The 72,089-nt window shown below is 43.0% G+C and overlaps 1 long non-coding RNA gene across 1 annotated transcript; it reads right to left on the bottom strand.

Moving 5' to 3' along the window:
• Window positions 1–29,757: 29,757 nt before the first annotated feature.
• Window positions 29,758–46,766, bottom strand: LOC125882623 (uncharacterized). Its single transcript, XR_007448350.1, has 4 exons — window positions 46,688–46,766; window positions 46,012–46,068; window positions 38,405–38,445; window positions 29,758–29,770 (listed from the first exon to the last, which is right to left on the bottom strand). It is a non-coding gene; the product is annotated as an uncharacterized LOC125882623 (long non-coding RNA).
• Between the last annotated feature and the right edge of the window lie 25,323 nt (window positions 46,767–72,089).

The following is a 72,089-nucleotide window of genomic DNA, read 5'->3' as shown; positions in this document are numbered from 1 at the left end:
AAAGTGAAATGGCTGTGCTACATGATAGTGTTAGAGGAAACAGGGGTGTCAATGGGTGAGGGAGGTGGTGGTGAGGGGATGATGGGCAGACAGCAGAGTGGTAGAGCAGTGTTGAGAGGTGGGGTGGTGGTGGTGATGGTGGCGGCGGTGGCGGTGGTGGTGGGGTGGACCTGGGGTGTGTGCACGAGAATGCGTGTGTGTGTTGGAGGTGACAGACAGGAGTGGAAGTCCCCAAGGTGCTCTCCGAGGAGCAATAGATAAAGATTCTCTGGGGAAATTTTTCTCATTAGTCCTCAGACACAGTTCAGTAATTCAGCCGTGTCAGGTTACCGTTTGTCATGAGACAAAAAAGAAAAAAAAAAGTAAATAAATCAGCATGAGGAATAATTTGAAAAGCACCTCTCTGCTTCCTTTATTTGGATATGTCACCTCAAAGCTCCATCTGATTTTAAACTCCTGTCGTCAATTGCACTCGGCTTCCATTGAAGGCCATTATGAGCTGTAACAAACTGTGCGAGATACTTATCATCCCCTGATAAGTCAACCTTTAATGATGAAATGAGGTTACTCTCTCGCTGTGGAGTATTTCAAATCTGATGGCGGCAGTATCATTTGGCACCTAAGTAGGCTAAAGCAAGATAAATATGCTATCTGTCGCCACACTGTGCTGTTTACCGGCTCAGTACAACGACTGGGCCAAATTCAAAGTGAGACGATACAAAGGAAGAGCTATGATGTTGACACCAAAGATACAGCCGGAGTAAGAAAACACCCTGGTCTAACTGGGTAACATATTAATCTTGCCTACCAACACAGCTTGCAGTTATCTCCTCTGTGCAAGAGGCTTCTCCAGGAACAAAAGAAGCTCTTCCTCAAACAGCGTCGCAAGTTTTGGACATTTTTATTACACTGTTAGCGGCATCAATTTTAAGCAACAAAAGGAGCCCCCGTTTGTGTGTCACCTCAGAGACAAAGCCAAACCAAGACAAATGAATTCCTCGGGCATGTGATTGTTTAAAATGTGTGTGTGTCTGGGGGTGAGGGGGAGAAGGGATCTATTCTTTCACACGTCTTCTTGACACAACAGCACGGATACAACGAATGTGCCCTTTCGGAGACAGAGACACCAGGGCGAGACAGACACACAGTTGTGACAGTCAGAGGGGGTGTGGGGAGGTGCGGGGGGCACCAAATGTATGAGGGATCCTCATATCTAGTTCATTATATTTTCAGCATTGTAATCAATAATCACAGATGCCTGCCTGCCTCTTCCTCCTCCTCTTTCTCTACTTCTGTGGGAATTAATGAATAATAGAAACATCATGAAATTCATTTTCACGATCATCATTCTAAAACCTGTGAGGACCATTAGTCTGAGAATAGATGCTGCTTGCTGTTGGCCTTTGTCACCCTCTCCTGCTTCCTGTAACTGTCTGGCCGTCTGCATGCCTAAGCAAGGAGGCCGAGGCCTTTCTTACTCCATTGTCAAATGGAAATGGAAGTCTGTTTCTCTCTGTAATTGCTCCTCTGTGTCTGCATCATCTTTACCAACGAGGAAAAAGCAAAGACGAGAGACAGAGCATGAGAGGCCTGCGTGCCCTCTGCTATACGATCAACCTCGACGGTCTATTATACCTGACGCTCCTCATCTCACTCATTATCCTCGTGGGTTAAAAGGTCAGACTGTACCCATCCCAAGTGGTCATTTAACTCTTCTTAACACAACAAAGAATGCAGATGACATCGCTGTTGCATAAAAAGGTTAGGCGCAGCGCAACCTGGAGAAGTCTCTGACGGCTCACTCACTGCATATTTTTTTTAAAAGGAGAGAAATACAGTACGCGCTTCAGTCTTGGCTCTCACCTCCGTGTGTTGGAATGACCGGTGCTTTGGCTCTCACCATGCGCGGGGAGAATAACAGTTCAGCCTTGTGGCGACCTTGGATATACCCTGGGCCAGTGCTGTTTTAATACAAGCACAGCTCCCACTTTATGGATGCCTTTGTATTATTAATACTATGAGAAATGAGAGGCGAGAGGTGAGAGACTGCGGGCTGGGTTTATGGATACTGCAGCGCCCAGCAGCGCGGGCCGGCCATGGGAGGATAGAGGAAGGCTGAGTAGTGAAATTATTCTGAAAACCACATAAACTTTAGCGTTCGTGAAGAACAGAGGGACTGTTCTGTGCCCGGGGCCACACACCAACAACATTACAATTAACAAGGGTTCATTTTTAATACATTTTATCGTTCTTTTGGGATTAACATACTGCTAATATATCACATCCTTCCTTTCCAAATTCCCGTGCCAACGTCGAGTGTAATGAAACCAGAGGTGCCTGTAAATGTAATTCCTGGAGCAGGCGAAAACAGTGATGTTCTTCAAGCATTGTGCCTAACCTCTGGACTCAGAAACCCCCACAAAATAGAATTATTACACCCCAAGTAGTCGACTTGGAGTCAGTCATGCGCTGCTGTTAGTCCTGCCTCTGTCTGTGATGGCACATTGATCAACTGTATGTCCTCGGGCACAGCCGCGCAAGCCAAGCAGAAGCAGCAAGAGCTTATAAAACACTTTTAACCAAACTTCAGGGCAAGGATAAGTGCATTTCAGACGATGGGGCTTGTATGTGATTCTTTTTTTTTTTTTGGTCTGTGTTTGCTCGACAGTGTGTGGATGTGTGACTCTGTGTGTTTGAGCTGGAGGGAAGCTTTGTCGCAGCACCTCGAGGGCCAATCTCAGAAGTGAAGCGCCTGAAAGTGGGACAACCCCCTGCCAAATGTACGACACAACAACTTCATTTAGAGCAGCACAAAGTCGGCAGAAAGTCATCTGCCAAGCCAACAACAAATTAATCTTCCCATTGGCTAGCATGCACGCGGCATTCATCAAAAAACGGGCGATTTTGACGCGCATAACAAAACCCGATACAAAATATACAAAGCGTGGATACAGTGAGGTTTTAGTGTGTGCTGAAATACACACAAGAGAGCTATGAGGGAGAGACAAAGATACAACGTTGTAAGAGATTATGACTTCTCCCTTCATTTGAATCTGCGCTCAAGTTGAATAACGCTATTTATAGAAGTGGCTTTGAAACTGCTCTGAGAATTATGTAAATTCAAATAACATATTCTTTATATCAGAGTGAAAATAATGAAGGCCCTATAATGTGTTCCTTGTAACAATGAGCGAGTTTGAGGAAATTTTCTGCAGACCCTGATCTTGCAGAACAATGCCTTGTTCATGGACAATTAAAACAAAGAGCAATGGGGTTCTGCTGGGACACAGCAATGAGCATAAATGTCCTTTATGGCGCGTGCAAATTGTCCCTTTTTTACAGCGCTTGAGCAGGCTCGACCTTAAGGAAGAAAAATCATACAAACGCCCCTCTTCATCTCTCTTATTTTCCATGTCTTTTCATGTACAGTGTCTGTCTCTCTTAGGGTCTCCTCTCACTCACTCGTTCTGTCTTCCCCTCCAACTTTTTACTCACATATTTTCCGCTCCTACCTTTCTCAACTGTACATGATAGCTGGTGGAATAAAACACCATCTTGGTCTTTCATCTTCTGCCTGCTTCCCCCCCGTCTCACTTTGCGCTTCTCTCTCAGACTTTACTGGCTTGTAACGAGCTGCGATTCATAGCACATTTATTTTAGATGCTATCTAGTGAATCAACGGGAAAATCGATAAGGCCTGTAAAATCTTAGTTGCTTTTTCAGGATTTGTAAAAGTAAGAGACAATATTAACCCAGCATTTTCCTACGAATATGCACAGAGTATGAGATTACACCACCTCATAAATAAGTGTATTTATTCAATCACAAAGCCATAAAATCACCTAAAACTCAGGAGAAGAAATGTAAGATTTTATGCACAATAACTTTTCAGAATTGCACAATATTGCAGCTTGGAAAAAAGTAAGCTACAGCAGCAAGACTGATATACCTAATGTGTCTAGTAATGGGTCCTTTTAGCATCAGTGTCAGCCTTAGATGGGATGCCCATTATGCCCAAAATGACTCCAGGAAAATCACAGTGACGCTGCATATCACAAGCCTTTCAAGGGTCCTGTAGTCTGTCAGAACTGTAAATGGAAGATTTCTAAATCTCTGTTTCACAACTAAGCCCAAACAGGCAACAGCAACAGGTGAAAAAAACAAGTCAAGTCAGTTTCATTTGACCTGTATAACCCCTAATCACAACTTTGTCCTGGATGGTTTTCTACTTTCTCAAACATACTACACCAACTCTCCTTAGACCTTAGGTTTGGAGAGGGACAAATCATTTCATTGGATGACCCTGATGAAGGCCACAAGCCGAAACGCGTCGGTCAATAAAGTTGTTTTCCATGCCACAAGTGTTGCAGGAGCTCTTTTGACATTTTCCAGTGTTTTCTCACTCTCCATGCACCTTGCGAATTGGTGAAGTTGTGCCAGAAACCACTTGTTTACTGTTTGTAAACAGGCTTGTCAATGAAATTAAAGGTAAAAGCCAACCGCAGATTCAGTCTTGTTTGGCGTTTTGCTTTGCTATATTTGCGTTTTTTTTTTTTTTCTGCACTGTGATTTTTGGATGTGTGCTGCTTACACTCTGACACTTGGCTACTAATTTTTATGAAGCCCAGACCTTACCTGTGCACTGTATGGACATTACTTCTGTATGAGTCTGTAGTTTATCTTTCAGGTAAAATGTGTTTTAAGTGAAGACTGTGAAATGCAAATTGCCGGTAGACTGCACTGTAGGTAATAAACAGTACTCCACATATTTACCATTACAGTCCTATCACAATGTCGGACCAATACAGCAGAACCAGAGATATCATCTTTATTTATCCATGTGTTCCTCTTCCTTGTCAAAAACTGGCGCCTACATAACCCACAATGCAACCCAATCACCTGCAGTCTGGTCAGCAATGCGGTTGGGTTATGTAAGTAGCGGTTAATGTAGCCTGGAGTCTTATGCAGAAATAAGTAGCACTTCTTTCGAACGCCACACCCCTAGATTTTTTTCCATTGTTAAACTCTTCAGCTCAACTGATGCCGACTCGAGTGACATCACTTGAGTCGTCAATTTTTTACAACTTTACACAGCTCCCTCTGAAGTCACAAAAGGCTTTATACAACCTTCTTCACATACGGAGTTTCTCTTGAAGACACAGAGCTGGTGCACAAATGTAAATACAATGTCATTTATTCAAACTGTGTGGAAAGAAGTGACCAGTGTCATCCATGTTTACATCCGAAGACTCTTTCTACAGCAGTCGTATGTTTTAGACTTTACACAAGTATCTAAGGGTTTTGGTGAAAGCTCATTATAATCACTGTCTCTTTGACTGATCAGTGCTTAGATCTCACAGGTGCACTGTAACTGTTATACTGATATATAACTCCAGTTTGCAGCAGCTTTCTGTGGCCACCACTGCATAAATGAAGCTGTGTAAATTGCTAAAATGTAACTCTTTCTTTGACATATTGCTGTGCCCACAAATAGAAAAACATATGACAGCTGTGGCATTTTTCCTCACCTCTCCAGAACTGAACATTTATAGAACAATTTATGTGTTGAACTAATTTAAAACCTCTGCTGAAAACACAGTAAAGCTTTGCCCTTCTTTATGCTTATGCACTGTATGTCCACAGACATACATTTACAGTAAGTGATCGTGATATGCATTCATTATACAAAAACACATTCATTATACATATACAATAGACACTAATTACAAAAGGTCTAATGAGAACACCTTTTGACATTTACGATAAGGCAAATAGAACGAAGGTCCCAAGTATTTACTCTGTGCATGCCTGATGAATGTATGTTTGTGCATCTATGCATGCATGTGTGTATTTAGAGAAGAGATGAAAAGGTTAATACAGATATGCAAGCAGGGATGACAATGCCAGGGGCTGAAAACAAGAAGCCCCGAGACTCCTTCCCTCTCCTGTCGTACACATCTCGCTCTTTTTCCCCCTGCGTTTAAAACCTCACATCCTCTTCCCCCAGCTTCCCGAGGAAACCATGTGACCTCCGAAGGCCCTCGCAGTCATCCATCCCCCTCAAATGCTGGTTAATTAACGACAGCGCAGTTTAGGCTTTTTTTTTTTTTTTTGCTGCTAAATAGCTAGATACTGTAATCAAACTGCAGGATCTGACAGGCCGCGATACAAGCTGCTAAGCAAAGAAAACCACTTGCTCACTCAGAACTGAAGTAGAAGGGCGAAAAATAATTACGTTCAGCCTGGCCAATCCCAGTGTGTGTATGTGCAAGTGTTGTGTGTGATAAAGAGGAGGGCCGCAGAAGAGAAACACCATTAGGGTCAAATCAATTGTTCACAGTTTGGTAGAGAGAGGGATATATGGAGAGAGACATAAAAAGAGAGACTGACCAAGAGACAAAAAGCAAGGACAGTGTGCAACCTTTCCCTCCGACCCCTCCCTCGTCATCTCTAAATTGTTCCTATTGACAATCAACACCCTGGAAAGGTTATGAGAGGCATTCACAATCATCCTTTCAGAAGCTTCACAGCTCAACACCTTTCCTTTTCTTTTTTTTTTAAACCCCGCTTTTATATCATTCACGAGGAAGAATGAAAAAGGAAAAGGAGTGGCGAAAAATATAATATGGCAATTTAGCTAAGTAATTACAGCATTTTACTCTCAACTACCAACCACCTACCCGCGGCTCTGTTGGCAGAGAAAGCTAATAATTCAATTTCTCGGTGACAGTAATTGTCAGTCGGTGTACCTAAAGGTCATATCAGTCACCCAAGAGAAAGGGAAGGGAGAGCCCGATGACACAATCACACAAGAGCAATTTAACATCAGAGCTAATGGGAGGAGTACAGCTGTGACAGACAGAGAGAACAGTAGAGAGGTGGAGAGCAGAGGAGCTTGATCTAATGACAGAGTGCTTCATGTGTTGCTTTGATGGTCAGAAGACAAAACGTCCAAGTCGGGAAAAACTTGTTATTCTGTTAAGAGAAATGTTTCTTTTTTTGATTTTGTAGTTTAATCTTTTTGGGTAAACAAAAAGTTCGTCATTTGCTAAGTCTGAAACATGGAATAATGTGTCATCATTATTTGTCATGCATACGTTTAGAGATATGACTTAAAAATAGGTAAAAAATAAATCATCATATGAATTGAATCCTTGCTTGTCAAACAAATAACATATTTACAGGCTGAAATAAAGCGTGGTTTGTTTCTTAGTCATACTGGATACACAGTATTACCTAAACTTAACTCCTAAAAACACATTTTTTTTTCCATTTCAGAGATATATCCTGTATAAATAAAGACAAATCAATAATAGATACAATGAAAAGTCGATGCTTCAGATGGTATGGAGTCAGGACTGTGGGAGGGGTAACGAGAGGGCAGCCTAGCCTTTGAAGTAATTGACTAATACAGTAGCGGGTATTAAAGTCATTGAGTGCCAAAAGGGAGCAGGCAGCCGCTTGACCCTGAGCCACTTTGGACTAATCTAGCATTCAATCCAGCGTGTAATGACTGCTAGAGCTGTCAATCCTCTGGGCTCTCTTTCTGTCTCACATATGCCGACACACACACACTCGCATGAGAACTCCCACTCCTAAACACACACACACCAACGTGCGCACGCCCTCACATGCATATATATAAGCAAACCTCTCAGTCTCGCTGTGCCTTGGACAATGTAGGGAGAGTCTGCTGGACAGCTTGGTTTCAGTGGGTAAAGCCAGGGATCAGAGGCTATCCAGGCCATCTAGAGACATCATACTATGGGGAAATAGTAGGATTTTTTCTGGAAGGCGAGAGGAGTTTCTTTCTCTCTTTCTATGACTGAGTGTTTAATACAAATGTCTGCAGGAAGCACGAGGTTTGGGAGGGAAGTTTCTTGGAAGAATAAGACTTGTTATAGAGTGGCACGGGGTAAGCAATTTGCTTAACCTCTCCACTCAGCTAGGTGTAGGTGATCAATAGGTTTAATCCACATTGTGAAATGTCCATGAGGACCAGAAAGCAGGCATGATGGGAGAAAGAAAGGAGGGGAAAAGGGAGGACTTCAAAATTAAAGTAATCAGTTATGTCTCGTCTTAATTTCTTTACTTATTGTGCTTCATTGATTGCTGGTTAGGGCTGGGTATCAGTGGCAACATGGATAGTTTTGCTTTTTACTTTTAATGAAGACACTTCATTATGCAGTGGAGTATTTTCTGTTTAATCTTTATCACATTCCAGCTGGTTTTCCTATATTCCAATGAATTTCGGCTCAACAGATTTCCCAGACACAAGTTCCTGTTTTTTTTGTTTTTTTTTAAAGATATTTTTTGGGCATTTTTAAGCCTTTAATTGATAGGACAGATGAGCGTGAAAGGGGGAGAGAGAGGGAGTGACATGCAGCAAAGGGCCACAGGCTGGAGTCGAACCCGTGCCGCTGCAGCAACAGCCTTGTACATGGGGCGCCTGCTCTACCACTAATCCACCGATGCCCCACAAGTTTCTGCTTTAAAAGGTTTTGTATACAACCTTTAGAAGATTAATATAGCAGCAAACAACTACTTGCTATGTAAAGATATAGTGGTGTAATGATGTCCCAAGCAGAGAATAAAGTCAGGTTCCCTCTGTGTGTGTTGTAATCCGAACTCCTCTGTTCTGGTGCCTGCTATACGCGCATGAAAGTGCATGTGAGTCCCTGTGTGTGTGTGTGTGTGTGTGTGTGTGCGTGTGTGTGTCCCCCACTAGCTAGCTAATCGCTGCCGCTCTACAATGCGCTCAACTGACAGTTAGCCCACTTATAGTGCTTTACCGACCCATGGTGGTGGTACATTGTTGTCGCCAAAGTGTAATGGTGGCCATTGGGTCTGTCATCATTGTTGCTGCTGTTAGAGCTGTTAGCACTATTTGCATGCCTAGCACTGCTAGCCGCCACCATTTCAGCTCAGCCTCCTCCATGTTTGCTTGTGACTACATAGGTGATAGCCATGTGCAGGCAATCCTGTCCCAGACTCTGAATGGTGCATATTGCGCCTTTAAAGAAATACTCTGCCAGTTTTTTTTTTTGTTTTGTTTTTAATCCAGCTCTGTGTCACTGCAGTGTGTCCAGATGAATGGTGCTCATTCTTCAGTGCCTGGAGCTCCTAGAGCTTCCTGCCTGTTTCTAGCCAAAATCTGGATACAGATGATGCAAGATGACAAGTTTCATGGAGCTTATCGAGCTGGCGGAACAGGAGGTTCATGTGCACACACTGCAGCGACATAGAGCTGGTTGAAAATCAGCAAAGTATTGTTTTTAGCGTGCAGAATATTTCTCGTTTTCATTACATATAGGTAGAATTTTATAGTAGTTATGGTTTACTTGAGCATTTCCTTTTTTACGCTACTGCACTTTAAACTGCTACTCCACTATATTTCAGAAGAAAATATTGTACCCTTTATTCCGCTACATTTGTCTGGTAGCACATCTACAAGTTTTGTTTTGATTTCAAATTTAGATTTTACATAAGACGAAGACACGATTGACCTATAAAATATGCTGATTATTATAGAATAAACTACCCGAAAGTTAGTACAGTAAAAATTAGCTACACTTCTACCTGATGTGTTAATGTATCAATAGCAAAAATCCAGTAATACATTGCATATTATAACACTGACAGGTCCATTATGCATTGCATGTACCTTTACTTTTGATTCTTTAAGTACATTTTGTTGCCCATAGTTTTGCAATTTTACTCAAGTAGGATTTGGATTGCAGGGATTTTACTTGTAATGGAATAGTTTCACATTGTGATATACTCTAGTAAGATTCTGTGTACTTCTTTCACCACCGTCTGATGTTAAAATTGATATCTAAAAATCAATACAGTTCTGGCAGGTGCTTCTTGACTGAGTGTAAGCACTGATGGTGGACAGCTGCTCGCACTGTTTAATGCTTGACTCTATAACTGTGTGATGAAATGGTTTAAACTTTGGTCTGGTTCTGAAGACTTGGTTTACATAATACTTAAAAATAGCTAAAAACAATGTAAACAATTTAGTTTCAGGTTTTTGGTCACTTTCAGCCATCATATCAGATATTTTAGACAGAATGGATGAACACACAATATAAACAAGTCATTCAGCATGTGGTCTGGTGCACATCAGTGAAGCAGCATGCGATAAGACATTTAATGAACACTCGTGCTACACTATGGGCGCCTATAAGGAATCTGTCAACCATCCACTGACTCACTGCAGTGTCTGCAGCCCTATCACCGCACAAAACGACACCTGTCACACTGCCTGAGCAGCAGCTTAAAAAAAAGAGAAAAGAAAGCCAGAGAAACAGAGGCACTTCACAACACTGTCATTGCCATTCATAATACGCATTGGCGTATAAAGAGGGCCATTAGGGGCCCCAACCTGGGAGCCATTAAATCATTTTAAATCGTTGTAACATCCCATTAGTGTCAGTGGTGGGACCACATAATAGTCTGTATTAGAGGGATAAGCACAAGACGCTCCATTTGGACTGAGTCACACGGGTCCTCTCCCCTCCTCTTCCCTCACTCTCCTGTCCTCGTCCCCAGATCCTCACCTCCATCCTGAGGAAGTGAAGGGTCACTAGTGGCTGGAAGTGCCAGCCCAGACATAGGGGACCTTAGTGGGGGCTTTTCCCCTGTTGGCTGCTGCTGCTTTGAATCACAAGGATGGGGAGGCTGCTGAATAAGGCACACTGCGAAACCACCCCAATGAATTAGGCATGATGCAGGTAGCCTGTAATAGGCCCATTATGCTGCCTTTAGCTGTGTCAATAGGAAACAGGAGAATTAAACCTCGGGTTGTTTTGTCTGGAGGAATGAAGTCTGTGCCTGTTTTTGCTTTGTGTGTACTGTTGTGTATGTGTTACGAAAATCTATGCTCAAAAATAACTGTTCAGTAAATAAACTAGCTGGAGGAAGCAATTATTTCACAATACTTTAAGCAAAACACAGCAAGATGACATGAAACTAGCTTTAGAGACATCACATGAATACATACTGAGACAGGTTAAATCCATACACCAAAAGTGCTAACCTACCTTTAAAGGTTCTGTATATGACATTCAGAGAGATTATAGTGGGAAACTATTTGCTATGTAAAGATATAGTGGAGTAATGGTGTCCTGAGTAGAATGAAGAATGAAGTCAAGCTCCCTCTGCATGTGTTGTAATCTGAGTTTTTCCTGTTTATTGTTATGGCAGATGGTCAGGCTGCTTTTGCATGTTAGTGCATGCGAATCCTTGTGTGTCCCACTGGCTAGCTAATCACCGTTGCTTTGCACTGTGGTCATACAGTAGTTACCACTGATAATAGCAACGTCGGGAAAGCGTTAAACCCACCCTCTGGTCACCCCCTCCAAGATTAGCACCATTAGCACTGTCAGTACTGTTGCTGTTGTTAGCACTGTTCGTGCTGTCAGCACCATTATTTGCTATCTGCTAGCGAAGATGTGCTCTTCATAAAAAGATCACTACCACTTTTATGTCTGTATTTTAAATATAAAACAAGAGCCCGGTGGTGGTTAACTTGACATAAGAAACAGTCCAGCAAATAAGCCCTAATACAACCACAACTTGTCGCATTTACTTTTTTTTTTCAGGGATTAAGCAAACAATATATAAAGTGTTGATTTGAGAGCTTTAGAGGTGCTTGTAGGTGCCTATAGGTATATTTTGTAACTTTTGGACAGAGCAAGGCTAGCTGTTTCCCCCTGCTTCCAGTCTTTATGGTAGGCTAAGCTACATAGCTTTTGGTTATGGCTACATAGTTAGCATACAGGCTTGAGATCGATCTTCAAATCTGAATCTCAACAAGAAGGCAAATAATGAACTTTTCCGTTAACCAATGTAATAAGTGGATATACACCCACACACAGCAGTCCTACGCATCACATAACCCTGTATGAGCATAAAACATGTTTTAGAGGGAACTCCCGTTTACAATGCAGGTTTATCCATTAGAATCAATAATCCAACAGGTAAAGTTTCATTGCAGTTCAACGTAATTGCTGTCCATATAAATCACACAGGTGACAGGGACCCCTGTAACAATACAACACAAACCTGAAAATATGTCAGGCTATTGTAAGCTTTGAGAAAAACTCTGTGTAAAATATGCATCTCTTCACTTCTTTCTCTATTTTTCTCTGCTGGATGATAAATAGCTCATTCGTCAGACCCTCTGTGTGCCCTCAGAGTTCTTAAAGGAACAAAGCCATGATGAATGGATCAATGCCAGCGGTCCAGGAAAACAGCTCTTCCGGCCGATGAAAAAGATTTGCCAATGACAATTGGGGGACAGCGGTGACCCGGAGAGTGGGTCTTTGGGGTACAACCCCCCCAGAGGGGCCCCAGTGATGGAGCTAGGATCACCATTAGGGGGAAGATTAAGTGGCCCCGGCTTCCTCTCTCACTTAATTATACATGCAAGCCCCCTCTGTACCGCCCGCTGCAGCACCTCAGAAAAAGGCAGAGTGCTCCTTTGTCTCAGCCACTGGCCGCCACTTTGATTGCTTATTGGCTGTCTCTCCTGACAACCGCCGGGCACAGAAACAACTCCCATTGGCCAAGGTGTCAGGAAAGCAGAGAGGGAAGGATAAAAAAGGAGAGAGTGAGAGCAAAGAGAAGAGAAAGAGAGAGTTGGATAAGAGACAGACAGCAAGGGAAGATGTGCGTATTTAGTTTTCATTACACTGGGAGCTTGAAGAGGATGGGGGAGGAAAAAAATGTCCTTGTCAGAATGGGAGTCTCTGGAGGTGCTGGGAGGCGTGCTGGTGCCATCCACCGACACTCAGCTGACAAATATGGAACCCCTCAAAATATAGCAGTTCATGCTTGAAAACAATGGCTTATGAATAAACAACAGAACCCAAGACTCCTGCTAATAAACAAAATGATACCACTAGGGGCTGAGAGGGACAGGAGGGGAATGAGACAGTCTGAGAAAAGCCTATTATATGCTAACAGCATGCAGCAGTACATGATGATCATTGCCCCAATGGTCCAGCTGGACTGGACTCATATTCAAACTGTGATTTCACCAGTCAAATCTTTCTTCCACTCATTCTCCCTACAAAAAAAAACCAGCCTATTGCTACAAACCGAGGCCTAATCTCTTTGCCAGATTGTTGCACACACTTTAAAGGCGCTGATCAGAGGCAAGGCGAGGCTACAATGTGAATGTTAAAGCGCCTAAGTGAATCTCAATGATGATGACTTCCATCCATAGCTTTCTGTGGTTTCAATTCCCAATCCACACCACATGCATCCAAGCCAAAGTGTTCCAACATGTTGACAAGAAAAAAAACTGCCTCCAAAGTAACACAGGAAACATATTTTTACATATGAGAACCTTTTTTTTTTAAAAGTGGAACAGTGAACGCGCTCTTAAGATCGGGTTGCGCAAAGGACAGTGTCAATAATTAATCTCGCAGGCAACTCAGCTTCAGTGTACTCATCATGTTTTAAGAACATAACTGGAGATGCTGTTAATATGTAATGGGACTGCAGAGATGCTTCCCACCCCTTGAGTTTTCATGGTAAAAACAGAGAAATCAAAGTTTATGTCCTGAGGCAACCTCGGATCAAACGCAGGCTGGCGCAGCCAAATCTTGGAACATTTAAAATGGATTATTTGGTGTTAGTGGGTTAATAGCTAATCAATACATGTTCCAATGAAGTCCCAGTGGTCTAATCCACCTAATCACATACAGTTCACGACTGCTGGAGGAAAAAACATGGGGATTTCAAAAAACAGACTCCCCAGTACGGGTAGTAAGGTGTAAAAGAGTTTACATATTGGAAATTTCCAGCTTTTTATGGGGTTTATATGTATCTTTAATCAAGAAATGTCATGATCAGGAATGTCAGTTTCAGTTCATTTTACTTTTGAAAGCCCTACACCCATTAGCTGGTAACTAACCGGTTAAAGTTAATTTTTAAGACAAAAGATGGAAAATGACGTGAAATACAAGAGGGCTTTCCTGTACGCCATAAACTCAATGAGCTTTAGCGCCACATTTCAAAGCACTATCCATTTAGTGGTGATGAAATGTTAATGTTTTGTGATGTTAATGTCTTGCCTTTTATTTTCTGTTGGCTTTGCTAACAGACAGCTGGCTAGCCGCCTTAACATGTCGAAACATAGTGCACCATTCAGATCAAACAGGCACCCAGGAAAGCTCCTCAGCCTTGCAGACAATTTTCCCCAGAGGCCACTTGTGGTATTGCAGTGAAAAAATTCTCTGCAGCCCAATAACCATTTTCCCCGTAGACCATCGTTGTAAAAGAGATGTCTGTAAAACTGTTGACAGGACACCTCAAACTGCAAAAAAAAGATCAATTATGACTCTTTCTATCATGTGTTAGCCATGGAGGTTTTATATTTGTAGAACTTTCCTGAAGCCACGAAAGGTGATGCATGATGTCATCGCAATGTAAAGTCTACGAGCTGAGCGGGCCAGCGACAGAAACACTACTCTGCATATTCAGTGGGCCGCACACTGTACAAGTAAATCCAGAAGCTAGACACGATTTTGGTGTATGTACACGGCATGCAACTCCATTGGAATTAAAGCTGCAAGCAGCGTTGGGCGGGACCTCAGACTCACGCCGTTTCGGCCTCCAGCTCACGTAGACAGTTAAAGACAAAAGTTGTAGACGATTTTAGACCCCTCTCCACTCTAGCTCACAGCTGACAACTTCTCCACATTTGCTCATGTTATTTTCAGAGGCACTGGCTCACTTCCTGTTGGATTTAGGTCAGGGGTGTCAGTGCGTGATTTGTAGGTCTTGATGAGATGAACAAGCCAGTTTTGGTTTGATCTTTCTACGACATTCCTACAGGCCGCAGTGGCCATTTTAGTGTGTCTAGGTGGCACGTAGATTGTCAGGAGGTTTTGTGTCACCTCACCTTTAAGAGGGCATAAAATCCAAACTGTTCAAGTAATGACAAAGTTATTCAGAAGATCTGTTCAGCAGGAATTGGCCTGTGATGTGTGCGAGTTTGAAGCCGATACAATAAACAGTGGGCCATATCTAGCTGGCGGTGCTTCTTATTCAGGCAGCGCCATCCTGTCTGGCTGGACGATGATGCTGTGAAAAATGCTAGCACCACTAGCCGTGCTGACACTGTTAACTGTGCTAACAGAGAACACTTACAACGTAGTTAACAATGTTAAAGGGGGTTGGGGCTCAGAATGAAGCTGCTAACTCACTGGGGTAACCTGAGGGTAGACCAGGGGTTGGGCACAGTATTACTACAGCAACGTTGTTGGGTCAAGACTGCATTACTTGCAGTAACAGCCAAATGAGCACCACATTAGCTAGCGACCTGAATAAATAAATACAATAAATAGAATAGCAACCTGTTAAAAATATTCTCAACAGTTAATCGATTGAAGGTTAACCACTGACACCGCTAGTCATGACAACTAAATTCTTCAAAACTGGACTTCCCAAACATCAAGTGAATGCCATATCAAATGAGCGCATCACCTACATGATAAGCTTTGACATATAAAACCTGCCGTTGACATTTCCTTTTTAGAAATGGCACGATTCACAAAGTTAACTGGGAATCAATGCTGACATGTTATCTTAGCCACATTTGCTAAAACAGCTTTTAGCAGTGAAATCAATAATCAAAGCAACTGTTTACTATTCAAGCAGCCCGTCAAAGCTCGGAGCAGAATTATGGGAGTGTTTGGTTTAGACTAAGAGGAAAGTTTGCAGAGAAAGTTATGAGCCTGCATTCACTTATTAGGATTTTTGGCATTTGCATGGAAGTGGAGTAGCTCTCTAAATATTGAGAGGTTAACTAAGGCATGTCATTTTCAGAACATAAAATTCTATGCAATTCTGCATTAACATTTATGCCCAAAAGCTATCTATTATTAAATATAATTTGAGAATGATGAGCTGAAAGTGACATTAATGGCAGTAACAAGATTGATATACTTGGACTCAAACTTAGACACTGGCGGGCAAGGCACATGTACGCACCCGTGCACATGCATGGGCATGAGCACGCACACACGCACAGCAGTCCTCCAGTTCACTCCTTACCTGTGTAGTCAGTGCTACAATGTAAAGCAGATAATTTATTCATACAATTTCATATTCAAATTTAAAGGGGAATACAAAGAATGGCATTTCAATAACTACTTTCAGATGACTTAGGAAATGTGATTTATGAGCATAATTGTTTACATAATTCATAAGATGATTATCACATTACAGCGCATAAATTATACTACTTTCACGGTAATTCAAAGCCAGCACACAGTTGTCTGAGGTTTATGTAATATGCATTATAATCATAAATCAAAGTAAGCAACACTAATTTGGAAATGCTGGAAGTCTAATCACTGTCTGAATTCTATCATCAAACACAAATACATGTTCCCATCTTAACCAGAGCCGCAGAGGCACCAGTGAAATCAATAGGAGAAAATCAATTAAGATGTGTTTGCATGTATGGATTGACACCTTGAATCATCAGATCCTATTGATCCTCTCCACTGTGATCTTCATAAAACCCATTTGTTCCATCTAAAGTTTGCTCATCCAGCCAATACGTTGTTCTTTCTCCTCCCCCTCTGGTTTGCATAAACAATAGTAGAGGGGTCATAAAGAATACATCATATGACTTTGTGAAACATACTCAGTTCGTTCTAAAATGTATATTCAGTGGAGGAAAACAAAAAGAACTGAAGAAAAAAAAGGGATTTGCGCTGAAAAATGGTGAGATTTGTTGACAAATTGGTATAAACGTCTCCAAACTGAAGCATGTAGCATTCAGACAAATTGAATGATGATCCAGTTAAACAGCGAACCATCCCACCCTAAAACAAAAAGCTCTGATGAACATCCTTGTGACTGAACTGATTGCAGTTAATTATAAATTATGCAGTCATTGTGGGCCCACAAAAGAAGACATCCCCACTCTGCAGTCAGATGTAATTACCAAAGTCAGGCGCACTCCACTGTGTGTGATCCATCCCTGACAGCCAACACTGACTGATGACCTTCCTCAGTAAAGACTCCCTCAGTTGGGTCGATGAACACGAGACACACCCACCCCTCCCTCTAAACTTCCTCTCTCCAACTATGTCTGAAACACCTCTATACCTGCTCAGACACCCATGTGACCCCCCCTAGTGTTCAGGTACAAAGCTATTGACAATCTGAATCACCAAGCCGCCATGGCTAGTCTTGCCTATCATTCACAATCAGGGGGTTTATCACTCCATGTTGCTATGTAGGGCAAAGAAATATGACTCCCCGTCAGCGGGTGGCAGAAAGGGTTGGGCTTTGGAGTAAGGAGGAAGGGGAGGAGAGGGGCTAATTTGACACAGCTCGCTTGGCTTGCCATAATTGCTCCGTCACTGTCAGTCCTTGAGAGGCCTTCTCGCCGTACAATTTGGACACAATTACCAGCCGTTTACCAGTGGCCGTTATGCCCGTCGCCCCATCCCCACCCCCCCGAAAAACCCCGCCTGTTCTCCCGTTTGGCCGGTGGCTAGGATGTGCCATGCCTCATCAAACGCGGATGCGGCCCATTAATGAACACTGTTAGCATTTCTCTTAAACTTCTCCTGCCTCTAATAAACATGCAGTGTTCCATGAAGGAGCATTGCCATCCTCGTGACATGATATTTATTGTCTGCGCTGGTGGGAGGGGAGCGAGGACGGGAGGACAGAGGTGAGGGGAGGGGTGGTTAGAAGTGAAGAGAGATATATCAGCGATGAGTAGGGGAATGAGGGAGGGGAGGTGAACAAAGACAGATGAAGAGGAAGAGAAACAGACTGGAACATCTCTTTCTGCCATCGCACTGTTAGTGGCTACTGCCGCATATACGAATGAATTCACCTCAGGGCTGTATCATAATTTTGCATTTGAATTTCCACAATAAACACATCACAAAGGCCTGCAATGTCAGCACTTTGTCAGAGCTGATGGGGTCCTTATGTGCAATATCTAAAACTGATCCTTCAAAAAAAGGGGAAATGTATGAAAGTAGAGATTTAAATCAACATTTGATATTCAAGACTAATGCAAATATGTGCAGTTCACTGCAGCTGCTTGACTGTAAAAACTCTCCGGCTGTCTAGGGAAAAAAAGGAACATTGTTTATACAGTGAACTAGTTGCAGAGAGTGACATATAGGCTGTCAACATAACTACTTTTGTTTGACGATATATTGTCCCAGAAATAATTGCGCGTATCAATATTATTGTCATATTTAATGCCACTGTAATAATGATAAAATAATAGCATAATAATGCAAGTATACCCGTTCAAAGAGCAATGCACTTCTAATTCTTAAGAATAGTCAGATATTGGAATTTGAACAGGAAAAATATATTTAATACATTTTTTAAAAAGTACTAAACACCTGTTAATACATGCAAGAAAGTTTTACATGTAATTGTAGTAACTTTAGAGGATTAGTAGGCGCAGAAATCACCAGAGGATCCATGATACAATTTTATCACAATACTTAAGTCACGATACAATATTATTACGACTTTAAACATGTTGCGATATGAAGAATATTGCAATAAAATTATTGCAATACATTCTGATTTATTACCTTTTTTCCAACTGTAAATTATGTCCCCAAAGGAAAACTTTGTCAACATCTGTTTTATCTAATAAGATAAAGTTTTCACTCCGTTCATCTCACTTCAGACTTTTTTTTTTTTGCAGCAGCAGCAGCAAAATGTATCTAGTAAACTGATTATTTTACTCTAGTAAGCTAACCAAGGTTTCATACCTATTTGTAAAAGTTATTATTTATATAATTTAAAAAATTATACACAAAATATCGCAATACTATGCTGTATTGATTTTTTCCCCTCATCCCTAAGGAGTAGCCCAAAATTAATCAGCTGAGACTTGATACAAAGTTCAGCCAACAAAAACAAAACCAAGTGTTGCTTCTTGCAACTAACAGACAAGCTTAGCAAAGCTCTGGGAACAGTGCAGATACCTCCATAATCTAGCGTGTGCTGCAGTAGGCTCCCAGGAATGGATGGCCTGGTAGCAAGGTGATTTTCTGGTGGATTTACCAAATGGAGGATGAAGTTGTTGGAGGGTAAAACTACAAACAACGGACTTTTTGGCGCATTGTCAGGGGTTGGCAAGCTAAAGACAATCAGGACTGGGTTTCTTCCAAAAGTGCAGCTGCAGGCAACCGGTAAGCTATGCTGTGTCGTCTCCAGAGTGTTGTTTTATTTTTCTTTGGGCTTGTGAGTAGGCGGAGTGGAGAAGGAAAAAGAAGTGGAAATCACTGCACCCAAGTCTAATAATGGTCAGGAAAACTGCAGTTTATTCCGGCATCATGTTGACTAAAATATTGGTGACTTTCTTGTGTGAACAAACATAATTATCGTGACAGGCCTAATGTTATGAAAGTAACCCAACATGTGGCTTCCATTTTCAAGTCAGCAAATGAGAGCATAGTGTGACAGAATGCATATTGGACATGTGGGATATTACAGCTTTCCATGTTGTTAAGTTAAAGTACATTAAAAATGCTACTACTGCTAATGACTAATTTTCAGGTTCTATATTTGTGGAACACCCCACGTATTTCATACACGCACACACAACGACACACACATGTTCACGCTCACACAACACAGTCACACTTAGCGGGAACGTGATTCCATTCCTCTGCACTTTGACACCTGTTTTGTCGCCATTGCTAAACACAAGCTGAGAGAGAAACAGAGAAAGGGAGAAGAAGAAAAAAAAGAGCGAGAAGCTGAAAGAAAGAGAGATAAACAGCAGGCGGGACACCTGCGGTGACCTAATGGCATCTGTGTCCTCTGAAGAGCCTCTCATTTCCTCCTCTGGCCCCGGGTTGGCCCCGTGCGTTGCGGTAAGGGCCGTCGTTACGGAACGAGGAGTGGGGCGTGCGTGTGTCATCATCTATCATTGTGCGCCTGCCTCTCTTTCTGATTATGAAGCAGCTACACACTCAACAGAAACACACACACACACACACACACACACACACACACACACACACACACACACACATCGACTAAAGCACACAGTTCCTCATACACTTACAAGAATATATGAATGTAGACAAAGTTCACAAGGAAAAAAATATGATCAAGCATTCAGTCACTTCACAATCACACAGTCTTCCTCTCTCCCCATCTCTCAGACCTGTAGAAATTAATGAAGCCCAGTGCAACTACAGTCAAAGGCACAAAATGGCCGCTCATTAATAGCCTGCTGTCACAGGGGCCATTATGACACAGCTATATATTAGAAATCAGGGATGCATTGTTCTGGAGGCCACTGATGCCCAACAAATGACTGAGAAAAACAGAATTTGCTGTGAATGGTCAATTTTTTACATCTACTTGATGTTAAAAATGTTTTTTCTGTCTTTGTAGTGTGTTTCCAACTCTATTTGCATAGCTTTAAAATCAGCATGAAAACAGCACAATGCTTTTCTGGACAGCTGTCTAATGCAAAGGATTGTTAAAATGAACAAAAAACACAAAGGGATGCTAACTCAGACAGACTCACAACACATGCACGCACAAACTCACGGCACAAACAACCCAGGCTCAAAAAAAAAAAAGTACGACTTTTCATGTCTCTGTGGAGATAGGAGCTGGCATTGTACTAAGTGTTTGGTTGCTCACCGAATAAACTCATTAATTTGCTTAATTATGAAACTCCCTATCAATTTCCCCTCACTGGGAAATGTTCAGTGGAGCTATGCGACAACATAACACATTTAGAGGCTATGTTCTCACTATCACATAATAAACAAACAGAAAATACACCAGGGCCTGATTAAAGGCCTTTACACTACAGAGGAGGAGAGAGAGTGAGAGAGAAGAGACGCTGTTTGTTTCTCTGCTCACAGATGAAATTGTTTCCGCTTGTTTTTGACAGCTACAGACGTGCTGGCTATTATTGGGGGGGTTGGTGGGGGGTGGAAAGGATGGCTGTAATAATTAAAGCACACCACTAACCTGAATAAATTAATGCCTCCTTTGTGTGTGCGTGTGTGCAAATGTGTACGAACGCTAATGTGCAACCGCACGCTCAGACAGGCTTTGTTCGTCCTGATTAATTTTTTGTTTCTTGTGCTGTTTGTATGCTTGTGCGTGCATGCACGTCCGTTTGTCTGTGCAAGCACGTGTGTGTGTGTGTGTGTGTGTGTGTGTGTGTGGACATTTGAGAGTGTGATAAAAGTGGTGCATGCTGTATTGTGATGGGGGAGCTGTTTGCTTCCTTCTCGTGGCTCACAATTCTTATCTCATGAATACAAATTAAAAGTTTTAAGCCTTTTACTTCTCTTTTTTTTTTTAACTTTCCATTCTAATTACTAAGAAATACGGGTTAAGATGAGAGCAGAGCGTTTTATTAGACACACTGTAACTGACTCTCCGGTCTCAGGATGTTACTGCAAATACAGTGAAAGTCTAGTGCAATATTCAGCATCTTCTATACACTGTGGTGATTCTGCAACTGTAACATTTAACAGTTCTAGTTTCCCTTTGAAGAATCTGTATTTTTAAAAAAAACAAACATGCAGTTACACATGTTGTCTATTGCATACATGTTTCCAAATTGGTTTAATTCCACAGTGACATACTCAGTATTTAAAAGTCGACTGAAGTACCAACAACATAGCTGCTGGCATTACAATAAAACTTGATCTTGAATATTAATGTGGACTAGTTTTCTAAAGACCTTTACCTACACAAATGTAACTTTTTAGAGAATACATGTATCTCAGCTTTAAACACATGTATTGATATTGTGATATGAGACTAGATATTGTCAATTTTAGATATCGTAATATCGTAAGTAGAGATATCCCAATCCAATCTCAACGATCGTTATTAGGGCAGATCAAGCCATTTTTAACTGACCGGGATCGACTATATTGAGCTATAAAGAGTCTGACTGATCATTTGTATTATGTCAGCTGACACACAGGTGTTTTTCTACTGAAGCTTTTATGCACAGCAAAGCAGGGTGCGCCCATCGTCAACTCTCAAACTCTGCGCTGTCTGTCTCTTCACTTTGTGTGTGTGTGTCAGAGAAAGGGCTGAACCCCACCAGCGGCAAAAAATCACACCTCATAAAAGACAGCAAAATGCAGTATGAGACAATTTTATTTTACCTAAGTTATGTGCACTTATTTCATTTCAACTCAGTGTGAGAGACTATCTTGTGTATTGCATTTTGTTTAAGGATAGGCATTTCAAGTAACTTCCACGTTTGAGTACTTGCATTTTATTATAATAGAGTACTAGAGCACTTGCAAAACAAATCTAATGTTGAAAAAGGAATGTAAATTGGCCAGCAATGAAAAACAAGTGCAGTCCTCAATTAGCCTATCAAATCATAAATTCAAAATTAACACAAAAAATTAGTAAACTTTCTGTTGCTGCTGTTACACAGTTAGACGGAGCACTCAAGGACTATCTCTGAGCTGCTGTCCTCCCAGTCAGTGCAATGTCTGCGTGGTTAGCATGAGCTGACATAGCAGTAGTGTGATATATAAAAGTCATGTTCACATGTTGGAGGGGCAGCGGCGAGTACTCTATAGGTTTAACGAATCCTGACGTCCAAACAAGCACTCGAGTACCCATGCCAATCCCTAGTCTTGTTTTACTGGTTTTTTTTTTGTTTTTTTTTTTGCAACAGAGGCCATGCAAGCAAACAAATCTATTAAAGTAAACCCTGCAAAACATGTATAGATGACAAAAGTACAGTTCACTGAGGCAAAGGCTTCACTGAAGCAATAAACACTGGAGTATACTCTCTTAAGGTGATCTAGAGGGGATAGAGAGGTTTTTTTATATACTTTATTTCTTTATGAAAAACAAATGAAAAAAAACCATTATGAAACTTGGATCCAAGCAACTTTTTCTTAATCCATTGTGGAGGTATTCAATCTCCAAGCAAATACATTGGATTGATTTTTTAACTTTTAAGTGTTTGGAGTGTGAACTGTGCAGCTGCATTATGTGGTTCCAAACTGTTGGGGTCACAATCCAAAAGTGGGTCGCAGGTCCATTCTGAATGCACCGCAAGTGACTCACAAATGTGTCAAGTTTGTCAAAAACACACCTTATTTTAAAGTACGTGAATTTTTGGCACAAAGCTTTTATTTTGAAGTGCTGTTTCCTGCTGTAGAGTGAATGACTAATGGACAGCTACTTAACGGAGACAGCAGGACTCAGTATTTAATGACACGGATCAGGACTGGGGACAAAAAAACTTGACTGGGACAGCCTTAACGCAAGAATTGTCTTTTCCTGGTTTTAAAGACCGCATTACAGTAATGCGATGTCATTTTCTGAACTTACTAGCTTACTTACTTATTTATCAAAAATCTCATTGTGTAAATATTTTGTTAAAGCACCAAAAGTTGTCCCTACAACATTGTTTCAATATTGATATCTAGGTATTTAGCGAAAAAATATCGGGGTATATGATTTTCTCCATATCGCCCAGCCCCAATCTGTAGCTTACAGAAATGACATCGCTCACATGTTCAACCAAACCTCCTGCTCTCTAAAGCCATTTACTCTGTAGTCCATTTAGAACAAGCTCATCCTTTTAACCCACAGTGATGGAGTAGCAGCACATTTGGCCCTGATGTTGACAATGACAGCCGAACTTGTAGTGATAAAAGGAAATACGGTAACACACATTCACAAATATGCATGTACTGTACTGTATACATGCACACACACACACACACACACACACACACACACACGTAGTTAGCTGTATGTATGAGATACCCACATTCACCTACACACATACACACTCAAAAAAAAGGGAAGGGTGGGAGGCTCTCGTCAGACAGGGTAAATCCCATTATTTGGCCCTCATCCCAGAGAGTGAATTGAGAGTCAAGTAGGATGCATGTGGTAACCACAATGAAATTACAGCTGCTGTGAGGCCGAGCGCTGCTAATGCACCCCCATTGTGTCCTCGAGTGCATCTAAATAAGCAGGGGTAAAAGGCAGCCAGTGCTAGGGCTGCCAGGGTTACAGGGTGTGCGAGTGTGTGTAGAGGTAAATGGAGGCCTGCCCATGATAGAGGGCTGTATTTAGGCTTGATGATGGGTAACCTGTGGGGGACCACCTGATGCGGCTTTGTTGTATGTGGGATTAGGAGGTTGAGTGTAAGTGCAGGTGTTTATGTGCGTGCAGGTGCAGGATATTTTCCCGGCCCCACTTAAAAAGAAAATGATTCACTGTCACCGTCTACCTGTAACTCACAGTCTCCAAATGCTACAGCGTGACAGTGAAAGCAGACAAATGGAGCCCTTTGTGGTACTTCTACCTCTAATAAACCTGTATTCCTATGGTTTCTTATGTCCTGCACTAGAGCTGAAGTGGGCTATAGATCACAGGCCTTTGCTCTGAGACACAGGCAAATACCTCTGGATTAGAAACAGCCATACTCTCCTGCTTTATAGTAACTAGGACATCAGCTAGGAGGGACCAAAAAAGTGAAGGAAAAGAAGGAGAGAGGGAGAGCAAAAAAAAAGAAAACACTAAAACTGTCAGTTGAAGATGCAAAACAGAGATCCGGATCTATCCATTATGAATGAGCTATATTTGAAAGGTGGAGGCTGTATGTGAACAGTGAGGAGGAGGAGGAGGAGGAGGAGGAGGACCCTCACTTACCCCCTCATACCCAGCAACGCTTAACCCTCTCGCAACCCCGAACCCCCGCAACCCCTCCTCCCCTCCTTTCCCCTCAGTGCAAGCTCCGGTTCATCAACAAAAGCCTTTGTACAGTCAACAGTGCTGTTTTTATTCATGTTACATTTATCTTCAGAGCTGTCCATCAGGCGCGGCGGGGACGGCTGATCTAAAACAGAGCCTTACACTCGTGACAGGAGGATAGAGCCGTAACTCTGGAATGCTAACCTCCGCTGTTATTTGGCCCGCAGAGAGAGAGAGCGGGAGGAAGGGGAGATGGAGGCAAAAGAGAGAGAGAGAGGGAGATACACAGCTTAATGACAGCTACAAACATAGACATACCTTTGTTCCAGCTCTATAAAACAGCACACTTCAGTGGGATTGCTTTGCTTCCGTGGGCCCTAATCAAACTTGTGTTATTTAGACTTCAAACATGGCCTCCGAAGAGAGACAGGGAGCGAGCTAGGTGTGTGTCTCTTGCTAATAGCTGCTAGCATGATTCGGTTAAGCTGCTTATTTCCGACATAAATAATGCATCCAGGCAGATGCGCTTGACTTTGGTTGAATATGAATCGCTTGCATGATTGACACCGAGGTTTGTTGAGCGCCGAGTTGATTCAACAGTCTCACCTTTGGAAATAGGCCTGTCTCATTTAATATCCCCTATGTTAACATAATTATGACAACCAGCACTGATTCATGCATGTGTCTGTGTAATATCCATGACAAAATTAGGCTACTATTTTTTTGAGGGGGGTGGGGAGCAGGCAGGATAGATTTGCGTGGAGTATCAAAGGCAACTAGATTGTCTGCCTGTTTAACAGCTAAGCCAAATCAAATCAGAAATAAGAGGACTATCTTCAGTTTAATTCTCGATACTTTCACAAGACACCCTACTTACCCACCCACAAACCCTGCCCCCTCTTAGCCCCCCTGTTTTTAATACACTCATTGATTCCAATCAATCAACGCTAATTAAGCAGGCACCTATACACATATATGTCACATGCTAATAGGGTAATGATATGGGCATTTAGTTGGTGCTTTAATCTTATGCTACTTGCAGCTAACACATAATGACACTCTCTACCCGGCCATGGGAATATTTATAAGAGGCCGCTGAGAGCATGTGGACACGGACACACACACACACACACTGGCACTTCACACTGGCTCAGTGTATTAAACCTTATTTACAAGCTAACAGCTATAACCATTAGAGATACGGTGGCGGGGAAACCACATTAGGTTCAATGGGCCAACAGCGTGTAATCCAAAACAATAAAATGTAAATTTGAGTCAGTCTCACACACTAAAAAAGCACACATGGCTCATCTGCAAACAGATGAACATCTCTGTGATACAAGATGCCCCCCCCCCCCTCCCCCCAAAAACACACACACACACACACACACACACACACACACATTCTGTCTCTTTTAAGACCTTGGCGAATCCAGAAGGAATGTTTCTCATTTCATTTTTAATCCCCCTTTAGTGTTAAGGTGCTGTGGATAAATACATTGCAGACTTCTTTCCCTGCCTAACCCATGGCCTCCACATCTGAGCAGAAATGAGCACTGTGAAATGGTTTACAGGCAAGTACAAGTAGCTGGAAGTCAGCACTGAAGACACATGCATAAATAAATATGCATAACTGGCCAATAGTGTTAATGTATTTGAAAGTTAGCAGTGCATTTCATATGCCAATAAGTTACTTTCATATACATTTAACATCTTGCTGTGAAAACTCAACAACAATCCAGCATGTCTTAGTCAATGCCTGACCAGACATTACACTAAAACTGCAAAATAAAAGCTAATATGTTGTTTTTTCTCACTGCTTTTATCCCATTTCATTTTTATTAGACACAGCAGAGAGTCAAAAGTCACGACTTAGATTCACACTCATGACGTCACAAATACATGGTGTGCTCATTCCCCTGCTGAGCCAGCAGGATGCCTCGGGCCGCTGTACTTTTTTTTTTTTTTTTTCCATGACAATACTGTGGAGAGGTTCAGGAGGGAAAGGGAGCCTGAATCTGTTCCAGCAGGAAGCACTTCACTGACTATGCTGAGTTGTTATGACGGACTGGGGCTGCGTATGGAAGACAATTTGATGTACAAGAGTTCAGATTTACTTCAATTAAAATGAACAGTTGGATTCAAATGTTCATGGCGGTGACATACGATGTTCTCAGCTGTCTGGAAAGCCCTACTTTCTTATCATAACTAAAGGATTCACTGCATTTGTTCCTCTAGGACTGACCAGCTTCATTTCATACAAGGACCGCTTTAAAGAGGAACCAAAACCGAACAGATTTTGGATGCAGAGTGAATGAGTCTTTTATATTACTGGCCTGTTTGGTTTATGTTGTTATTACTACAGTAAAGTTCAACTGACCTTGACATTAAAGGTTACGCAGCACTGCAGAGTCCAGATGACATTCTGGGTGAATTCCTCTGCTTATTCTGAAAGATAGTCAAGGTGAAGAAAAAGCAAATGTAAGATCCTTTGATAAGCGACATCATAATCACCACAGGCATGCAGAAAAGTTTCCTGACTTCACAAACACTATAAACTAATCACTCTGTCCTTGCAAGCCCTTACACGGGCCTTTGTTGCTGCTAACAACCTGCCTCAATCTCCTGCGCCACTCTGTTGTGTGATATGCAGAAAGAACCTAAGGTAAACTCAGTGGTGTTTGTAAGGGAGTTCTCTCCCCTACTCCCGAGTGATCATTATTTGATCTTGTTTAGTTCATTATTCATCTTGAGGGAGCCGGTTGTGACTTGTGGATAAATGCCATATGAAAGGCATTGTGCGCCGAGGATGCATCCTCACTTTTATCCTGGCTCCCAAAACAGATCAATTAGTAAAACTAAACAGTAAATTATTAATCACATTGCTTTGTGTCCCCGTTCCATCACCGGAAGAAAACAGTTCATTAGAGAGAGGGAGAGAGGCACGGGAAGGGGGGGGGGGCTGCGTCGTGATTGAGAGGGGCTTTAAACCGAGCTGATGCTGTGTGAACATTTGAAGAAAAAAGAGGGAAGAATTATCAAGCATGTCCATCATTCCAGGTAACTTCCAAACCCACCCCCACCGTCTCCCCGGTCCCTCCTAAAGTGACGTGCACTCATAAAATGGGGTCAAGCAAGTGGAGGAGTTCAATGTCACAGCCATCATATACATTGCCCGTTGGGGTGCGTGTGATTAAAATAACACACAGGGATGTTTCATGTCATGGTGAGCAATCAGACCATATTTGCAAAAATATTCAGATCAGATGAATTTTAATGAGGTGTACACTCGAGGGGGATACCGCTGCCAGAGCGCTGGGGATAGAAGGTGGAAGCAAGCCCGTCCCCCTTATTTGCCAGAAGACAGCAAGGTACATAAACTTTTTTTTCTCTCCCTCTCGCTCTCCCTCTACCTTTCGATGAAAAAAAAAAAAAAGATCCAAATTTAGGGGTCCACTCAGTGTTCAGATTGCTCTGCTGTTCTGAGTTGGGCAATTTGAATAAATTATTCCAAATAAGAAAAAAAAAAATCGCTCAGTGGGGGTTCATTTTGTGAGAAATTATATTTTCGCAGGAAAGGTTAATTTTGAAGGGAGCTTGAATGACTGAGAACTGGGGAAGGGGGGGGGGGTGCAGAGGCAGAGGGAGTGAAGGTAAGGAAGAGAGAGAGAGAGAGGAAACAGGCAGAGAGAAAGAGAAATAGAGGAGGGTGGGGGGGGGGCAGGAGGCAGGAACGGCGTGCCGCACGAGGAGCACTGGGCGTCAAGGAGGAGAAGGGGCGAGAGAGGGATGGAGGGAGGGAGCAAGGGAGGGAGGCAGTTATTAAAAGCGATTGCATTGCCTCCCGGATGTCTCAGGAGAGCAGAATCAGTGGAGATGTTAAACCTTGCTTGACACCCCAGTTGGATAATTGTGGGTGTGGGAGCTAATCAGCGGAAGATGTCTCCTCAATTTAAATCTTGTCAGTTAGTGAAGATTAGGCCCTCCTGTCCCGGCCACCATTAGCTTTGTTGCATGTCAATGCGCCGGTGAGGGTGTCCGCCTGGTCCGGCTGCAAGGGTAAAAAGGCGAGTGTGATGGAAACCAGCAGATTTATTCCAGCTAAAACCAGTATGGCATTTTCAAGAAAACCCATATGAGAGGGGGGAAAGGGAATTTATGCAGCCTTTTTGAAAATGCATTTGTTACTACTGACCTAACAGGGGTACCCTGTGGAATAAGAAATGTAGTGCGGGGATGTGCTCCAGATTTTTCTGCAAGAAAAACATCGGCGGGGTTGTTAAATATGATGTCGTACACAAACTACAGGCTGAGAATATATAAAATTAAAGGGAATTATAATTTCGGTAATGCAGAACCTAAGTCATTAAATGTGTAACCACACTGTGGCCCTGTACACATGCTAAGCTCGGTTGAAATGTTAAGTTATGGGGTAAATTTGGGCTGGAGGAAATCATAGGATCCTGATGTTAAGGCTATTAAATGACTAATAACCTGTGACAGTGTGATCTCATTAACAAAAATGTGGGGGTATAATTTTAACCTTGGTTAAAAGGGATGATGGGTGGAGGTGGCTAATTCAAAAATGCACTGTAGTGAATTTTACAGCTCGAGTCTGGCTGGCTGCGGGCCACAGCTTTGCATTCCCCCTATGGTAAATATTTGTAACAGATTTTTCCTGCAGGACAATGGCTCCTTTCACCGAAGCAGGTCCCGTAACCTCAGAGCGAACGCGAGGTCAGGGCAAATAAACAAGGCGGCCGTGCCAAGCTGAGCGGCTCCACTGATTCCTGGGCCGGGCCTGCTGCATACCAGGCCCTCTTGCTCTCTCTCCTCCTCGCCACCGGGAGTCTGAGTGCTGACAGATGTTTCGAGCCCCGGCTAAAAGGGAAAGGGGGACTTTGAGAGGAAGAAAACGAGGGAGCTTTACTCTCTCTCGCTCACTTTTCCACATCTTTTTCTTCTCATCTTACCTCAGTCTGACTGTGTCCGGATTCCCGGCGTAGCCTCCGACACCCTCGGACACCTACGACACAAATTATGAAAAATAAATAAAAAAACTCATCATGACCAGCATGATCCATTGTGAGCATGTGTGTAACCTGTGAACAGGGTTATAATTGCCAGCTGCTCAGCCCTGTAGTCTGGGGCCAACAATCCCTGAGTGTGTGTGAACGTGCCTGAGCAAGAGACACAACACTCCACAATTAGAGGGGTTGTCTACAGGTATTTGTGTGTATCTGTAAATCCCCACAAGTCAGCCATCCTAATGTGTCAATAACATCAGCTCCCTTCCCTTCCCCACACCTCCTCTGCTCTGTCGAAGCTGTTAATACTACCCTCAAAGAGAGAGCTACCGCCGGCTACCGCGAGGTGTAACGAGTTCAAGGCCCCGTTCAGGCCCGAGGCGGCAGACGGTAAACAGTTGTTACCGGCTGTTTTTTGCCGAGCCCAGACAAAGCCTCTCTGTGTGAGAAACAACAGCTACAGCTGGGCTGAGCAGAGTGAGACATCGATCCGTGCGAGCTCGTTCCTTTACACCCCTCCGAGCGCTCGTCTGGCAGTCAGCAGGAGCAGCAGCGCATGCCAGAGCTGGGCACTGCACTGCACTGCAAAAAAAAAAAAAAAAAAAAATCCCTCTTAACCAGTCGTTTAATCTGGTGCTGAGTCTTAAAATTTCTGGAAGAGAAAAGGGATGAAAAATATCTGTCAGCAGTCAGTGACAGAGGGTTTTTAATTTTAAAGACTGCATGGGAAACAACTGGAAAAATTTACTCACTACTAATAAATTACTAAATTAATAATTTAAGGAATTCAAGGGTCAGTGTACGCACTATATTTTGGTTGCTTGGCATTTTTAATTTCTCATCTGGTGCACAGTATTAAGCGTTACAGTAAAATAAGTATTATAAAATAAAGGTAAAGCACTTGTCATCTCTTTCTAAACAGCGATCCTTGACGAATACATATATCTTTTTAAAATCTATTTCTACATCGAGTATTCTCCTGAAATCACATTGGCCATGAAGGGCCCTGATAAAAGTATCAAAGAGGGCAGACAAGAGACTGGCGTTTAATCTAATCTACGTTCTAATAGTTGGGGAGACATTAATTATTGATAAGGCCGGCAATTGATTGGTTAATAAGATAATGTAATTGAGAAATGAAAATCATCAGAGTTGAGTGTGTGTGTCGGCTCCAATCTGAGCTGCATGGGGGGGTCGTGTGTGTGTGTGATGGGGGGGTCTTAGGGGATTGCCCCTACATAGGCTTCCATCATTACTGCCACACTATAAAAGCAGAGTGGTGATTAAAAGGACTTGATTGATTTGACTCTCATTGGGATAAGCTGTCCTCGTTCCGTCACTGGGCTCCGCCTGCAAAAAAAAAAAAAAAAAAAAAGTTTGTGTGTGTATATATATAAATGTATTCGGTGTGTGTTGATGCATAAAATCAAATCAAATAATTAAGTAAATGTGGCTGTAAATTTGAGCATATTTATATCTTGTAAATGTGTGTTTCTGTGCGTGAAAAAACACCTGTATGGGTTTGAATTTAAATTCAAAATATATATGTTTGTGTGTATAGGTATTTAACATATAAATGTGTAGGAGTGTGTGCCTGGAGTTGCAGCCCAGCTCGAGGAGGTACAGCCGAATATGTGCATGTGTGTGTGTGCGTGTGTGCGACTGTGTATCCATGTCGTCAAGAGGTGGCCCCACTCCCCCAGTTTTCACTCGCCTTTTGTCTGCACTCTGTACTGTACTCTGCTGCTCAAACACACACACGCACACACACACACACACACACACACACACACACACACACTCGCAGCTCCAACCCACCCTGAGAGACGGAGACAGACCCTGCCGTCTGACACAAAAGCTATTGATTTTACTATCTGCTGCAATGAATGATCTTCCTCAGCCAATTTCTGAATTTAGAAATGAGTTCAATACTAATAATGATAGTGGAAGGATTCTTTAAACTGTTAGAGTTGAGGAAGGGGGGAATTGAGATGGGGAGGGAAGGGGAGAGAGAGCGGGAGAAGAAGAGGAAGGAAGTGAAGATTTGTGTGTGTTTGGCTTTGGAAAAAGAGAGGATATGATTTCTCGCCATGGGTGAGATTAAATAAAGATGACACCAATGGTTTTAACAGTCTAAATTACTACATTCTACCCTCAAATACAATTACTCTTATTTGGCTTTCTTCAATGGGTTGAGAATGGAATAAGTCGGTGCTGGGATTTGTCCCTTTTTTTTTATTTTTTATACTTTTAACAACTCCCAACTTTTATATGAACAGTTTTCATCCACCTATTTTCACGCGCCGCTCTTCTGCTTTTTACGACGCAATTTTCAATATACAGCATTCTCGCGAGCTTGCTCCTTAATCCATTCATATATTTCATGCGCCATAAAGACGCAACTAGTTCAGTTTCTATTTTGCCGCGCACAAATCTTCCATAAAATAAAAAAACAGGCACATAAATATTTAACACGGCCTCTGTTTAGATGGGGGAAAACTATTTATGTCAAATTAAACAACAGATATGCCGAGCTGCTCAAACAGAGGAGCTCAGCAGACTGGAACATTTCTTTTCTAATATTTCATTTCTGGGTGCACATTATTTTCCCTGGTTATTCAGAAAACTGCCATAAAAAGATGTGGAACGGCCATGTTAAACCTTGCATGTGGTGATCATACTGTAAAACGTGTGTGTGTGTGTGTGTTGTGGGAATACATTCAAAGACGAGCAAAAAAATTACAGTTCGTGGATGTGACTTTCTGTGTATGAATGTTTGCATATGTGAACGTCTCCCCTCTCTCCCGCTCTTTTATTTGGGCAGGCAGGCAGCGGCTTGGCGGGGTGACGTGTGTTAATCAGAAGCCCCGTGCCCCGTTGAGGTGTTAATTCAACCCCCCTGTTACAGAGAGGTGTAGATTAATAGATAAGGGAGGTCTAAGCAAGGGTCAGTGCGATACGGCCCTGGCTGTGTTCCCCCGCTTGTCAGACACCTGCCTGGATTAAGCCGCTGGCTTCTCTCTCCGTTGTGCACAGGTGAGAGGTCAACCATTTACCCAGTTCATTGGTCTCTCATTCGGTTTTCAAGGTGGGGCGGATCTGCATAAAGGCTCTGGCATCTGTATGCTTCGCAGGGCTCATGTGCACGGGGGGTCCTGCACCGTGAGGTGGAGAAGCGGACAGGCGATGCAGGATCTGCCGCAGAGGATTACTGTAAATATACTTTGAGACTCGGGAGGAGATGAAGAGTGCTTACAATACAGGAAATGCAGTGGATGTATTTCTTTTTTTTTTATATTTAATTTATTTCTTGTTTAAGCTGTACAGCAGCGTAAGCCTTAACGTGGGAGAGTGTTTTCTTCTTTTCAGGGAATTTCTTGGAGTAAGGACAAGAAGATCCTCGGCAAACAGAGAAAAAATAAAAAGGGGGGAAAAAGGGGGTAAAGCTGGTCGGGGAGGAGGAGGAGGAGAAAAACGCATGAAACATGAAACTCTGCAAATTTGACTTATAACAAGCAAAATTACACCCTGCTGTCATTTAAATTATGGCTGCCCTCTATAAAGGTGTCTTTTAGGTGCATTAATTGAATTCGGCACTATTTCCCAATAATAATCTGTAAAGTTCAGCCGTCCATCCTTCATGAGATCCCTGCCGCGGTGCCAGAGGAGTATCTATTTCAGTGGCTTAATTTATTTTCATGATTCGCCGATAATGACGGCCATGCAGGCTGTACATCAGAATTAACCTTCATTTCACTGAGGTATATTACGATGACAGTCCCCGACGCATTTCACCTACACAAAGGGCATTCTCTCCCCCCTCTCTCCCTTACTCTCACTTTCTCTCCCTGCCTCCTCTGTCGCTGCCCCTGCTGTATAATCATCCTCGGCAGACCAAGATTGTTTGATAGCCGATTAATTTTCATAGGAAATCAAGTGGCCAGCTCTTTCTCTCTATCGCTCTTTCTTTATTTCTCCCTCTTACAGCCTCCCCCCCTCCGTCTCCACCTCCCATCCAAACACATCCACACTTCTCTCCAACAATGGTGAACCGCGCTTGTGCTTGGTGACTTTTTCTGTCAATTAGGTGTTTTATTTAATCTCATCTAACTTTTTTTCTCTAATAAATTGCATCTCCTCTCCCCCCACCCCCCCTCCCCGCACCGCTTCTGATATCTCCGGCGTGGTTAATTTATTTTGGTCGATGCCGATGTAACAAAAGTGCTGTAAATTAATCAGGGGACATCAAGCGAAAGGGGGTCCTTCGCTCGCTCTCTGTCTCTAATTTCTATGCAAACCATTAAGTGTCAGATATAGATTCCACCATTTGCTATGGTCTCAGTCAAAAGATTTCATTAGGGACCTGACGTCACATTTTGAAGGCAGCACCGGATCATTTCTGTCCTATTTTCTCCCTCATGAGCTCTTTGTTCTTCGCCCCTCTGTAGGATCCTGCCACTAAAAAGGCCCCTATGCAAATGACAATAATAGATTTCGCTAAGCACCGCCGCAACGGCATGATAGCCTATTTAGAGAGAAACCAAAGAAACATTCAATTTGTGGCATTAACCACGGCACATGCAAAGGTTGCCAAAAAAGTGATTAAGAAATTACAGAATTGGTCCTCTCTGCTTGAAGTTCTCTTTCTCCTTTTCTTTTTTTCCCTCTCTCCCTCTCTCATTGACATGACATCTGTAATGAGGAGGGCTGGTAATTAGAATATTCTGGAGAGGTGAGCCCTGCTGGAGCTGGCAGCTGGAAGACTGATCTCTCTCTCCCTCTGTCTTTTCTGTATTATTTCTTTTCTCTGTCATAAGGGCCTGGACGTAGAACAGACAGAAAAACAGCTGTCTGATGACCAGACTCTCTGCGGATGTCTCTCAGTCCTCTTTGTGCGAATGTGTGCGTGTCTCACAGGCGAGCTGTTCGAAGCCCCTCTGCCAGCAAATAAATATAATCAATCTCCCATTTACATACAAATAGGCTTCTCCCCTTCATCCTAATAATCTGCCCAGCATCCTCAGAGAGGGAAAATAATATTCACTCCACATGGCAATTTCGTATTTATCATTAGATGGCTTTATTGATTGTTTTTTTTTTCTTTCCCTAGGATAAAATTTTTTTCCACTTCATTTTATTAGAGGATATTGATGTCATGTAGGGCTGACATGGCACATACGCTTCATTATTTCCTGCCCAGGGATGATTACGGTTATTGACACTGTCACGTCGTCCCCACTCGTCATCAGTTATCACTGCTTACCGCGCCGAGATCCAGGAAGCTCGCAATACGGTAGTGGGGGGGAGGGTTGTGGGGCCACAGGCGTTCGGAACATTATCATGGGCGTCTAATGGGTGTAAACTGCAGGGGCGCTGCACGTGTGCGGGTGCGTGTCGCTAATGTGGCTCATTCCACTTTGTGTCATGTCGATGATAGGGGGTGACCGGCGGGGCCCTGACTGAGTGTCAATCCCACTTTGGACAAACAGCACTTCTGTCAGTGCGATCAGTAGCGCCAGGGGCATCCAACACATCCATCATACATACAGAGAGAGGGAAGGAGAAGCAGAGACAGACTGGTGAAACTTATTAAATGCTAATTACTTATTGCGATCTAATTAAAACTTATCAAAGTTGAGATCTAGATAGAAACAGACAGAAGAATGCTGACAGGATTATGATCTTATCAATCTACTGTAGGTCTCTTTTATATAAAAAAAAAAAGATCTCAAAGGGGCACTTTGACATTTTGGTTCCCAGTTTGTTTTTCTTGTTTTCTTTGTTAACGCTTATTTTTTTACCCACCGTTGACAAGAATGTCCCGCTATTTCTATTTCAGTGTCACCATTTCTAACCTTACTTTAACAAACGTTTGATTGGCTGTCAAAGAATCCTCCAGGCGTGTAAATGCAAATGAGAGGCGGAATCTCACTCTCCTTGCAATCAATAATAAGTTGTCGAATCGCCATCTGTGGTATAGTGACAAACACCAACTGCATCATACACTGTATGATAAAACAACCCCTGTAACATGCTGTGTAATGAGCAAATTAGCTGCCACGGCTATTCTTGGGGACCGCTATCAATAACAACATCTGTTAGCCAAGTTGATCTTCCGAACACAACTTGTCACATAATTAACTTGTCACTCGTTAGCGTGATTGCGTTCCCAAATAGGCCTCTTACACTTGGCTGGATAGTGTAATCTCTTATTTTCCCAAGCATTAGAAGAAACAGTGGAGGTATTGCTCCAGTTACAGTTTCCCCAATCCCCACTCTGCCATGTTAATTAGGTCTTAATGACCATTATTGACTCATTAACAGACATTTGGGGATCGTTTGGAGCTGCACTGACCTCAAACAACTCAAATGCCATTCTATCAATGATGTTCAACCATCTGACTGTAACCTATTCAAATTAGCTTCTACTAGGTTCAAAACGCTTTCTGGATAATTATCCAGCATGCTTTTAGATTAAAACCACTCACTGAGCACTGCACCACCAGCCCAGTCTCCAGAATAAAATGTTGGTATGGTACATTTTGGCCACATATATGTTACATTTGTATATTTCATACATATGACGTAGAGGTGCATGTATATGAGCTGAGTTTCTCATCAGCAAGAGAAGGGGATGTTTGAGCTCAACAAAAGCGGGTGTTTTTTAAAGACAATTTGTGGCACATCCAGCCATGTCTGTAACAACAAACCAGGTGTATGTAATGGCAATTTGGTACATGTCCAGCAGTGTTTGTAGGGCTGAACCAGGTATTTTAAGCAACAGTTCACATTATGACTAGCAGTATTTGTAGCGACAGTTTGGCACACGTCCAGTGGTGTCTGTAGTGACAAAAGCAGATGTTTTTATCGACTGTTTGCAACATGACCAGCAGTATTTGAAACGACAAAAGCAGTATTTTAAGAACAGTTTGGTAGATGTCCAGCTGTGTTTGTGGTGACAAAAGTGGGTGTTTTTTTATAGACAATTCCTGGTACGTCCAGCCATGATTGTAACGACAAAAGCAGGTGGTGTTCATAGGGCTGACCCGGGCATTTTAAGCGACAGTTCACATTATGACTAGTAGTGTTTGTAGCGACAAAAGTGGGTATTTGTTACTGACAGGTGGTGACATATGCAGTTGTATTCGTTGTGAGGAAAGCAGGTATTTTTCACAGACTGTTCGCAACATGACCAGCGATGTTTGTAGCGACAAAAGCGGGTGTTTTTAACGACAGTTTACGACATGTCCAGCAGTGTTTGTATTGACAAAAGTAGGTGTATTTTACCAACTGTTCAAAACATAATCAGTGGTGTTTGTAGCAACAAAAGCGGGTGTGTTTAAATGGCAACTCCTTTGTAGCGACAAAAGGCATTTTTTAAACAACAGTTTGGTACATGTCCAGTGTTTGTAGTGACAAAAGCAGGTGTTTTTTACTGACTGTTCCCAACATGACCAGCTGTGTTTGTAGCGGTGTTTAACGGCAGCTCAGGTCATGCCCAGTGGTGTTTGTAGTGACAAAGCAGGTGTTTTTTTAACAACACTGTCTTTGTAGCATCAAAAGTGGGTGTTTAACAGTTTGGTAAATGTCCAGCTGTGCATGTAGTGACAGAACTGTTTATTCTAAGCTAAAACATCATCTTTTCTGAACCCTAAGCATGTGGTGCCTAAAACTGACCACATGTTAACCAGTGTTGTCACAACATAAAATTGATGAATTGAAATGTAAATATATCAGCTACATATGAAATGTACAAATGCAATATATCTGTGGTTTGCAAAAATGTGCAATGCCAGCATTTATTCTGGAGATTGGGGTGGCAATGCTCATGCTTCTTCCAGATATTGTTAAGTTGAGGTATTGTTTTTAGTGAGCTCAGAGAGCTTGGCTAAGGAAGGATCCTGTGTTTTGTATCAGAGCGTTCGTAAAAAGGAAGTTTGCTCCGGTGTGGAATATGAGTAAACAGCAAAAACATTTTCGGATGTTCAAAACCACCCTCAAGTCCTTTTGCTCCTTTTTAAGAACTGGCTCAGCTTCAAAACCGATTGTGTAATCACAAGTTTCCTCGGAGATGAAAAGCGGTTTGATCAGTATCTAAGTCGCTCCAGCGTACGTGCCGTCTAAAACAAAAGAGACAGTGGTGAAACGTTGAGTGAAGGTACAGTAAAAGATCATCAGCGGGCGCTGACAAAGTGGTGCAATTAAGATGAATCGGGATCTGACAAAATGTTTGTCTGAGGTGTAAACACACAAGTCAACAGTACTGAAGGTGCAGCGGGGGAAACGGCAGAAACGGATCACAGCGTTTAACAGCTTGTCATAATCAAACGAGATCATTAAAAATGTAGAAATTCCATGGGAGATTAGACTCGAAGGGAAAATGGACGTTTGCGTTGATGAAGGAAAAAAAACAAGCTATTTCTTGGCAATTTGACGTTTCCTCTGCAGTGATACAGAGCACAAAAAGATGTTGAATACTTCACATTAAGGGCTGCTTCCAGGTAGTGAATATATAAAATAAACACTTGTGAACATACAAATTAGACAAAATTGTATTTACAAGCACGGGTGTGAGTCTGTGTGTGTATTTGTATAATCTGCCCAGGGATCATGCAATGGTATAGATGATTTACCTGCTCACCATGAGCCATGATCACCTCCCGCAATACCCCACCTGGAAGACAAAAAAAAAAAAAGCAAATTAAAAAAACTGTCATTCAGGAATTATGATGGGACAGTGCGCTGCAAAATACGTATGTTCTTTGAAGTCCTTATTTCAGCAAAATTATATATACACACTATATATATTTTTAAAAAAAAACTTCATATCTAATTAAAATGATAACTGCATTCTCATTTTTCAAACTCTCATATCCTAAGGGCCAATTGGGATGAGTGCTTTTTTTTTCCTCCCATGCAGCTGCAGCTTCCCTCTCTCTCTCTATCAGTCTGTCTCTCTCTCCATCTCTCCCTCTCTCTCTGTCTTTCCCTCACTCCACTGTGGCTCAGTGAACTGCTCCTACAGCAATATCCCATCATTACCATCTCCCCAGCTGAGCTTCAGCCAGCCATTATCATGCAGCATTATTAATCTTCTTGTCTTATCAACTTGCAAATCACAAACCATTGAGCCTTATGGCGCGGTTTGGGGTGCGCCGTTATTCATTTTGTAGGTCTACCTAGCCTCCAAGTCTTTCTAATCACCTGACGATTGTCACTCTCTTACTGTTGCCCTGCCCTTCTCCTGGCCCCGGTGCTCTGTAGCACTGGAAAGGATCCAAGTGTTTCACTCTCTATCTTCTTACTCACACATACTTTGTCTCTCTCTCTCTAACCTACACCTGCTACACCTCTTCTTTCTTCCATTCAAACACACAGGCGCTGTCTCTCACACATACTGTCTCTCTGTCTTGGACATACACGCACGCCAGGTATTGAAGCTCAATATTTTTTTACCTGTGGACGCAGGAGACGTGTACTCCCCTCTTTTCAAAATCCCATTTGTGCCCCCCCACTTCCCAAGACAATTTTGTAACAACAAAAATCATTCTTGATACACTTCTGTTTGGCCAGCTGTCAGATTCTGGGTGAATTGAGCTGCTGGTTTTGCTCAGATATAGCACAAAAAAGGCCACATAAGAGTATCATATCTATATGTCACATTTAGTACTATTGCAGAATTTATCATGATGATCAACATAATTATTTCTTGGATATAAGTTGACTGAATTTGTGAAGACAAGTTGAGGTAATTTTGTAATGATTCAAAACAAATAAACTTTTCTTGTCAAATAAACTTGATCTTAATTTAGTTGTACTTTAGCTTACAAACTCAAGTCTTCAAGTCCCACTGAATTAAGTTTATTTCATGAAAAAGTTTATTTGTTTAGTATCATCACAAAATTACCTCGACCTGTCTTCTTAAATTCAGTCAACCTAAAATTTTAAGGCAGTCTGGATACCAACTTTTGTTCAGTTAAAATATTTTTACAGTGCAGGTGTTACATTAAAATGCTGCTTACATATTGCATCAAAAATGAACAGCGCTGACAGATGCTGTAATAAGGAATACTTTCACTTTTGAGACTAGGTTTACTTTGCTGAAAACATTTTTTTACCTTTACTTAATTTTTCAGTTAATTTTTAATTCAGTATTATACTTGAAATTGAGTAATCTTAAATTGCGATATTGCTAATTTTACTCAAGTAATGCTGTGGATTCTTTCTCTACCACAGACAACACCCAGCCCTATTTCACAGCCCTCCAAACAGAGACAACTGCCCTCTTTCAATCTCTGTTTTTATTTTCTTCTCTGTCTGGACTCATCCACTCTCTTCTTATATCATTCTCTAAAACAAAATTTAGACAAAAAACAAAAAGCATTTACATTAAATACACTTTGGGCACCGCTGCCGAAAGGAGTCGACACCAAGTAGGATACATTTTATTAATGGGCGAGCATTAACATACGTCTGCCCGGAGCTGACCCTTCTCCCTGACACATACGTCCACTATGTTTCTGTCATCTCTCCCTCTCTCACTCTCCCTGCTGATATTAGTATTCCAGGGAGGAACAGAGCTGAGTAGAGAGGCAAAGAGAGGGAAAGTTTCTTTAAAGACACACCATTGACCCCTGATTCTTGCTCTCACTTGAGTTTGCTTTTCTTCAGGGCTAAAATATTCACCCTGGAAAATACGGCGTGGCTAAGGCTATGCTACTTGAGGAAAAATGTGTATAAGAAAATTGCAAGGAATGTGTGTCCCTGTGCGTGTGTGTGTGTATCTGGATTTGCATTTCCTTTGAAAACTTTGCATGATAAATCACCTTTTTCCCCCCATAGCTCATTAAGCACCATACAACAGGTACTGAGCATGAAATATTTAGCAGAAGACAAAGTGTTTCATGTGCTCCTATGGACCCAGCTATTACCCAGGCCTTTTGCATAACATCCGCTAAAAACAGCCCACCCTTTGATCTTCATTAATATCGTTTGGTTAAATATTTCAAATATGCTTTCGTATGTTTGATTAACATCTTTCAGAATTATTCAGTAAAACAGAGATTAGCTGCGAATGTTCAACTGCTAATGATGAAATTGCGATTACCCACCCGTCACTTTCAATCCAATGACGTTCAGAGAGGAGGAGTAATATTTTATTTGATCAGTAATATATGGCAATGCATACTGGACAGTTCATGAAACTTCATGGATCAACTTCCCCCATGCATTCAAATATGTGCTTATAAGCCCTGGGTATTAATATTCGCGTTGGGTGTATTTTAGAGCACATTTCAGAGCACTGCGTGCTCGACATTGTAATTTCCAAGCTTATCTAATCAATTCTGCAAGCTCCATCGGCCTCATATCAGGCCTCGTGAAAGAAATCAGCTCAGTAGCACCTTCAGAACACTTATAAATAATGAAAAACAGCTTTTAAAAAGAAAGAAGCGCTTAAGGAAAAAAAATGTTGATTAGAAAAGTGCCTTTTATCCATGCCTTCAAATCTTTCACATTCCGAAGATGCGGAGGACTCCGGGCAAACTGCGACGAATAAAGTACCCCTATCTGACCAGGGAAAAAAAAAGAAGTATTAATTTTTGAGATAAAAAGTGCTGACAGCACAGAATGAGCCAGGTGGTATTTGGATATGAGCAGTGAAGATGAGATGAGAGCCCAGAAGATCACTTTCATCTTGTGTATGGAGTTGTCCTTGAAAACTTCTCTGAACTCTGTGCTGTCTGGAGAGCACCGTGTTGCTTGTCTTGGCATTTCAGTCATTTATCTTTCTGTGCGTGCTGATTTTGTCAGCGAAACTTTGACATGTCAAAACCAGAGTTTGACCCAGGTGGTGTGGGTCAGTTGATTTGCCAGATGAATACCCAGTCATCATACACAAGCAGAGGATGTATGTGTAGCCCTATTGTCTGGGCGGGGGGATTGAAACATGGGAGCAGGGGAAATGGAAAGAAAATGATAAAAAAGAAAACTTTAACATGGTTAACAGCATGTGTCCTATTTTGTCATGCTACTGCTATGCAGGGTAGGCGGAAGGTGGGCAGGGTGAGCGAAAATACAGAGATTTTATGTCTATCTATAAATTAGGAGCGGTGGGTTGATGAGCAGTGAAGGAGAGTCGTGTCTTAGCTCGGAGAGAGGGGGGGGAGAAAGAGACTGTGCGACTATAGCAGCCAGATGATACATTATACACACACACACACACACACACACACACACACACACACATTCTCACTCACACACTCACACACACAATGATACACTGAGGTCTTGATGACAGTTATCCTGTTAGGCTGTTATAGAAAAGACTGCTGGGCAACACACACACACACACACACACACACACACACACACACACACACAGCTAGCAGGCACTGAGGCCCTTGTGCATCTCCTCCGGTGAGGATTTGCATTCTGCTCCTGGCAGGTCGACCGACAAATTGCCCAGGCAGCCGCGGGAGACGGAGGCTCTGGCTGAGGGGAGAGACGCTGCTCAGAAAGCGCCTCATCCGTCTGATACTCTCTGTGGAACCGCTCCGGCATCACACCTCACGTCCAGAGGCACGGCTGATAGGGGCGGACAGGCAAGGACTGTCTTTTGGAGACCGGAAGGCCTGGCGGCCATGGCCGGACCTTCCCTCCCTGGGGCCAGGAGGGGCTCGGAGGCCAGTGTCCCCCCCCGAGCTCGCCCTAGGCCTGTAGCCCTGGGGCTATCGTTCACAAATCAGCCCCCGTTTTCCCAATCAAAGATGCCGACTGGGGGAAACTGGCCCAAAGTGCTGCTTAGTGCCTTGAATAATTCACCACCCGAAATGTCGTCACACAAATGGACCATCCACAGAAATTAGAGGAAAAGGAGATACCAGGAGACCACCGCAACCCCTGTCCTGACCACACTAATTCCAGAATCACTTAGATAAAAGCAAATTTCAATCTTTAATCAACTGATAAAATGAATGGCAAAGAAACAGGTTGGGAGATGAGCAAATAGGACGAATTGCAAGCACGCTGTAATGTATCGGGATCAAAGTGATTTCTCTTTTCTGATTCCTATATTTTTGCATGATTAATGATTGAGGGCAGTTCTGCAGCCCTATTAACAAGCTCAAGTTAAATAGGGCTGATGTAAAAAGACTAATGTTGAAACTGCTGGTAATAGACTGAACTCTGTTCTAAGATTCTTACAGTAGTGCATTTAGTAGCTACTTTTCATCAAAGGGTGAACTTGAGAAAAGACGTGCTCAGCCCACAAAACAGGACTTGGACCAAAATTAGGATTCAAAATGATTAAAAACTAGATAGTCAGCATTTAGACAAACTCAATACAGTTCACCTTGGGTGTATGTGCACGAAAATGTACATTCAGAAACACACAGTCATACCCATTGCCACCAAAGCCTCAAGTGTTTCGGCTGATTAGGTGATCTAATTGTTGCCTATTCACCCCGGTCCAAGTGCTGTGTTGTGCTCCCCGGTTGCGGGCCAAACTGCCAGTTGACGCCTTCTCCTGTGTGCCCAGAACACCAGGTGTCAACAATTATCACACCCAGGTGCCCATAGCCTAACATGCCTGCGTGCCAGACCAAGCAAACCCCACCTATGGGCCCAGTTAGGGAGAAAAGAGAGCCACGGAGAGTTAGAGCTGCAGGGGTGAGGGCAACATGTAATAGATCCTAGAGAGAAAGTAGTACAGGTAGTTGAGCTGTAAGAGAAAGAGGGAAAGGGGCAGATGAGGGAGAGAGCAGGAGGGGGAGATGGGGACAAGAAATAAGGGGACAAAGAAGAGATGGGAAGAGGAAAAAAACGGACAGGCACCCTCCAAAGTGTCAATGTTACCTACATAAGTGCCAGTCTCTGAGGCACAGCGCAGTGCTTTAATAGATGTGTGTGTGTTTGTGTTCAGTAGGTACAGTATGTACATTCCCGGATTCCCCCTTGTGTTTGTTGCCACGCTGCCCTCTCTCCCTTTCCTTAATGAGGCTGGACGCGTGACTGCCTCAGCACCTGCCGTGGGTGGCCACAGGGTTAATCCCGGCTGGCTTCCTCTCTCACTTCGTCTTCCGTCTCTCTCTCTCTGCTATGCCTCTGGGCTGCTGACGGCAGCAGGCACTGTACGAGAGGGCGATGAGGAGGGAGGGGAGGTGACAGGAGGCGCAGATACCCCGGGGTTCCCCCCTCCAGCACAGCAGAATGAGTTGTACCAGACGCCGCTGGATACCTGACAAGCGGACGCCTTCATAAATTACCAAATGAAGATTGATCGCGCGCACCCCTCACCTCTTTTTGTGTCGCCGTACGGGCGGACGTACGCATAGGCAAGGAGACGCGCGTGCACACCTATGCATGCAGCCAAACTGACAGACAGTGACACATGAAGATACACAAGAAAAAACACAAACACACTGCACACACACAGAGTCATCTGCAGCTGTCGTCAGGCTCCAGGTAAAGGTGATCTGGCTGCTTCATGCTCTACCAGTTAGCTAAAACAGTCAGTCAGTTGGTCAGTCAGTCCGACTGGTGATGCAGACTCTATTACAGGTCCTGTCAGCAAGGCCGAAGGTAGCTGTTTTATTTATGGACGACCAAAACATCTGAGGGAACTGCAAGGATAGTGTGAAAGTGTGTGTGTGTGTGTGTGTGTGCCTGAATCAAGAAAGATGTGAGAGAAACACCTCTCGCTGTCTCTCGTGAAGGCACACACATATGCATACACAAACACACTATGGCAAATGTTAAAATGTACAGTCTCTGCACGACTAACCCTAACATCAGTGTATGCTGTGCTGAATGTGCATCACTTCTTACCCCAGTGGATATAGGGGTTGGATTTCAGTGGAAGGACCGGGGCCATTCACTTGAGATTGATGCCTCTCCATCTGATGCGTAAAGATCATCTGCATCAACCCGCCCCGCCCGCCACTGTCCTGCACGCTGTTAAAACCATCCGCATCAGCAGAACATCCACAACACACACACATGGCGCGCACAGAAGTTAATCGACTTGTGAAATCACAATCAGAACATTGTCTCTCACTCACACACACACTCACACACTCTCTCTCTTTCTCCTATTTCTCTCAGACATTTTTCCAGGGACAGTAACCTTGCCTTGCAAGTTGCTTACTCAACAGACCTTGTTACGGTGTGGGCATTTTACCACTCCTGCCTCCGCCGAAAGGTCAGCACTGTCGCAGCCGATCTCATTTCAATGGGGGCCTGCTCCGTTATGATCGGGCCATTATCATAAGCTGATTCACAAATTGGTGCGGTAAGGGATGATGGGATGAGGGCCGTGAGGTGATTGGTGGGTGAATGCAAGATAGAGTGGTGCAGAGAAATGTGCAAACGGTTATGCAGCATATACAGACAACAAACTAGCCGTGGTCAGAGGGGCGAGTGTCTGTCTCTGACACCGCCTGTCTCCCATCTCCTATCTGCACTTCTCGTCATGGACTGTGCCGGTAAATTGGCAGCGCTCCAATGAGAGACAGAAAGAATGAGAGAGTGGAAAAAAAAAGAGAAGAGTGTAACCTCCTAACTCCCTCCTTAAAGGAGCCTTTTACATGTGTAGACACACTAGAATGACTTGAGGGCCTGTCAGCAAGCTGAGAAAAGAGCTGAGGAGAGGAGGAAGAGAGGAAAGAAAAGTCAAATAAATCTGACTGATACTCTCCTCCGTCGGCCGGCCAAAATGCCAGATGCAATGTAAATCATGATGCGCTGACTGTCCGTCCCGGCCCGGGCTGACATTACCCCACCAGCTGTCTCCGCTTTACGATTTGGCCAATCATCTCATCAAGAGGCACGGGGCGCAGAGATTGATGTTTATTCAGAACCGGTCGACATATTTCAGTTACACAACCAGCGAAAGAGACACTTTAACATTAGTCAAGCCCCTGTAACTGAACCCAGGATAATTTAATATGCCATATAGGGGACATGAGGAGACCAATTCCAGCGTATCCATTTATCTCTACCCTATCTCAAACAGAGGCAAAGAAAGTTTAGAGAGGGTCAAGTTCATGGTTCCTAACACATTAATATTCCTCTTAAATATTAATACTGTGCATGTTTGATTTCCACACAGTTGCTCTTATGTGCAATAAAGGGCACCCATTCAGGCTGCATGTGTGGGGTCCGGCTCTTGAGGTATGCGGCTTTGACAAGTTATGAAAATCTAACAAATGTGGCGGTTGTGTTTCTGGCAGAAAGTCAATACCGTCTAAACTTCTGTCCAGGTGGAACCGCATGCTTCATTCCTGGAGCTTGCCACCCTCTGAAAAAAAAAAAAAAACAGCCACTCTGAGAGCAATGGAGGGAAATGGTGGAATGTATAATGTCACGGCCATAATAAGCAGTATTATTACAACTATTAAACTGAAGTCATAAGTCAGGTTCAAATGGACAAAATGGGAGGGACAAGGCAGCCGAGGGAAATGGCAAAAAAAAAAAAAAAAAAAAAAAAAGACAAATTCCTTTGGCTTTCTTCCCAAGCAGCATACATTAGCGACAGTGTAAGTACTGTTTTCTGCCCTGGTTTTGACCCTTGGGAGCGCACTGACTTCACCCAGCCGTCAAGACTACGCAACCTCATGTATATTTCCACAGGTGAGCAGTTAAAAATGTTCCAAAAGCTACGGCTCTGTCTGTAATGAATTACTGGCTGCTGTCATTTCCCCAAAACATCCTCCATATCTACATAATCAAACCTCTGAGTAAAGAGAAGAAAAGACAAGAAATATATATATAAAAAAAAAATAAACCCCACAAAAGCCATAGTGTCTCCCCCACTCAACTAGGAAATAACGGCAAGTTTAAATAATTCTGGAGAGCGGCTGGCCAATAAATTTCCGAGCAGAGGTTAATTTAGTGAGGGGAAACCTCGCCGCAATTACCTTGTTCGATGCCTCCCCTCCGAATGCCCTCAGGGCCCCGTCTGAAATGTCACCCAGGAGGAGGGATGGAGGGCTGGAGGTTTGGTGGGATTGGAGAGCCACCTCGAGATGCAGCCATGAAAAACAAGGTAATCAGGACAGGCTAAATGCTAACAACAATGGAGTCCTATTAGTGTCTATCACCAGAGTGGGTGAAATTACTCTCCCTCAATAATCATCCTTTCCCTTATAATTTTCATCAGGTTTTCTATATAAATTAACTTTAAGGAGCACGGAGAGAGAAAGGGGGGGGGGGAGGATGGTGGAGACACATGCAAATAAAGACAGAGAGAAGAAGAGTAGAGACAAACTGAGTAAAATGTATTTTTTTTTTTTTAACCGCGCTAATGTGATTTTAATAACAGCAGCAAAATAGCTGATACTGGAATCATAATCACATTAGTGATGCATGCTGAACCACTCTCTCCTGTTTCAAATGGCATACATTTATTTTGGTTCTATGACAGGGGATGTCATGCAGTTAGTGCTTTACCCTGGGTCCTATTTCATGTGATTTTGTGGATCAGTGACAGAATGACTCCCCACTCCCTTCATCATCCACCACGCTTGCCTGCCAATACACAGGACTCTATCTTTATCACACTCCCATAAGCTCTGGGCCCTGGCTTGCTATATCTACTGCTGAGATCTGGGATGCCTGTAATTACCGCACTATCTACTCAAATCAGCCCGATCCAAATCTTTATTTCCCCGAGGCCCCGGCCGGGCTCCTAGCTCTTACCTCCCAGGAAGACACAGCCGACGTCTGTGCTTTTTAATCAGGCCTTGACTCAAGCTGTTCCAGCAGAGAGGAAAAAGACGGTCAAGCTGTGCCAGTGGCTTTTAGAAGGTGAAAGGTTCCAACAAAGTTTTGCCCAAATATAAACACTGACAGGCTGTTAATTCAAACGTTGCACAGTGTGTTAGTCAGCTGGGCAGCTGGGAGTAATACATATTCTTTTATAATTGTCTCATGACACATAGTTGTCTGACTTTTGAAAACTCAAACAACAAAGTCCAGATGGAAGTCATTAGTGAGCTATGGTGCCCTGTGATATTATACAGCACTAATGGCACAACAAGGAATTAGCAGGACTGAGATATAATTTAATTAAGCACCTAAGCTTTACAGGGGGAAATCTTTTTTTATTGGCCGTACTGTAGCTCCGACACCGATGCTAATATTAGCTCAAATAAACATGTTTCCCATGTCCCATGTTTCAATGCCAGCGCGTTATAAAAAACATAAGCAACCACGAGAGGAAGGAGCTCATTTGCACTTCAGAGCTCGACTTAGCAATCTCTGCAGGCCTTTGCTTATTTGCCCATCGCTTCCCCGCCCTTCTGCATTAAATGCTAACAAACCCAAACTGCAGGAGTCCAAAGGCCTCGCATTAGAATTTATAAACAGTTTAAAAGAGACATAAGCAAAAGCATTCACACAAACACCATCAATATTTCACAATTCATAACATTCCCCTCTCTCATGTACGGTTAAGTCCTCGTCTAGAAATAAACGACGCTTTGCCTGATGCGCTTAGCTAATTGATTGTGACTGTTTGTAAAAATTGCACTAGTGGGATGCGAAGCCGCCCCCCTCTTCTCTTTAAAGAGCAAACATCTCCACTGAGGCTTTTAATGGTGTATGTACAAATAAAATCAGCCTGTTTGATCAGCCTTCAGTGTATCGGGGGTACATCCAATGAATGTGTCAGTCTGAAGCCTTTTCAGTGTCAAAGAAATTACTCGTAAATCTCTTAAAAGACGTGATATATTGTAGAAACTGTAGCTTGTCCGGGCGCTTCAGGAGATAACTTGTTTTCATTTTGTGCTACGCGGAGTTAAAACGGAAATTTCAAAGCAAGAGCGGGCTGATTTTAGTTACAGGTATAGGCAAAACAAAACTGCCTTCATCTCATGGAATAATCTTGTCTCTCAGTCTGGAAGACGCAAGGAAGAAGAAAAAAACACCTCATTTATAAAAGTAACAGCCCAGCATTTATTTGACACAGAGAGAGGACAAAAAGTGCATGTACCTTAGTGAATGTGTGCCAAATAAATTAGACAAGTAGCTTGAGCAAACCCAAAGGTCTAATTAGGTACACAAATTCAAAGGACATAATGTATGAGGAGGATGAGGGAAATGGTAGGTTAATTCCGCGCAAAGCAGGAACTCACCCGCTGATTTGGGCCCAGAGTGCGGGCGAGAGTGTGCAGCATCCTGAAGGAGCTTTTGAAGTGAGCATTGTATTAGACGCCCCTGCTACAAATCACCTCCTCACTGCTCAGACTGAGCGCTGCCCAAACACCCTCACTCTATACACACACTCAAGTACATGCATACTTGTAGCCAGACACACACACACACACACACACACACACACACACACACACACACACACGCATGCTTGGAGTAATATTAAGGAGTGAGAAGTGAAAATAACGAGAGGAGAGCAGAGGAGATGAGAGAGAATAATGGAAAGAGTGGGTACTCTCTCCTAGGTAGCATGCTATGGAGGACACCCATTTGTTTCTTTTTTTTTTAACTCAGTATGGAGAAATGGTAAATAGACAGCCTGTGTGCGCTGTGAGGACAGTCTCTCGAGTGTGCGGGGGCATGTCGGAGGATGTGTGCCTCCTCTTGCTAATGCATCACTTATTTTTTTGTGTCTGCGGTGTGATTGCAATGCTAATCAAAGCCAAACGCGCGCTTCCGCAGAGGGACGGCGCCTCACATCTCTTAACGTGGCACAGGTGGCGCAGCCGAAGAAAACATAAAGACCCATGAAATCCTTCTCCTCCTCCTGCTCCTCGTTCCTCCTCTCTCAGGTGGATCGCTCATTAAAAGATCGCTGTACAGCAGGTGTTCGGTCACAGAGCGTTGAAGGAGAGGGTGCTTGAAGTGGCAGAAATCACAAAGTGGATCAGAACGCTGTTTGCATGCGTGGGCTCAGGAATAGGGGAATGCAAACACACACACATACACACACAAATATGCATTACAGGGATACTGTATGTAAGTGCACACAAACACACTCAGGGGGGTTGTGAACATCTGCTTGGAGCAGGTCCCTGTAGATCTGACTAACAGAGACCGAGTCTTCTCTGGTCCAGTGCGGCCTGCTTGGGTGGGCCTACTGCTGCTGATTCTCACACAGCAACACACACATACACAACACAACACAAGCTGGCAGCGAGGAAAAAGCATGAAAGAAGAGTACAAAGACCAGTGTTGTAGTCGAGATTGGTCTTGGCCTCAAGACCACTTTTTGAAAGTCTTGGTCTTGTCTTGGACCACATATTACTTGACCTTGTCTCAGTCTCACACAAAGAGGACTCACAATATAATTCCAAGAACAAACAAGACCACAACTGTGGGGCCGTGCAAAAAAGTGTTAAATAAAGATGGTTAAGTTGGTTTCAGCTGCTTAGTGTTTGTTTGCTCATATAAAATAAAAAAAAATCCCATGCATAAAATCCACTTCTGCAGTGTCTTTTGACTATTTTACCCCGACATTATTCAAGGTGCACTTAAGCTCCTTTCCCACTGGACAATATACCCTAACACCAACTGGCACCTGGGCTTTGTGTTTAATGGGAAAAGTTACAATCAGCATTTTGGCCCAGGACAAGTGACTCTGCAGTTGTCACGGATCGGCTTCTATCAGCAGTGATGGAAATATTACACTTGTGTGGATGCGCTAATTTTAGCCCCTTGACCAGCGTGATGCAAGGACAGGCCGCCACAAAATACTGTCCATCTCCATCCAAGCAACGCTCAAACAGCCTTCAAAATGTAGTCTGCACTGACTTTAAGAGACTGAATAAGTTATGGATATCAAAAAGTAATCAACTAAACATTTTCACTGGGCTCCTTGCTGCTTTCTACTGTTTATTTACCTGTTTTCCGGCCCGTTTGTGATGTTGAACTTGACACACCATGTCAAATAAATAAATACATAAATAAAATTAGAATTACCACCTCATGGATGTATGCCTTCACAAACCAGTGAAGTTGCAGTTACAGTTTAAATCCATGTGTGTCCATGCTCATACAGTATGTAGCCATGAAAGTAGACAATGCTTCAAATATGTATGTCTCTGCGAAGAGACTACAAATTCTAAAACACGGATGCTTCACGCACACTTTTAACCCGGCAGCACAGAAGATCTATACAATCAGCACCCAAGATTAGTCACAAATTTAGTATCTGACCAAACGTCTCTCCTAATGTTCCTGAGATATGTTGAATAATGGCCAGAAAAATGTTTTTGTAGAACATTGTGATGTTACAGTGAAGTTGACCTTTGGCCTTTTGACTATAAAATGCCATCATTTTATCCTATTAGATATTTGTGTGAAATTTTGTATCATAATTAGCATCTGAATTCTTGAGTATTGGCCAAAATCTTGTTTTTGAAGTCATACTGACCTTTGACCACCAAAATCTAATCAGCTCATCGTTAAATCCAAGTGGACGTTTGTGCCAAAGAAATTAAATTAAAGACATTCCCTTCAGGCCTTCTTGAGATACTTCTTGAGATACTGTGTTTATGAGAATGGGATTGGTCGACAGATGGACAGATGGACAACCCAAACACATAATGCCTCCAGCCACGGCTATCGCCATCGCAGAGGCATAGAAAAGAGAAAGACATGTGCTACAGAGCTGTGTGTGGATCTTTTAGATCAATCTGAGGAGTGGCTATGGTTTCCATGTTCCACATTTTATCGTGAGTGAGTCAGTGTGGAATTCAACCTGCTTTGGTCTTAGTCTTGATTTGGTCTCAACTCCTCAAAGCATTGGTTTTGTCTCGGTCTTGATACATTCTGGTCTTGATAATGACTTTGTGTTGATTACGGTGGTCCTCACTCCAACACTGATAAAGAAAAAAGAAAAGTATGAGTGACAGACAGAGGAACAGGAAGACAGACAGAAAGAAAGTCACAGTTTCAGAGACACTAAAAGTCTCTCCTTCGCACCACAGATGTCAGTTGACGCCACAGCCATCGTGCTCTCTCACCACATTATGATAATGCAATAAACCCTGTAGAAAGGCAGGTCACAATACTTGTAATTTCCCCTCTCCTGCTCAGCCTTCATGTAAATGCTGCTGTCTGGCTCCATAGGGGGGCCGGAGTGCAGCCTGCGCCACTCCGCGCTGCACCGACGAGATAATGGCAAATGTGTTTGCAGGGGATGCTATTTTTACGCAGGGATGCCAGATCCCATTCCTTCAGCACATTTCCTTTTTTTTTCTTTTAGACTCAGATTATTTCCTTGCCTGTCCTCCCCTCCTATCCCATCCTGCCCGCCCGATTCAATTAATATTCAGCCAAAGTAAGTATGAAAGTACAAAAAATCAATTTATCATGCTTCAGAATCAAGTCTGCTGTTCTTTTGTGATGCTGTAACGGTGGTTTACATATGCCGGTTAGATCGCTGAAACCCTGTCTCGCATTGTAGTCTGCTTTTGTCTTCCCTTCAGTCCCAGGGAGGATGTTGTCTTGTCTTTGCTGCCAGGGCTCTGACACCCCCGTGTGTGTGTGTGTGTGTGTGTGTGTGTGTGTGTGTGTGTGTATGTGTTTGCGCAGGCATCCCCGCATGTGTGTGTGCACGCTTGTATGTGGGGACCACTTGTTATTCCCAGGGTTGGAGCTCACTGAGGCCTGTGTCTCTGTGTGTTTACAGCTCCGGGGGCTTGTTGCCTCCTGACTACAAGAAAGACTGATGAATAAATAACATCCCAACTCTCTCTAGCTCTCTCTCACACACTCTCCAAGGCCTTGAAGTCTGTGTGTGTGTCTCTGTATGTGTGTCTGCACTGTGTGTATGTGTACACATGTGCCTGTACCTGTGTGAACGATGTGTACAAGCATCTGTGTTTGTGACCGCATGTGTCACAATGTGTGTGTTTGCGTCTTCGGCATCTCTCAGTGGACCAGGCTCCCCCTTCATCTAGCTGATTCCCGGCCCCTCTTGGCAGGAAGCCGTCAGAGAGGGAATGCCAGGGACAAACACACGGGTGGAGGGGAAAAACATCCTCTTTATCCTAGGCATCAGTAGGAATATGCAGAGGGCTGTGTGTGTGTGTGTGTGTGTGTGTGTGTGTGTGTGTGTGTGTGTGTGTGTGTGTGCACGTGCACATGCTAGCCCACTTCTGTGTTAGTCGAAGTGAAACACTCCAGGAGATTGAGAGGATAGAGGAATGCATTAAACAGTGTGTGTATTCTCCTGAGCGACACTACAGCAAGGCTCCAACTTCTCTCCCAGGATAGGCCTTCATTAACCCATAACCCGCTAATTTAACTCCCCAAGAACTGTGGCACACTAACTAAATGGCATTTATTTATCTGTGCTGGACATGCATGCATATATGTTCATGTTATTGCCTCGTGGAAGAAATCACAAGAAGGCAATGAGGGTTATTGCCCTAACCAACAAATAAAGGCCTCTTTGCAAGTAATCTTTAAGTGATTTCTGCAATGGCCATAAAAGAGTCTCTTGTTAGTACTATAGCAGCCAGATATTCATTTGTCTCTGGCGGCTGCTTATGAAACGTGAGCAGGAGGGGGAAGTGGTTTTATTTACATGGCATTATGTTACATCAAGTGGTTGTGCTCAATTAGGGAAGCCATCACAATGGTTTTAAGTCTCTAATACAGTCTGCTGAAAGGGACCATGACTTGCTAATAGGGTGTAATTCCTTTTGTATCTGTATCCATGTGCAGCGGTAGGGGGGGAAAGAGAAGAGGAGGGGAGTTGGGGGGGGCGCAAATCCGTATCATCAGTAAAAACAATGCATCAATTAAGCAATTAGCGAGGAACAAACTGGGCAGCTTTCCAAACCCTCCCAATAAGGCACTGTGCCAAGGGGGCTTGTAACGTTCATTATACCCACATCACAGAGATGGAAAGAGGGAGAGAGAGAGGGAGAGAGAGAGAGAAACAGGCAGGGAGAGAGTGAAAGAGAGAGGCTTGCCTTTCATTTGTAAAGTGGAGGCATTTGTCTGCCAGCATGGAGACGTTTTGTTCCGCCAGATGTGCTTTTTAGCGAGGCCACATGGTCGGTCAAGGCTGGGGAGAAGGTGTGTGAGTGCCAGCATGTGTGTCGTGTGTACGGGGGGGGGGGGGCACCAAACGGCCTCTTCGCTGCCATCTGATTAATTAAGACTTGAAAGGAGCCCAGTGGCAGCAGGGTTTTAATTGTGGTAATTGGGGTTAATAAGGTGCCATTACATGCACTGATCACAAGTATTGTTTCATCCAGACGGGCAAATTGAGCGGGGTTAAACACTGATGGTAGAAGGGATGGGAGGAAAGGGGGGTAAAGAGGTGGTGAGGAGGGGGGGAGGAGAGGGGAGGGAGACTTGGCAGTCATACATGCCACTTGTTTCTGCATGTTAACACCATGTAGGGTTGTCGGGAGCTGAAAGGCTAATATACTGGAAACTATCAGTGAAGCTTTTTAGCTAATCAGCACCTGTCGCTGGTTTTTAAATTTGGAATTACAGTTTCTGTGATTCAGCGTTTGACCCAACAGTTTTAAGTATGCAGATTAATTACATCTGAGAATCGCGTATTTAACTGAAACATCTTGCTACCAACTATATCACTGTTATCAGCATCATCGGGAGCTGCAACAACAGCAGCAGCATCACTCTGTTAGCAAATACATATTCATTCAATGGACCTCAATTTAAATAAATTTCCATTTGATTTCCATTTTATCTCTAAACACATTTTATTCTGATCCCTTATTTTGGTTTTGTTTTCTGCTGTGTTGAAACAAACCACCATAAAAGATTTTATTATGCAATACTAACAGTAGGGGTATCCCCGACTGAGAATTTACATAGTTGAATCAGATTATCAAGTCTTTATTTTTTGGCTCATTCATGGTCTCACTTGCAATCACTGTTTTCATTTTTTCTACACCAGATACCGATTAACACCCGTTTCGTCTTCTGAACTTGGCACAAGAATTTAGTTTATTATAAGAGGTGCGTCATCCAGCGCTGTTTGTCGGCATGTGTTTCTAGGTGCGGTATTGGCATTGTCCACAGCACTGAAAGGAAGAAGGAAGGGGGGAAGAGATCGATAGACAAACAGATAGAACACATCACATAGTCTAGTCCCTTCCTGGTTTCTGTGGTTATAAACAGAACTTTCAACTTTCTTAGACAGAGTGAAAGAGACAAAGAGTTTGTTTCAAAACCACATCTTCCTGCAGCTGAAACAATTCAGCTGTGAGAAAAATAGGCTCCTTAGATCAGAACAGTCAACTATCTGGATTCACCCCTAACTAATACTGCAGTATAAAGTAGTTAGAGTCATAATTTGCTCACACACTGAATGAAAACGTTTTGTAGACACTTAAGTTTTATGACCCTTGACCTACGAGTTAAGACTCCCTGGTTGTATCTCCCGATCTTTTTCTCCAAAAAAAGGCATTAAAGCCTCAAAAGTATATGATTAACACATCTAGCATGTCTTTCCAGTTGGACGATTGCCTCACTTTACCAAGTGCTGTTTCGGACTTTCTGAAAACCCCAAACTTATATGACAATATAAGCTAATATGTATAGAAGCAGCTCTGACCTGACCATACAAACATCAAGAAAATTTGAATTACCGCCTCATGGTTGTATACCTCCACAAACCTGTCAAGTTGCACTTAGAGTCTACATCCATATCTGTGAAAACATGAATGCTTCAACCACATCTTCCCCCCAGCAGCACTGAAGATCTATACAATCAGCACAGTTTCAAGGTGGGCACCCAAGATTAGAGTGGCCAATTCAGTGTCTGAACAAATGTCTCCCCTTCTGTTCCTGAGATATGATGTTGAGTAATGGCCAGAAAAGTGTTTTTATAGAACATTATAATGTCAAATTGAAGTTAACCTTTGACCTTTTGGATATAGTATGGCATCACTTTATCATCTGTTAAACATTTGTGTGCGAAATTTTATCATAATTAGCATATGAATTCTTGAGTTATGGCCAAAAACCTATTTTGAGTCCAAGACGTTGCTTGCTCAGTGGGAGTGACCTTGATCCTTGAGTCCAAGTGGATGTTTGTGCCAAATTTGAGAAATTCCCTTAAGGCGCTCTGAGATTCTGCGTTCACACAAATGGGATGGACGGACAACCAGACACATTCTCACTCCGACCTCGTCACATATTGACATTTTGGTCATGGACTTTCCACGTCCACATACAGCTTGCAAGGTACCCTGGGTGTGTTGGGTGTTGATGTTCTGCAAGTTAAACACACTAAGTCGGTACAAACCCCAAATTGACGGGGTTTTTTTTCCTTCAACAACAAACACACATGGTTGGGCTTAGGCAATAAAAACACATGGTTAGGTTTAGGAAAAAAGACAAAGGTTTGGCTTTAGAATCTCATGGAGCTCTTGGGTAAAATTCAGTGTTTGTTGGACCCATCCACCATCCCTCCTCCTCGCCTCACTCGGACATTTGCTGCCTTAACTTTTGTCTTTGTCCCTCTGTGTTTCCCCCTGATGCTGCCAGGTGCCTTTAAACTATAATGCAATGGCAATTGGCGCGTATCATTAAAGGACGCCTTTTTGGTTGATTTCTAACGCCGTAAGTCACTGCCCAAGCGCCGGATTTCAACGACTTCCGTGTGAGACCGGGTTCCCAGAAAACACAATGCCTCCAGAAATGGCTGTTGCTGGTGTGGAGACATAAAAAATACTCTTTCCATTTGGACCACTGTTGCCATTTTACTTAGTACTGAAATGGACTTTCTCATAACCCCACACTTGTATGGCAACATGAGCAAAGCAGCTCTCATCTGACCATAAAAACATCAAGAAAAAAATTACAATAAAGGCACTACTCTATGGAATATCAAGTGAAGGGGCTCCACCATGCAGAGTTCTCTCTTTCAATCTTCCATTTTTGGAGCAATTACTGTACAATCCCTGCAAGACTCTCCCATTAGCTTGACTGGAGTCTACACACATTTTGCCTGACACTCTCCCACACAGTCACCACACAGAGCACCTGAGTGGCTTTATGTGTGCTGAGTAGAAATGAGGCGGTTTTAACTCCCTCTTCTTGTCAGACTGTCTTGTGGTCACAATATATGGCGTGCTAATTAAGTGGTCTGAGGATGACAAATGCGTTCAACGCAAACACTTGAAGATGTAGAAAAAATTCCACGCTCTTCTTCTTTCAACAGATGTGTACTTCTGCCTCTGATTTAAAATGTTAACAGTCTCACTTTTTATGAGTGAGATCTTTCGAGACAGGAAAGAATTTTTTTTTCCCCTGCCGGATCACCATCAATCCACTTAAGATTTTTTCCTGTAAGTCCACTTAGAGGTTAACACTTCAGAGCTAACTCCATCAGTATCTGTTAATCACTTGTAACATGGGCGGAAACAACTCTGACGGATGATTAAGTGTGAAAAAGTACACGCCGATCCCGAAATATTTGGCACAAGTGACATACTGTGTGTTTAAAGATTAAACATCCTCAGAACTAAATGAATCTTAACTGACTTTAATTTCCTTTTTTCTCTCTAATGTTTAAAAGTTGTGTACATCCTGACTCTCTTTCAGAAAACAATGAAGTGCGTAACGTCTCCCTCCCACTGCGGACAGTCATTTTGGGTGTGCCTGAGTGATTTGAGCTAACTTGGCAAAGCTCTGTGGAGTGTGTCTTCTTTACCTGCTGACAGCAAGCGCAGAGAGGGAAAGAAAGAAAGTGAAAAGACGGATCATCCCTGGTGGTGTTGTGCTGTCCTGTGGTCTCCCTTACTGTCAGGTTGCCCAGTGGAGAGACAGAAGAACGCCAGGCCAATTAATCAAAGTCAGATGTGGCTGGATGCCTGGAGTCACTCATGATCCCTGTTCTGCCCCCCCAACATACACACACACACACACACACACACAAACACACGGCACACTCTTTCTTCCTCTCTCATGCTATTTCTTTACCTGTCTGCGTCTGGCTTAGAGCTGGAGTGACTATTTCAAGAACACACGCACACATCAGTGTAGACATATGCACACCCTCCTGCACACACACACAGTTCTTCTCCTGCGTGACACACAAATACTGTATTAATGTGATTTTGGGGACCTTCAGTGCCTGCTGTTCTTATATTGACCATAAACTCAAGCATTAACCTTCAAAAAGCCCCGTAAAGAAGTGAGGATCAGCACAATGTCTTCACTTTGAAGAATTTTACTCATCTTTATATCGTGGTAGACATCAGGTCTAATGTACGGGAGTTCACGAACACACATACACACACAGACCTATCCTCATCAAGTAAAAGTGAAGCCATTTCAGCAGGTGAGACTTGTGCGTAGTCTCTTCAACAGGATGTAAAACAGTGAGAACCTCCTTCCCCTGTGACCTCAAAACGCACAGATCATTTCCCCTCGCTTCTCCTTGAATTTGTCAAAGTGGCACTTTTGCTTAAAAAAGGGGAGTTCAAGAAACAGCAGATTTAGAGGCACCTCATTGTCTCTGAATGTCACGGTGAACACAGCGCTCACCTCCACACTTTCTTTTCCCCAGTTGACTCTCATTTACACTGCTGCACAGAGACTGTGAGTCTTCACACGTTACAGAAACACTTGTAAGATCTAAAAAATGTCTCTGTTGTGGGATAAGATACATTTGGGGAATCACTACAATGTTGAGTTTTTTCATTGTGTACTTTTATAAATTTATCTCCCTTACAAAAATGCATCGTGGTACTTGACAGTACCAACTCTGGCAGATGACCTGGGGACAGCATGGACAGCCATGTGTCTCATGCAATAAACAAGATGATGCATGAGCCACTTGCTGTGACCCAGACCCCAACAACCACAATAATTCCCATATAGCAAGTGATGTCTGATACTGGGAAACTGGAAGCACATGATTTTAATTTGGTTCACCAAGGTGACCGGCAAGTCCATCAGGCCTAGTCCACACGTACCCGTGTACTTCTGAAACCGTGTATTATTCTACGCCATTTGGCTGTTTGGCCACACGCAACCGCACTTTTGGGCCCCCGAAACCACGTTTCTTTGAAACCGGAGTCCACTGTGAAGTTTTTGGAAGACTCCGGTGACAGCAGTTGCGCGTAGATAGGATAACCGCAGTATTTTATTACCTGTCTCCATTGTTTGACACCAGAGCGACGGTAAATAGCTATTTTCTAAAAGTTTACTAACTACTAAAATCCCACATCCTGTGTTAAATACAATGTATCTTAACTATATTTACAATGAAGCTTGATTCTGCACTCTGCACTGCATACACTCCGTATGTGAATGTTTACCGTTGCCTGGCAACAAGTGACAGCTGACGTTAGTGTTAGTTAGCTTAGCTCAACTGTCTGACAAACAATAACCCATAAAATTATAATTCAACATATTTAAACAAAATCAACAACAGCTACCAACAGTTACAGTCCTTACAACCTTAGCTAATGTGTTGTCACAGGTTAGACTGTCAAGATTAAAGTAACAACAGCTTAAATCCCTGAGGAATTACGCTAGCATTAGTGATGGTCGCATTCACTTGTATGCAGTTACCTTACGTTACATTTCCCTCAAACAATATCACAAAGCACAATAGAAACTATAAAAACAAATTATCTATTAAGGGTAAACTACTGATAAAATCTGAAGGTGCTTAGGTGACATTTACCCCTCTGAAAGAATAAATGAAAACAAACAGTGATTTTGCTGGTCTTCAGTAGCTTTACTTTAGGTGTAACTGCCAACTGAAGAACGCAGCGCAAACCAACCATTTATATACCCAGATTTGCTCTCATGCCTTTACTCAAATCAGTTATGCTTTATTTATGGCATATCCAGCTGCTCGACCTAACAACCAACGAAGGAGGCTGCTCCTGTTGCTAGCTAACCCAACCGCACTACCATGAAAGCAGCGACGGGCCTGCCAACGGAGGTTCTGGATCCGGCCGGGTCGGACCTCTGTTGGCAGGCTCGTCGCTGCTTTCGTGGGAGTATAGTTGGTCGTTCAGGTGCCTCTGCTGGTGAATTAGGTCGCGCTATTTTTGTGGATCGGGTTGTTTTTATTTTCCGCACTTCCCTATTCAGGTATTGACTCTGAGTTCTGATTGGTTAAAATGGCCTCTTCGTTAGAAGTTACATCGCCACCTACTGCTTTGGCATGTGTATTACATCACCTGGTAGCGGGTTTTGCGGTTTCATGTGGATATTATATTTTTTTATCACACCACTCATGTGGACGAATTTTTTTGGGAAACTGGAACCCAACTTGGGTTTCAAAAGTACACGGGTCCGTGTGGACTAGGCCTCAATAATGACAACAATAAGCAACATATTAAAAATGACACATACATGAATTATCCATTGGAACAGTGTATTATCTAAGCGAAAGAAACATACAACCTAAAGTTGCAGCACAAGCGCCACCACAAATGCACATGCAGAAACAATTTTGTCTGTCTGTAGGCCCACTGCCACTTTTAATTTGAAATTCAAACTAATTATGGAGAAAATGTTATATATGATGTGTAAAGATCTGGTTAAATTCAAAAATTCATACTGTACAAACGCCACAGCCAGGAACATTCCTCAGTTGACACTTAACTAATTTATATATAATATTTGTTTCTATGCGTTACTGAATTTGTCTCCACATTTGACAGTTTGATTCTGGTTGGGGACATGTGTAGCATGACATACCCATCTCACTCTTCCCTTACTCCCTGTTTGCCTCTATCGTATCAACTGCCAGATAAAGGCAAAAATGTTAATAAGAGAAAGACATAATTGCTAATATGGATTTACTGTTATGGGACAGAGTCCACTATAAATGTATTTGCTTAAAGTAATGTTGAATTTTAGTTACCCTTTAGGTCATGTTGGTTTAAGGTAGGGGTGGGCTGTCTTTATGTGTAGGAGACTCGCTCTCCCTCTTACAAACACACAAACGCAGTCCATCGTAAATCACTGGATTCATGTCAATCACAATCTGTTCCATCACTTAAGACAAAACAGCATCCAGTTCAAAAAGGACGGTCAAACTGGGCCCAACGTTGTTTTTGGGGTACATGTAAGCATTTAAGTATAGTGTGTAAGAACCGACTTCAAAATAAAAGTGCCCCTCCTGTGAACATGATAGTCAAATTTACTTTCATTCAATAAGTACGCCAGCCAGTCTGGCGTAAATAAATGAAACAAAATGAACATATATTAAATAATGAATAAATTGAATGATATATGAAAAAAAATGATTGCCTGTAAACTGTATTACAGAAAAAAAATGGATTTGAATTGTGTGAATAATTAGTCAAACTTAATAAAAGAACACTTCCAAAGACCAATCTGACTTCAAAATAACAGTACACCACCTTAAAATGTCATTCGGGCAATATCAGGACATTCTGATGTGAAATTTCAAACTTTTAAAGCCCTTTATAATGTCATATACAAGCTGTGTTCCCTCTAAATTCAGATTAGTTTACTAGTATGATCGCAGTGGTATGATCATACATATCAAAGGATTAAATAAAACAATTTTATTTTAGAGAAAATAAAAAATATCAACATATATACTACATATCCCAGAAAGCATAGCCAAATAGCCCTTGTTTCAGGCCAAGAACCACTCAAAGTTTGACCAAAGTTCCGTGAAACTTTGCCGCTGTGAGAAAGGCTTGTTTGTAACGGCAGCGACTTTATCAGGACATATACATTTGCTTTCCTGTTGAAGACTGAAATAAGCTGTTTACATGACCTGAGTATGGTAAGTTAGTGATTATGAACATAAGGGAAACAGATTACAGCTGCAATTTGCGATTCAGTGGAAAGAAAGCTATGATTGGGGAAACCTATTCTTATGCAAGGTGACATTTGACGCAATTATCTGGATGTACAGAGGGTTAAAAGTGACGTGTGTTCAGGCAGCCCAGGACTCTTCACTTCCTTTTGTGCCATCCCCCTCTTCTATCCTTATCCTTCTGTCCTCCCCCTCTCTCATTTCTCTCCCTAACTCCTACTCCTCCTACTTCCTTTTTTGCTCTCCTCTCCTTTCCTCACTCCCCCCCTTAACGTGGGAGCCAGATGAAGCTCTAATGGAGTCTACAGGGAGCCAGCATTTACCACATCTGAGGCGAACAGGCAGGTCTCTTCTGCTTTCTGTCCCACCGAGGGCCTCTCTCGCTTTCCCTCTATGCTCCCCTCTATTACCGCCATCTCCAACGGCTTCATCCGCGGAAAGCCCTCGACGTTCCATCGCCTGCCCCGGTGAGCCACGCTAGCCGGCCTTAGTTTTCTTCTGCCTGTCTTTGATGTGTGCCAGTGTTCAACAAGCTCCCTTCTTTTGTCAAGGTACTTCCGGGACAACTGATTTAGACAGAGATAACAGCTCACACCAGACTGGTGGGGGCCGCATTCCTATCCGGTTGCGGGGAAAAATGGAAGAAAAAGCGAGAGAAAAACCCCATCGGCTGTGACAGCATCCTATGATCCTCCACAATGGAGCCACTGGTGTGTATATGTGCTTTTTCCACAGCCTCTGTATAAACACAGTCAACTCCTGTTGCAGTCCCCAGGGGGTTGAAAAGCACACAACTTTTTCTGGATCCTCTTCTTTCTCTCCCCCCCACCCCACCTACCCCAGCAAGTGGTGCAGAACAATAGCAAGCAAATCTGACGGCGACCTACTCTAGATAGAGTGGGGCCGTGCAAAACAGACAATGACCTTTAAAAGACAATATGCTAATAAATAGCCGTGGCGAGGGCCTCGGCACTCCACACAAAGGGACCTTGGGAAACCGGCAGAGTTTTAATCAGGTGCGGCTCTTTTAAAAAGAGCCCGTGGCCACATAATTGATCCCAAAAGGTAGGTCCCCGCGCAGAACCTTGGGATGCCGTTCCGTTACTATAAAGAACTAATAGCACTCTTTGTTTTGCTCTCCGGGAGGATGGGGGAGATTTAAATCTACTGTATATTCTTGTGCTACAAAGGCCACAAATGGTAAGCATTTTAATGATGAAAATGTTTTGATGTCTTACACCTACTGAATATGGAAGAAGGACGGGTGTGCGTTTTGCCCCTCCAGTGACGATGCATAGGCAAACAGCCTGGCCAAGATAAAAAGGCAAAGCGATGGAGAAAAAAAAAAGTCACTGAATCAGTGTTATTACTGATTCGGTGGGGAAGAATTGTGTGTGTGTGTGTGTGTGTGTGTGTGTGTGCGTGTGTTTGGGAGGGGGAGGGGAGGTTTTTAACTTTCACGCCAAAAGTGCCCTCCTTGGCTAAATCTGCTGCTACTGCTGCTGCAGCCATTTTGCCTAGAGTTGTGTGAATACGATTCTGTATTAGAATTCCATCAGCATTTCTGTCACTTCCATAGCAGAATATGCACACACACACACATACACGCACACGCACACGCACACACACACACACACACACACACACACACACACACACGTCTTAACTGATTCCTATGCTAGGATACACTGTTGTTCCACAGGTTAAGGACAAAAGCAACTGATTCCCCACTCCTACATTACACATCAACATAAAAAGCCTTGAGAAGGGAGACGAATTATCTCTGCAACAATTAATCTCCTCCTTCCCTTATGAGTGCTGCCATTGATTTAGCGATAAAGATGAGATAAACGACTGTGGAGCCTGCCAGTGGCTTCAGTGGCTGCCAAAACGCTGTTCCTGACTGCAGTTAGTCAGAGCTTTTGTCTGCCACCGCAATATAAACACATGTGAACCCTTGGCAGGAGAAAACACATCTTAGCTAAACTGTGGTTTACACTGATTACAGGCTTGCAGATGCTGCAGATTCTGTCAGAGAAAAACATTACATGAGGAGGGATCGTCCGACTTCCAGTTGTCAGGTGAAACCGCGACGGGCCGCTCCTGGCACTGCTGGCTCTGGTTATATTGGCTCTGGTGTAAAGAGAGCTCAGACGTAAAGCTGGGATCTGTTGTTTATAAAGCGCTGCCACAGTTTCTATGCTCAGTTTAACGCTTTTTGAGATGAAACTCCAAACAAAGACGCCTCTCAAGTTTGCTATTTTGATATTGTCTGCTTTGCTGGAAAAGGACAAAACTTCCTTGTCCAACTATTGCACAGGAGGAGAAAAAAAAGATCACGGACTGTGGTTTTAAATGTCTGCCCTCTTTGTAACTGGGGGAGTGATCTCTGGAAAATGAATCAGGTAATTGCATTATGCTTTTCCAGTGCCGTAAAGAGATCATCTTTCCCAGCTGGGTAAACGCATCACACGCAGCACAAACATCAACTTAAATGTGAAATATTACACCGATCAAAGCACGATACCCCAACTTATTCCTTGCAAGTACAACATAAACATTGAGGAAAGAGCAGAGCAAGAAATCAAAAATATTTTTGCTGTGGCGCTGTCTGAATAGCGAGACCGAAGCCAGCGCTGGAAAAAGGACTCAAAATATAACTTTTTCGATTTGGAATAAGCATCGAATCAAATCAAATTACCTTCTCTTAAAAAAGCAAAGACTAAGGCATGCTCGCAGCCTAATTCATCACACTTGAATAAGGCATGTAAAGCTTAATAAATATCACATGCCAAACATTTTGTGCCAGGTTGACAAGTAAACGTTTCCTTAATTGTCGCAGGATTAATGGACAATATAGTCACTCTCACAATTTTCAAATTACCGGCGCTCCCTTTAATTGTCAGATTGAAAATCCAAGGACAGAGCCCTTTTACAACGCCTCCATCATGCTAACATAGCGCCTTGCCTCCAAACCATCCCATAAAATCCCATCGCTGCACTTAATTGTTCAATATGAAGCCAAAGCATCTGAGGTAATTCAAATGTCTTTCTCCGATGAATATGTGCAATTGTCCTCTTTCCCTATTCTAATTTAATGCCATCTGGGGAAGGTGATTGGCTCTGTGTTGCCATTGCTGCCAACCGGGGTCAGCCTAACCATCAAGCGCTGTAATTGAGTAGTTAGTGGCAATTTTCTCCCCTAATTTCCATCTGCGAAATCCGGGCCTGGCATGGCAAATAGCACATTACACAGGCGCGATTGTGGCAAAGTGTAATAACATCGTTTCCACAGTTTGAAAACTTCCCCTGAACAAATGAGAATCACTGTGGTACATGTCATTTCAAAAAACTGCCTTCCCCCTGCACTCATCCTCCATCACACACACACACACACACACACACACACACACAAACATGCAAGGAAACACACACTGGGGTTGAGACACGGAGCAGAATAAAGAATGTGGTGACGTCCCATTAACATATAGATAATTAGCTGCTGCAGCCGCGGCCCTCCCTTCAACACCCTAATCCCCTGACAAAGCCTTTGACTACCACTATCACAAACACCATGTTGACGCCGACGCAGCTCTTAGGAGGCCATCTTGTTTGGCTTATTCACCGTGACACGCTTCTATCAGAGGAAGATGAAGGAGGTGATGATTTATGAGGGTGTAATCCATAACCAATGCCATTCCTTGTGTATTTTCTGGGAGAAAAAGCCGGGGTGGAGTTGTAAACTAATGGAGCGGCAGGTCTGAACACTGCGACTTGATAACTTTGGCTGGGAGATTTATGGTGATCGTAAAGCCACGTCAGGGACAAAGACGAGTGGAAATATGAGTCAGACTACTAATGGCTAGGTTATCACACAGATTTGACTCCATGCCGTAACACATAGATACATGCAAGCACGCACAAAGAGGTTTATACTCCTGTTTCTTCCTGTAGATGTGAATGCTTTATCCGAACTCTAGTGATCTTTCTTCAGAAATGTGAAAGGGATGATTTTAAGGAAAATGTTATTTGGAGTAATACATTAAGTGCTGTCGACTTGAGACACGATTTTCACAGTAACATAAATTCGATTTTATAACTCTAGAAGGAAAGACTCCCTGCTTTTCCCTCATCTCTCCTCTTCCCTCTCTCTCTTTTTTGTAATTACTTTGACGCACGACATCAAAAGCGAAGTAATAATAGTTGTAATTTAATCTATTCACACAAGTCATTTTCATAAACTCCTGCCTCTCCCTGCTTAATGTGCGTTTCATTCATTATTGATCACACGCTGATGATGTGGTAATGACAACGGCATTGTTTTTCCCCCCCTTTTTTTTCTTTTCCTTAAATGTAGACCTTGTGATTCAGGGTTTTCATTACGGGCAGCGCACCGGGCCTCTGGATTATCAAGGGCAAACAAAAGATAATTAACATGAGGAAGAATGCGGGACGGTCACCCCCACCATGTGCGCCACCACTACGAACCCCACCTCCCCCAGTTTGACACCATCTCTTCACGGACTGATCTCAAGGTTCACTACATTCAAGTTTTTTTGCACACATGCTGCAGCTCCCCTTCAGTCAAACAGCATAATTACTGAGGACTCTATACTCATTTCTCTCCTTTCATTCCATCTCCTCCCTTCTCTCCGCCTCCATCTATTCTTTCTGAATGGAGATCAAGATAGTAAGGTTGTGGACAGGACCCCCACCCCTTTAGGTCAAAGTTGTTTGAAATGGAAGACTCGCACTCAGAGTGAAAACGTAACACGATGATTTCATTGTGCATTGTAATACATCCGATTCTTGTGTACGGGGCAACTGCAGAGTGCCCTCATTACATTTACATTCAAAGCGTTTGGTTGATTTGGGGTGGCTTGCCGTTTACAATGGGTGTAGTGAGCTTTCCATTTATAGATCACTAACAGGACTAAAGAAAAAGAGAATTTCACAATAAAAGAAAAAGGCAAAACATCTGAATGGGTGAGAAAGGGATTTAGAGAGCATTTTTGCTTTTCTCACACCATTGGGAAAGTTAAAAGTCCCTCTCCAGATCCATTTGAAGGCGTACTAACATTTAGATTAACATGATTTTCCCAATAACGGTTGAAAAAGAAAAAAAAATCAGGTCTACTCTTTCTCCTTCATTGAAAAATTTGCCTGTGGTACATTTCGCTTTCCCCAGCTCTGCTCATGCTAGGTTGACCGGTGGAAGAACAGCATGCATCAAGATGACTAGCTTTATAAGAAACATCAAAAAGATTTGAGCCTCAGTCAGACCCAGACTCAGATGGGAGGTCTGGGAAGCACCAAATTGGCGACTAGCAGCTGTATCAGAATGGTAGGTTTCAATTTTCGGTTAATTTTCCTTTCCATAGCCCAACACCTATTAACTCGTAACTAACCGATTAATTTCAAAGACAAAACGTTAAATGACATTAAGTACAAGATGCCTTTCCATTTAGTCCAGCACTCCATTGACTCAGTGTATTAGGGGGCATTTCAAAGCACTATCCATTTAAAGGTAGTGACATTCTGACGTTTTGTTATGTAAATGTTTTGCCTTTTTAAAAATGTTCTGCTGGCTTTATAGTGACAGACGGCCGACTAGCTGTATTAACATGCTGAAATATAGTACTCACTGCCCATCCTCCAGTCGCAACTGGTTAGCCAACATTAGCCTTGGCCGTTCTGCACTGTGCACAAGCTGAGGTGGGCATAAGCTAGCTAGTGGCGCTGCTCATTCACAGTTATTGGTGGTAATAGCATCCCGGTGATGGGACGACGTTGTTGCCCTGGTAAGTAATGCAGGATTTATACTTCTGTGTCGATTCGACACCGTACCTACAACAAAGCTCTGCTTTGACATAGAGCCTACGCTGTACCCTACACCGTAGCCTGACTTGCACCCCCCCAGAAATGTAACTATATGTTGCGGCAACGCAGACCTCCTGTCTAGTTTTGTAAGCTAAAACCATTTCCCTCAGTGGAAAGGAAGCTTTTATCTAGGCTACTTTAATTTCACAGGTAAGAAACAATAAATTGTGAAGACAATAAAGCCCCCACAAATTAGCATTTTAAGTCTGCCATAGGTTTGTGCTAACATTAGCATGTTATATTTGTTCAGAAAACATTTTTATTATAAGACAGTTGTTTTGTCAGTAATCCTCATAAGTTGTAATTGAGCTGAATTCTGTAACGTTGACTAAACTTTACAGCACTTCACAGAAACCTCTGTGCCGACTGTAACTGCAGCAGACACACCACTGCACAAGTACAAATGCTCACGATGGCGTAAGTCATGTGCGTAGGCAATGGCATAGGCTCTGCATAGAGCTGATGCACAAGTATAAATCCCGCTTAAGTGGCTTCATTTTGTAGCTACATTAGCACCACTAGCCGTGCTGACACAGCTAAGGGTGCTAACAATGAAGTTAACAATGCTAAAGGGGGTTTGCAGCTCAAAACTAAAATGCTTGCTCACTAGGGTGCCCTGGGGGAAGACCAGAGGGTGGGCACAAAGTTTCCATAGCAATGCTGTTGGGTCAGACCAGCATTTCTAATGTTAAATGCCAAATGACCAGCACAACTAGCTAGCTCCCACCCTACCCACTTGGTGTGCAGTGGAGAGTAACGATGGCTAACTTCTCAGTGGAGACCAAAGGATCGGCAGTAAGCCGTATGATATTAGCACTAGACACATTCACAGATTTATGCAGTTTGTTAGCTTGTAGACTAGGCTAGGGTTTGTAAAACATACAGTATCTGCTACAATGGTGTTCTTGCTAGATAGTGGAAGGAAACTCCAAGGTCCAGTTTACATCCAAAAAATTCCCTCACCTCGTCCACGCTGCGCTGCGCTTGAGGTTTCAGGTGTCTTTGCTAATGCTGTGTGTGCTCTGTCTGTTTTCCCATTAATATGTGTTTGTATTAGACAGCGATTGGCTTTGTTATTAGTGATATAACTAATCTATCTTGCCCGGCGAACATTTGAATCTCAGATTTTACAGAAGTGCACTGATATCGCCCCCTTTAGGAGAGGAATAAGTATGAATATATATCTTTGAGAGGAGGGTTACTTTAAACAATCAATTTACCTTTGGTAAGTAATGTATCTCACACTGTGTACCTTGATTTCGATGTGAATGTGAGCGGAAAAAGCACCTATGATTGGTATGTCTGCATCTACCTGTTTCTTACTCTTCTATCAGGGACAGTCTTACTCAGTACTGAATGAACATTTCATAGTCATCCACCAACTAAGCTCTGTGAGATACAGCTTTTACTTAGCAGGAAGTCACAGTTGCTATTCGTCCATCAGCTTTTCCACTGGTTTGTCGTCCGCCCTGTCTTCCTGCCTGCTCACCTCACTCGCTCCCTCCTGCCACACAACCAAAGACCACAGTAGTCTGCGAATGACTACTCCGAGTGAAAGCCAGGGATTTTTATTAAGGAGTAGGGACAGCATTCATTTTTTAAAACCTCCTCAATAAAATATCATACGGTCGCTCCACATTCCTCAGAATTATAATGACATGAATATTTAAATTTAAATGCATTCCGAGCACGCCGGTTTTCTCTTCTTCACGACGGCATCAGATCTCATTTTCTACTTAAGCTCCTCCATCATGTTTATGCATATCCACATGCATGATACATATCTCGTTTTTTTTAAAGCTCCTTAATGCAGGCCTGATAATTTTGCTTGACTTTAATGGGGAATGACTCCTCATTGGCAAGCTTTTCTCTTTAAGACAAAAATAAAAAAATATGATCAAATGCCCCTTTCATGTGGAACAGAGGCTGTTTTTGAAACTTCTTACTCCCTCTCTCCCTCTGTTGCCTCCGCTGCGAGTAAATAGATCAAAAAAGGAGGCGCAACTTTATATTCTAGTTTTGAAGCATTCTGTAATTGGCCACATTTAATTGATATCCCTCAAGCCCATAATTATAATGTAAAAAGAAAGAGAAGGAAACACAGTCCTCTATCATAGAAATGCTATTTCACTTTTTTTTAAATGAATGAATACGTGATGAAAAATATGTCAGAAATGGGAGAGAAGTAAAGTTCACCGTGCATTTTAACTCAAGAATGGCAACTATTGATTGATAATTTCGGTCTGTCGTTATGTTTCGATAACAGAGTCCTTGAGGCTGGAATGGACCCTTGTGAGTTTCGCTCTCTGGGAGCTCGTACTCTCTGATCTCTCCTCCTCCCTGACAAGGAGCTATCACTTCCTTCCCTGATGGAGAGGGAATGGTGCGCAGATAAGACTTTGTCATCTGCAGTATGTCTTTTTCTGACACACTGCAGATGACTCGGTTGGACTCCAAGAGATGGTTAATTGAAGGAGACATTAAAAACTCACTACTGTCAATCTGTATCTCTGGTTTCTGCAGATAGGAATGATTCCTGGATGTTATGATGGGCGCTGGCGATGTACATTTGCAACGAATGCTAATATTTACATTGTGACTTATGTCAAATTAATTTTAGATCCACTTACACAATTATTGTAGGAGGACTGTTGAGGAACTGAGATTGCGTTCTGTATCTTAAAATAAGGAATATATATAAAACCATGAAATACACACATTTCCACCTCAATCACACTAATGAGTGGAGTAGGTCAGTATACTGTAAAAAGCAAGGGACATTAAGATTTAAAATTTGTCCTCCTGCTTGGCAACCTGTTGAGCAAGAGTTCCTAGTCACCAAGGATCATCTTTCCATCTGCCCGTCTACATAGTTCGATCTCACTCAAGTGCCAGAGCTGCTGTACTTGAGTGAAATAAGAAGAGATGTCGAGGCTAAAATTAAGGACACGGCACCTAGGACCTCAGCCATCAGAGCTGTCACACATATGCAAGAGCCAAAATGACTAAATGTGCCAATACTAACAAATGTGTCAGGACTTCATTTACACCGTTCTCCTCGATGGAGACTTTTTCCTCTCCATTTGCCCCCCCAAAGCCGATGACAAGTGACCACGGTGGAATATTGAAGAGAGGACAGTCAACTCCATAATCACATCACTGTGCTCTTTATCTGTCAGTGTGTCATGCACGAACAAGAGGGAGACATTTTCATCTGGGGAGATGGGGAGACGACAGAGACAGAAATGACACTTTTTTTTCCTCCCCCCAATTCCTCTGCAGGTGCTGCGATACTGAGCTTCTATGGGGAGCCGAGCATGATGACAAGAGGCTAAAGAGAGGCTGAGCGGGACCAAAGAGACAAGATCAATTTCAGTCCTCTTGATCCCGTGACCCCAGAGCCCAGAGAGAGTCTCTCAGGGAGTCCCAGCTGAGTGCGCTGAGGCTGGGCGACTTTGAAGTTGGGTCGGGGGAGGCTGGTACTGTGGATTGGCTGAGGACTGGAAAATACTGCCGTGTGTGTGCATATTTGTGTGTGTGTGTGTGTGTGTGTGTGTGTGTGTGTGTGCGTGTGCCCCCTGGTGTGTGTTTGTGCCTGTGGAGAGGAATGGGAGGGTTTGAGGTAAATGACAGTAACATGGTCACATCCTTGGATGAAATGGGCGATGGAGGCAGATGGGGGTACTTGGCATTTCCTGCGCCGACGAGACCGGCTTGTTTGTTGGTGCCTAATGAGCTCTCGGACTCCTTTAATGAGAGGACTGAATCCATTATCATCATCATTTCAAAAGGAGGCCCTGGCTCTAAACAGCTCCCCACATTAGCAGGACTTACCCTTGTTGCACCATTTGATCAGCAAAGGCAGCAGGGGTTTTTCGGCGCGCACACACACACACACACACACACACACACACACACACACACACACACACACAAACCTTTCCTTGTTAACACTACACACCCTTTACCCAGCCTTGATGCGAACATGCATGCAGAGACACATAAATTATCTAAATGGCAGATGGAACGTGTATGTAAATAGACCTTGTCGCTGGTACAAACATTCACAAATTTTAGCAAGGAAATGAGTTACATCTTGGAACTTTTACGCAAAACTACGATACAAACTAATTGTGCAATGGCATGCTGAATGAAGAACAGCGAGGGGGAAAGGGAGAGACAGAGAGACAAAGTGAACAAACGGGGGAAAGAGCTAGAGAGCAACAGCAAAATAGGGCACCCTCGAGAAGTACGGAGAGGAGAGGAGAAAAAAAAGGATTCATAAATAAACACAGAGTGCATAGTGATATAATGGCATGCCAGCAAAGAGGGACAGATTCCATTTCCATCGTCTTCGCCACCTTTTCCAGAGACATCAAAGGACCAATTAAGGTCCCAGTGAAGCTGGCCGTCAAGGCGGCAGTGGAGGTCCTGTCAGCGTTAGCCTGCCCTCAGTGCTGCTGTCTCTGTCTCAACCTTACACTGCTGACACTAGTGACAAGGACCCCTTACTGAACCTGGCTGCCTGCCTGCCTGTCTGCCTCAATTCTGCTTACCCAATATATGCATTTCCCCCTCTCTCGCTAGCTTTGTTTCTTTTTCCTCTCTCGCTTGTCGCACTCTTTGCACCCTCTTGCTTTCACCACCTGCACTCCCACTCTTAAAGTTTT

This window comes from Epinephelus fuscoguttatus, linkage group LG22 (genome assembly GCF_011397635.1).
Source record: "Epinephelus fuscoguttatus linkage group LG22, E.fuscoguttatus.final_Chr_v1".
Taxonomy (NCBI): domain Eukaryota; kingdom Metazoa; phylum Chordata; class Actinopteri; order Perciformes; family Serranidae; genus Epinephelus; species Epinephelus fuscoguttatus.
The sequence above is the reverse complement of the archived record's forward strand: the minus strand, read 5'-3'. Positions and strand labels throughout refer to the sequence as shown.